Below are 72,089 nucleotides of genomic sequence, written 5' to 3'. Positions count from 1 at the left end.
CAAAGGCAGCCTGGTCTATAGAGGGAGTTCCAGGCCAGGCAGGTCAACACAGAGAAACTTTGCCATCATAAAAATCTGTTGATGGTATCATGCCTTACTTTAAGTTTTCTAAATATTAAGGAAAAAAATCAAAGATTGTATGGCAAAAAATGAATTACATATCCAAAGCCAATGTTCCATCTTTCTTTTTTTTTTGCCTTATCTCTTTCTTCTTCCTTCTTTCTTTTCTAACAAAGATTTCAACATAATAAGGATCACAGAGCCAAAGCTAGAAAAAAATTATGAAAACGGCAATTTCATCTTTGCTCAGGAACAAAAGTCCTGAAAGCCACAAACTTTTTTATGAGGAGAGAGGGAGAGACGTTTGTCTGCTTTGTATTCCTGTCCTCCACAGGCACTCCCGTCACAAGGACACAGCCAGGTTCTGATCGTAGGAAAGCAATCGGTCCATTCCCTTTAGCTAAAACAAAATAGGAAATGTGTCAACTAAATGGGCCATGCTGATCTAGGTTCAATTTCTCTTTATGTCAACCTTTGATAGACTGCTTGTTCTAGCCCCAATGCGTGAGGGCTGAGCACTCCTTGGTGGATGAAAAATGCCACAGAGAACATCACACACCTACCCCCAGCCAATGTTCCCTCCATCCTACCATCTCAAGAGGCTGCATTATGTCCTTCTTTCTGATAATGGGGTTGCCCTTCTGCCTGGCTTCCTGGAAGTTTAGAACAAAATGTTATGCTAATGACATTAGCCAGGCTATTCCCAGGAATTAATGATGCTCTTTTTCCTTTATTTTTTTCTATTTTAACTTCATTACCTAAAGGGATGTATTTTAATACGGGCTTTAAAACCCTTTAAAATCATGGCTGGAATACAAATACCATCTTTTGATGCCCATGTAATTTGCGTAAGGTCACAGAACAGGCTCTGTCGACAGCAGTCTCTTTGAAGGACCAATTTGCAGTCATAGAAATGAGGATGTTCAGCTTCTCTCCCACGCCATCTGCTCGCTCGTGTTTATAATTCGGAAGACAGCATCGTAAACTTCTCCAGAAACAATGGAAGCACGATGGCTGGATGACTCCCCATAGAGCTGAGCACCAAGGCTTTGCGATTTTTCTAGAAAACTAATGTATACAACATCAGAAGAAAAAAATGGCATTATTTTCTCAAATCAGGAACGAATCCATTGACTTGCTGTTTTTGTTGAGTAAGCTGTCAAATATTGTTTCAAATGTCCCTTGATCCCCTTCTATATCTTTTTGTGTTCTTATTGTTCACTTTTTCATTCTTTGGAAATAAGACAATAACGTTCAGCTTTGGAACAAGTGACGTGACTCCACGGGTGTGTGTGCATGCTTCCTGAGGGCCTGAGTTCAATTCCCCGTGACTCCACGGGTGTGTGTGCATGCTGCCTGAGGGCCTGAGTTCAATTCCCCATGACTCCACGGGTGTGTGTGCATGGTGCCTGATGGCCTGAGCTCAATTCCCAAGACCCGTATGTCTGAAAGGAGAAACCTGTTGTCTGACCTCGGTATACACACACACAAACAAATAAATGTAATTTTTTAAAGAACTAAACTTTAAAGATAGCTAAAAGCCTTGACAACATCAACTGACAGAAAAGGTTTCTTTTTTTTTTTTTAAAAAAAGGTTTTTAAGATCAAAGGGCTTTAAAATTAAAGTTGAGATTTTTAAAGACTTCAGTGTTTATAACATAGGAGAGTAGCAATAATAATACTGCAGGTAGATCACATTTATCTCAAGTGAGGCCTGTCTTGATGAATTAAAAATCCATCTATTTAATTCTCCAAAGGACCATATAAGCAAGTGCTGACAGGACCCCATTACACAGATGGAGAGACTGAGATACATACTAAGATTGCATGTTGTCTTTGCTTGCTATTGCTATGCTCAGTCTCATCTTATAATTTACAGTCAGCCCATTGTGAAGGGAAGTCAAGGAGGCCTCAAAATAGGCACCTAGGGGCAGGAAATGAAGCAGAAGCTGCAGAGGAACATAGCTTACTGACTTACTCTCTCTGCTCACTCAGTCTTCTTTCTTACACACCACAGGACCACCTGCCCAAGGATGGCATCACCTTCAGTGGGCAGAGACCTACAGAGTGGGATGGCAGGATACAGGGGATATATAGGGAAAATGGGAAAAACAGGCATGGGGCTTTAATTAAGTCAGCCATTCTCAACTTGAGGGTCTCGACCCTTTCGGGGATTGCAAATCAAATATCCTGCCCATCAGATATTTACATTATAATTCATGACAGTAGTACATTACAGTTATGAAGTAGTAAAGAAATAATTTTATGGTTGGGGATCAGCACAACTTGAGGAACTGGACTAAAGGGTCGCAGCATTAAGAAGGTTGAGAACCACTGAATTAGGCAGAGGGGAGAGTTCCGTACAAAGTGAAAGGCCGGGAGACAGGACAGACAACACTACAGATGTTTGGAAAGCCTTAAGAACTCATGTTAATCCGTCTACCTTTACTTGTAAGTGTTCATTGCGAAGAGGCATTGGTTTGGTTTGAGGTCTCGGTTTCTGCTAGACTATTGATTCCTGGTCTTCTCTGGAGCTCCTCTTTGTTATCCTGATGTTGCCCTGCAGCTTTGGGTCTGCACAAACGGGACACTTCATGTGCTCCAGCAGAACACAGACAGGGTGGAGGTTGGGGTGCGCCAACACATAGCCCTGGTTCTGGGCCTGGGTAGTTGCAGGGTGGATAAAAGGGCTCACTGCATGGCTCGCTGTGCCACCCAACAGCTTCCATGACAACATTGATGTTTTTCCTTCTCTCTTTTTTTCTTTTAAATTTTATTTTATTTTAACCAAGGGGCTGCAAGGGCAGAGGGTGGTATGGTAAAATGAATGGGATGGATATGCTTATAAGAAAGACACAAAGAATGAATAAAAAAGAACTCATTTTATACTTAATTACATATGTGTATGTATATATATGGCTGACAATGCTCCCCACAAGAGTCATAGACTAGCAAAACCCCCATTAGCAGGTATGAGGAACCACCATTCAAATTGTTGGTCAGGATAGCCCAAGAAACTCTCAAAACAACATGAGCTGTTGCTGCTGCCCTTGGTTGCTCCTGAGCCTGAAGGTAAATCCCTATTGCTGAAGACACCATACATTTGGACATAAGGTTTAGAAGATTAGCTGGACTTGACCTGAAACCCTCCTTCGTAAGTTCTAGCTTCCAGAGTGTCAGAAGGTGCCATGCAACTGCCACAGGAGGGAAGCAGTCAGTGGTCCTACCCATCCGTGTCATCTATGAACGACGGTGATCAGCATGGCAAGATATCAGTAAGTGAGGTAGTGGCACTCATATCTTGGTGCTGACCAACAGCTAGCTGTCTAATTGGTTTAAGGCCCATTCTTCAGAAAGGAAATCATGGTTGGTACTAGAAACCTAGAAGACAACCTGGAGCTAGTGAGACCACGGGACTTATAGAAGAACATACTGCTACTGCATTGGACCAGCACAATTCTGAAATCTCTAAACCCACAGGTAAGTGTAGCTCTCACTCTCCTTGCAAAAGACAGCCTCTGAAAATCAGAAATTTCTAAATGCAGAGATCAACTGGTCATGGGCTGACCAGCCCCAGTGAATAGACCTACAGCACAATCCTGCCCTAAAGCTTAGGGAGCATTATAGGAAAGGTCGTGGGAAGACTGTTAGAGTCAGAGCACCGGGAGTCTGATGTGAGATTCTAGAAATGGTAGGGAAGCTACATCCAGAAGACTTCAACAATATGACTTCCTACACATGACCAAACAATGATAACACCAGACTTGCTAACATGGAAGAGGAAACCTCACAAGTGGTCCAGCTCCTAGGCAAGGAACCACAGGTGATTAATGACTGCTTTGGGGGAGAATCAGTCTTTCCCAGGCATGAGCCCCTTACTTCCTTATGTAAGTGAACAACCTTGATGCCATGTACACACTTATCAGGCCCTCCCAGGAAGGCCTGGACACAGCAAGGCTCTTTATTAGCTATCATTACATTTTTACAATCAGACTCACCACCTATCCATGGGCAGTATGACCTTGGACAGTGTGTTTTTCTCTCAGCCTTAATTTCTTTATCCACAGAACTAAGTTGATAGTGTCAGTGTCTTTAGAAGAGGGTGACTTATGAACAAGACCAGGCCTTGAAGAAGCCTTTCTGCGTAGGAGATACTCCACTGATGATGCCTTCCTGAGGACGACTAACTCGGTCTTACTTCTCTTTGACTCTGCTCTCCTACTAGTCTCCAGACTTGATATCAAGCAATGCCGTGGAACAATGGTCTGTACCTTGTCAGTTATATTTTAAATAAACACTGATTGGCCAGTAGCCAGACCGGAAGTATAGGTGGGGTGATCAGGCAGGAAGTAGAGGTTGGGCAAGGAGACCAGGAGAATCCTGGGAGGAAGAAAGATTCAGTCTGCAGTTGTCATCTAGACACAGAGGAAGCAAGACATGACTGCCTCACCGAAAAAGGTACCAAGCCATGTGGCTAACACAGACAAAAATTATGGGCTAATATAAGTTATAAGAGTTAATAAGAAGCCCGAGCTAATTGGCCAATCAGTTTATATTTAATGTAGGACTCTGTGTGTTTATTTGGAACTAAATGGATGTGGGACCTGGTGGGACAGAAAACCTCTGTCAACAAAGCAAGAAGAATATTCCGCTCATGTGTTTCACAGGGTGTCATCTGAAATGAAGTTGTCTACAGACTGGAAAATCTGTTCCTTTTTCCCCTCTTCTTCCAACAACTCTGAATACTTCTTCACTATGGATGGCATGGAACCTTGATAAGTGAGATTAGAGCCTTTTGTGGAATATTATTTTAAGATGTGTTACATTTGTTTATGTTGTAGGACATTTGTTTTAATGATGCAAAGATGTATTGCATTCTTTTATGTTGCATTTGTTTAACTCTGTGAAGCTGTGATTCTTTGTCTATCTAAAATACCTGATTGCCTAACAAAAAGCTGAGCAGCCAATAGTGAGGCAGGAAAAAGGATAGGCGGGGCTCATAGGGAAAATAAATAGAAGGAGAAATCTGGGTGAAGGAACAGAAGGAGCAAGGTAGTAAAAGGAGGAGAGGAGGACATCAGGGGCCAGCCAGCCATCTACACAGCAAGCTATAGAGAGGTAAAGAAAGGTACACAAAAGTAGAAAAAGATAAAAGCCCAGAGACAAAAGATAGATGGGATAATTTAAGATAAGAAAAGCTGGCTAGAAATAAGCCAAGCTAAGGCTGAGCATTCATAAGCAATAATAAGTGTGTGTGTGTGTGTGTGTGTGTGTGTGTGTGTGTGTGTGTACACGCTTACTTAGGAGCTGGGTAATGGGCCCCCAAAAGACCAAAGAATAAAAAAACAAAAGCATCCATCCCTGTCCTTCTACCCATTTCTCCTCCTCCCCTTCTCTCTGCCATGCAGGAAGATAGACAAGAAAATAGTACAAACCACAAGGACTCTCGGCTCCCAGACCAAGTCTAGAGTAATTACTAAGTGACCAAACAAATGGACTTTGGAATCCTGCTGCGGAAAACTCTCCCCAGCAGCCATGGCATTCCACTGTCATTTAAGATTGACAGTCCCCAAACACACGCTGTTGAGATTAGTCACTGTCTAAGCATCCATTTATGTTCCAAAGCATTTATTTTTGCCTCCTCCCATTTTTCTTCCTCCTACAGCTGGTTACTCTTCATTTCTATTACATTTGAACGCCCCCCACCTGCAGGATAGATGAGCTACTTAAGGCCCTGAAGCAACTGGTCCAAGCTCATCCTCTGAAGTTAGTGAGATTGTTGGCTTCATCTTAGAAAATGTAGGCTTTAACAGTTCGCGTAGCCTCATTTAATTAAGAAAGAAAGTGATGTAAAATGGCTTCTGGTTCACTGACCATGCCTTAAGAGAATCTACTTGGTCTTCTGATGTATGTTTTCATCTTGAAGTACATGTCTTTTTAATGAAGTCTAGCCTCATAAGGTATTTGCCAAATTACTTTATTTCCAGTATATACACTAATGAAATAGCTATTCCAAGGTGAACCCTTCTTTGGGTAAAATCTTATCCTCTTCTCTATCTTACCTAATTACGGAATGTGGGTATGTTCTCTACTTTGAAAATGACTAAAACAATGACTTCTTGAATTTTGCATGCAAATGGACAGAAATAGAAAACACTATCCTGAGTGAGGTAAGTCAGACCCAAAAAGAGGAACATGGGATGTACTCACTCATATTTGGCTTCTAGCCATAAATAAAGGACATTGAGCCTATAATTCGTGATCCTAGGGAAGCTAAATAAGAAGGTGAACCCAAAGAAAAACATATAGGCATCCTCCTGAATATTAAACTTCATCAGACGATGAAAGGAGACAGAGACCCACATTGGAGCACCGGACTGAAATCTCAAGGTCCAAATCAGGAGCAGAAGGAGAGAGAGCACGAGCAAGGAACTCATGACCGCGAGGGGTGCACCCACACACTGAGACAATGGGGATGTTCTATCGGGAACTCACCAAGGCCAGCTGGCCTGGGTCTGAAAAAGCATGGGATAAAACCGGACTCGCTGAACATAATAGACAATGAGGACTACTGAGAACTCAAGAACAATGGCAATGGGTTTTTGATCCTACTGCGTGTACTGGCTTTGTGGGAGCCTAGGCAGTTTGGATGCTCACCTTACTAGACCGGGATGGAGGTGGGTGGTCCTTGGACTTCCCACAGGGCAGGGAACCCTGATTGCTCTTAGGGCTGATGAGGGAGGGGGACTTGATTGGGAGAGTGGGAGGGAAATGGGAGGTGATGGTGGGGAGGAGGCAGAAATCTTTAATAAATAAATAAATAAATTTTTAAAAATTTAATAAATAAATAAATTTTAAAAAAAAAGAAAATGACTAAGGTCTAAGGGCCAGCAATGCTCAGTGAGCCCGTGTGTGACATGATAAAATGTGTAACTGAATTTGGTCTCATGTTTATGTTTGAATCCTAGCATCAACATGTATTAGTGTGATCTTGGGAAGCTCACTTAGAGTCTGAGTCATATCTGTTAAGGTAATAGAATAAAATCCATCTTACATAGTTCTTGCAAATACGGAGTTATAGATAAAAACAAACTGAAAATGGATCATAAATACAACAGCTAAAACAAGAATACTCGAAACCCTATCAAAATGTAAAGGTCTTATATTGCAATTGGTGGTATCAAGGAAGCGAAAAGAGGATGGGAAGTAGCTTGCTTGTTATGCAAGCATGAAGACCAGAGTTCAGATTCCCAGACTCCAAGTAAAAGCTAGGTGGGTGTGGCAACCCACCTGAAATCCCAGGGCTTGGAAGCCAGACAGAGAATCCCTGGAGCAGGCTGGCTAGCCAGATTAGCCATAATGGCAAGCTCCAAGTTCAGTAAGCAACCCTGACTCAGTATATAAAGAGGAAAACAATGGAGAGAGGCACCTGGCAGCATCTGGGGTCTCCACACACACGCATACAAAAGCGCACTTGTGCACATACCTGTGCAGCCATGTGTACAAACTCACACAAATACATATATACATCATACACAGAGATACACAAAAAGGAAAGAAAATGAAGAGATCCATAAGATAATAAAAACTTCTGCAAGCCATAAATCTAACAAGAGACCCATTCGAATGAAGATAGCCATCCATGAAACTTTACACGAGAGTGTTCAGAACCAGTCAGAACAGTGGCTCATACTTCTGGTCCTAGAATCTTGGAAGCTGAAGCAGGAAGAGTATGAAGTTGAGGCCAGTCTGGGCAGCACGCCTAGAGTTTTTCTCAAAAGGGGGAAACTGGGGCTGGACAAATGGCTCGGTTGTATTGTTAACAGCATGTGCTGCTGTTGTATCAGGGTTTCTAGAACCCACATCCGACCCACGTTAGGCAGCTCACAACCATCTTTAACTCAAGTTTCAAGGGATCTTATAGCACTCCTTTGGTCTCCTCAACTACCTGCATAAAGTGGTACATATAAGCAAGCAGGTACGCACACATATGCATATAAAAATAAAATGAAAACAAACCAAAATGATTACTGTAAAATTATTTACATAGCTAAAACCATAAACAAGGAAATTCCAGTCAATTAGTTAGTGGACAGGTGACATCCAGTATGTCTATATAATGGGAGAGCGTTCAGTCACAAAAGGGTCTGAAATACTGGCATGAGCTGACATGTCTGGGTACTGAGCAAAAGCCCTCAAAAGAAAACGCTGGATCAGCCAAGGGTGAGGTCGTCTGTTATATAACAGTGGGGCAAAGCAGGAAGCATGAGAGCCCCAAGGATGCTGTCAGTCACTGCTGCCCAAGGACTCTTCCTTCCCTTGATAGGATCTTCAGTGTGGCCCAGGAGACCCAAGTCTGTGGCAGGCTCAGATTAGCAGAATTTCGACTCCATTTCATATTTTATGTTGAAGCAAAGTAGAATACAATTAATTATCTTATGTAATTCTTTCTATTTAATAAGATAGTTATTTCCTTTTAGCAACGAGTACTCAGAAAACTGTGCACTCCACAACAAAACTGTTCCTTGAGCCCTTAGCCGAAAGGCAAAAAGAAAGGCTCCATTTCAGACCTGTTGTGTCCTCGGCCCTGGAGCAGGCTCCTCGGAGTGACCTTACAGACCACAGCCAGACCTCTCAAAAGGTCAACAGCCATGCTGAATTTCTCACACACAGGACACTAGCTTCTGACAGGCTGGCGAGGGACTTGCCTTACAAACACAAAGACCTTACTTCCATCCCTGGAACCCACTTGAAAAAGGAAGAAAAAACCAGGCAAGCCACACAGGCTGTAGTCCCCACACCGGGGAGGCAGATACTGGCGGATTCCTGGGTTTGCTAGCCATCTGGTCTAGCCTGCTGGTCATAGACCCTATCTCAAGAAAAAAATAGCAAAAAGGAAGATATGCCCAAAGGATGGAACCCAAGATTGTCCTCTGCCCCATATGTCCATGCAAACATGTGTACACCTGCACATAGATAAACACACACACACACACACAAGACTAGCTTTAGGGTTAAGAATGCCCCAAATATTACATGCCACCTTGCTATATGACCCCTAAGTCCCCTGCTAAAAGGATGAGATAAGCAACCATGTTCTTAGTGTCCCTCCCCTCATCTGCTGAAGACACAGATAGGCAGCATTTGTGACGGTCTTGAGCATTGGAGCTATAAAGGCGTACCAAGCCCATCCACGTTGGGTTTATGGGACAGTTAATACGTTTGCAGACAGGAGATGGGGGCCAGAAGTAAAGAGAGAAACCACGAAGAGTAAAGCTTGCTAGGCACCTCAACTGGTGAGCTCTGGGTTAAGCAAGAGACTAGATCTCGAACGATAAGCAATTGATGACAACACTCCCTGTTGACCTACAACCTACACACACAAAACCTAAACCCAGCAGATGGAAGTAGCGATGAGGATGATGCCGCAACGCAGATGTGGTCAGATGTTTCTCTGCCTTCTTGGAAAGGCAGTTCCACTCTGAGTGTCTAAGGGCACACTGACTTCTCCTGGCCCTGTTCATAATGACTGGAACACTAAGAGCCACACGTAGGCCAGAGAAGTCTCAGCCAAGTCCCTAGCTCACCCTCAAAACAGTTCGCTGGGGTAGAGAGGGTTTAAGGGGAGGTAGTCATGGAGATCCAGGCTGGGGATTTATTCAGCCAGCAAGGTTTAAGATGCTGCTTTGGGCATTATTCGTAATAGCCAGAACCTGGAAATAACCTAGATATCCCTCAATTGAAGAATGGAGAGAAAAAGTGGTACATTTACAAAATGGATTTTACTCAGCTGTAAAAACCAATGACATCTTGAAATTTGTAGGAAAATGGATGGAACTAGAAAAAAATAATTCTGAGTGAGTGGTCCATCTTTACACATAAGAAGACATGTTTGCTGTGTATTTTGTGTTTACTCAATGGTATTACTCAATTTCTGCTTAGATAACCATAACAATTTCACATTTATAGTGCTCTTACCCTGATGATGAGAATTTATGTTTCCCTCATCTGCTTACATGGTTTCTAGAAGTAAGCAAAAAAAAAAAAAAATGTGATCTCTGTCTGTTCATTTCAATGAGTATGTCTGTTGTTCTACCTTCTATAACTGTCTTAAGGAAAATTTTTATAGCTTTTATCATTATAAAAAAGATGACTTTGGAATGAACAAGAAAGATCACTGCATAACCTTTCAGTGAAAGGCAAAAGGCTCCAGGAGTTACGTAACTTTACTATGCTATGCAATTCCAAAGGTGTGTGCTAGCCTCGAATAAACTGACAGGAGTACAAAATGGTTGTCATAAAAATTTAAATTAGATGGGACCAGCTGGAATAAAACTATTGCCTTATAGGTAGACTAGTGTGGCAGTTTCATTTAAACATTTCTTTACTGTATTACAATGCATATACTCATTCAATAAAACCTTTAACATATGGATTTATATCTAGAAGTAATAGATCCTCTCGATTTTTGAAAATTAGCCCCTGTGGTCACAAATTTCAGTAAATTAGTATTGATTTATTTATTAGTAACATCAGGATGTGGCATATATTTTGGTCAGCTACTCAATAAAACAGACACAAACTTCTTAGGACTTGGCAACATCAGGATTTCTTTGTTGGTAGAACCCAGTGCCTTTTACCCAGATTTCTAACTGGCTTGACAGGGACTCACACATTGGCTGGTCAATCCATTGCCAGTGTCACAACGGTGATGGAGACAGCCACATGGGGTGCTAGAAGGGTTTCCTTGTTTAAAATGTACATGGGGATGATGCCGGGACCTGGGGGAATGCTTGGATGAATCTGACACTTTATAATAACTATTTCTTAAAGTATCACAGGTCAACTTAGCTTTGGACTTTTCTATGGTTTTACAGCAAGGAATCACAGCCAACAGCACTCTCTGCAGCAGTCTTTGACAGACACCACTTGTCTGCATGTGGGCCGGTGAAAGCAAATAGCAATATTGTTGGAGAAATGGGCAAATGCATAAAACCGTGGGCATTCGTTGACCTCAGACAGCGTGTTCTGGATCCATCAGCTGCACAGAACAGTGAAGCTATTTGGAAGCCCGAGGTTGCAGGTGTCTGTCTACCAAGTTCCAAGGAAACTATGCAATGCAAGAAACAGTAAACGAATTGTGGGTGGGTTTTTTTTAAATATTTTTCCTGTGGAAACAAATAAAATATATGGGAAAAGCAATAAAAAATATGGTAACTGTGGTGGGGAGATCTTGCCCAAAAGTTTAAACTATTTTCCTCTTCTCTTTCTGATTGTCTTGTCATACACAAAGAGCAAGTCTGTTGACACAAATCTATCCAGATCTCTGAGGACCTTCCAAATTGTCAGCTCTCCTGTGCTGTCTTAAAGTTCACTTATTCTATCCGGGTTGCATTCATTCTTTTATTGAGTCATTTGGTGAGGGAGCTTGCTTTGTTTTGTTTCCAAAGAGGTTTTGCTACATAACACAGGCTGATCTAGGTTAATGTGTTTAATCCCAACAAGTGCTTTCTCTCTGTTGAGCTAATTGTGGCTTGGGGGCTATATCCCACTGATTCAGTGCATTGCACTAATTGACATGTAAAGCACAAAGATGTTGGGAAACTCTGCCCAGCCCTGACCCTCCCATTCTAAACCCCACCCCTGAGAAAACCCACCATGGGCAGCTCCTCCCTGGAACTGCTCAAGACAGCCTACAGGTCTTGATCTGGCGTAGATCTGCCACGTGTGCTCTTTTGTTCACTTTTCCTGCCTTGCTGGGAGTCACCCGGGGGTGCTCTGCTATGCATTGCCCTGCTTATTGAATCTGGACTTATCAATTTGGTTTGGTTTGGCTTATTGCATTGGCGGCAGAGGAACCCAATAACCAGGGATCTAATACCTAACAAAAGGATCTTGCAATCCTGGGATCCACATCCTCACCCTACACTCCCACCCCAACACAGGCATGAAGGCAGTTTGAGTGAGAATAGTAAAATGGCCCCCTAGGTTCATATATATAAATGCCTGGGGAGTGGCACTATTTGAAAAGATTAGGCGGTGTGACCTTGTTGCAGGAAGAGAGAGAGCCACTGCAGATAGAACTCTCAGCTCCTTCTCCAGCACAAATGTCTGCCTGCTTGCCACGACACTTCCTGCCCGGTTGGTAATGGGCTACCTCTGAAACTATAAGCAAGCTCCAATTAGATGTTTTCCTTTATAAGAGCTGGTGTGGACATGGTATCTCTTCACAGAGGTAGAGCTCAGACTAAGACAGTTATGTTGTGTTTTCCTCTGATATGCTCTGAGGCCCCTCTTTCAGGTATTTCGTGTCTTAAAGAGAATAGTGGTTTATAATCTTCTCTCTTCATTGATGTGGGTGACCTTCTGTGTATGTGTTTCTTTATTGGTTGATGAATAAAGTTGTTTTGACCAATGGCTTAGCAGAATGAAGCCAAGCCAGAAATCTGAACAGAGATAAAGAGAGACTGGGAGGCGTCGGAGAGATGCCATGTAGCTGCCAAAGGAGAAGGACGCGCTGGAACCTTAGGGACCTTACTAGTAAGCCACAGCCTCGTAACAATACACAGATTGATAGAAATGGGTTAATTTAAGATATAAGAGCTAGCTAGGAATATACTAGAATCCTTGGCCGAACAGTGTTGTAATTAATATAGTTTCTATGTGATTATTCAGGTAGGGCAGCTGGAAAAGCAAGTGTAGTCTCTGCCTACAAATGGCACACCAACAGGCAACCACATCCACATAATACCTGAGAGAGCTTGGGGAGGAATCCTAGACACAAGAGAACAGTTAAGCACAGCTTCTTGGTAGCTGCATTTTTTTAGAGGCTCTGTTTGCTGGCAGCAAGCAGAGGCACAGATCCTCTAAGAAAAGGCTTCTTGACTCAACACTAGCAGCAAAACTGCACAGCTTTTTAAAAAAACATAGACCTGGCATGTCCCTGGAGCTGGGGTAATGAGCATTGCTGGCAGAGACGGTGAATGTACCTCTGCCCTATTGAAAGGCCAAGAGAGGCAGAGCCAGCATCCAGGGCTGCCGCAACCATACTGCTTACCATTTTAAAATGGTCCTTGTGAGAAAAGGAATTCAGATACACAATAGGACAGATTCAAGCATAAAAGACTTCTACACGAGACAAAGTAAAAAAATGTACATAAGCTTGGAAGAGAGAGAAAAAAGGAGTAGAGATAGTTCAAAAAAGACAGTCATAGATTAAAGAAATAAGATAATAAAATAAAAATTTAAAAAGTAATAGAAAAAAGCCCCAGAAAGATGGAATATACACACAGAGTCTAGATTATGCATATTATTGTGTTTTCTTTGAATTTTGACTTCAGAGAGATATTTGATTCTGGGGGCTGCTAAGCTAAACCAACATAAAGGTATCTTGACTTTAAAATTTGGGTTTAAGGATATATTATTTTGGAAAAGAGGTTTGGCTTTTATTTCCACAGAGGATTGAAACCGGCAAATTCCTTCCAGGATAATGTGGTTTGATGAAACAAGTCCCCAAAAGGTCTCTATGAACCCTAAAAATACTTCACCCAAGAAAAAAACAGAAAGCAGTTTTGAGAAAACTATGTCCAAATTTCCAAAATGATTGTTTATAATTTTTTTTCATTTAAAGGGGGTTGATTATAAGTGATTAGTGGTCACAGTCAATTTCTTAAAAAAAATAAGGGAGATATGGTATAGAGATTAATATTTTGCATTGGTATGGATCTTGGTCTATTGATACAAATTTAAGATTGATTTTGTTATATGTATTTCTGTTCTTGTTTAAAGTGTTGTGTTAGTGCAGTCCATTTAAAATGTAATATATAATTAAAAATTACAGATTAATAGATGGCCATTTATAATGGCCAAACTTGTAGCCTTGTTAGTTAGGTTTGCTAGATATACAGAGATGTATTTCAAATGTATGGTTACTCTTCAAATTTTTCAAAGACCTAAAGAACACGGCATTTAAAACTTTTAGACTTTTCTCAACAGTTAGACATGTCTGCTTCTGGCAGCACCAATTACTTCAGAGAGGTTGATGGGCATTGAAGAAACTCGTTATGGAATTTGCCTTCAATGTGACAAGGCTAGCCATTTGGGCAAGAAACTACTCTTGCATGGTCTGCTTGATGGTATGCTGTATGAACTGGACATTCAGAACCCACAGAAAAGTGACTTCTGAACTTTCTAAAAGACAGATTGGTCCTTCAGGGTTCCTGCTTCACAGAAGAAACTGCCAGATATTCTGCAGGACTCAGAAGAAAGTGACTGGCAAAAATAACAATATAGGAGAAACAATCTTTTAAATTTCCTTCTTCATGGAAAAATTTGCCAGATGCTAGGGGCCTGTAGGCTGAAGATGGATGCATCAACATTACAGAAGAACTTTGGGTGACTGTTCAGGCAGCAAGATGTCTCTGTCAATTCTAGACTTTGGAAGATGCTTACAATGCACTTCCTGTTAACTTAGGTAATATTATATCCTTCTGGGGTTTCTGGTGGAGTTGAAGACATAATTATAGTTTTCCTTAGTTATGATAAAAGATAAATTAGATATAAAACTTTAGACTTACAAAGATAGGATAGATGATAGAGTATTTTCCTTAATTTACCAAATATAAATGAACTAAATATTGTAACTATAATTCTTGCTTGATAATTGTTTTGTATATGTAATTTCATTATGTTAAAGTTAAAACCTTTCTTTTTAGCTAAATAGGAAAGGGGGGATGATGTGGTATGTCCTTCTGTATATATGTTGCTTTGCTGTTTTGTTCAATGGCTTAGCACAGAAAAACCAGGCAGGAAGTTCAAAGAGAGAGAGAGAGAGAGAGAGAGAGAGAGAGAGAGAGAGCAGAGTCAGAGAGATGCCATGTAGCTGCCAAAGGAGAAGGACATGATGGAACCTTAGGAACTTTACTGGTAGGCCACAGCATTGGAGTGATACACAGATTGATAGAAATGGGTTAATTCAAAATGTAAGAGCTAGCTAGGAATATGCTAGAGTCATTGGCCAAACAGCATTATAATTAATATAGTTTCTGTGTGATTATTTGGGTAGGGTGGCTGGAAAAGCAAGCACAGTCTTCACCTACACTTTGTATTATCTTTATCTGGGTTTTGGATCAGAAATTTAGTGTGTCTAGAGCACAGAATGAATTATGTTCTGATTTGTGGAAGTGTTTGCTGAGCGTCCACATCTCTAAACTAGGGCAGCTTTCAGAAGTGGTGGTTGAGGTGAACTGCACAGACCTTCTGAAGACAGGCTTGTAACTAATTTCCCTGGCTCACTAGAAATGTCCACACCCATCGGCAGGGAGGTCTACGCTACCCAGGTTCTGAGAAGCCCCATATCTGCTTCTGCAGCCTCCTTAGGATCACCTCCTGCACTGGACATCCCTGCTGTTGGGTTTCCTGTATTTACACACTTTCAACGACATCATATTTCAGGAGTCCTTTAGTTGCTGATAACTCTCCTGTAATGCTCCTTGCTTTAAAGCATTTACTTCCTTTGATGTCTCTACTGATCTTTCTTTTTTTTTTTTTTTTTTCCGAGACAGGGTTTCTCTGTAGCTTTGGTGCCTGTCCTGGAACTAGCTCTTGTAGACCAGGCTGGCCTCGAACTCCCAGAGATCCGCCTGCCTCTGCCTCCCGAGTGCTGGGATTAAAGGCGTGTGCCACCACCGCCTGGCTCTACTGATCTTTCAAAGGGGTCTCACAAAGGAGGTGAGCTCAGTGTGGGCCCAACCTTCCATCAGGAGATGGAAGCCCACTGCTTCTCCTTGATTAACCCATGCCAGACCCAACCTCAGTGTGTATGTAAAGCAGAATCACATTTACTACCATATAGTAGTGCTTTGGAAACTAGATTATGTCGCCTAACTATTACCCGAAGATTTTCATATTTACAGAATATCATTGGATTTGCCTTATAGCCCCAAACATGCAAGACAAAAACCACTGAACTCAGTTTTATAAGTTTTCATTCTAATCATATAAACATACTATTGAAGAATTTAATATATTATATATTATTCTAATTTGCTATCTACTTCTGTGATAAAGATTATGGCCAAAAGCAACTTGAAGAAGAAATATTTATTTGGCCTTCAGGTTCCAACACTGAGGGACCAAGGCAGGAACCAAAGTAGAGACCATGGATGGAGTCTGTTATTGGGTTGCTCCCCCTGGCTTGCTCAGTTTGCTTTCTTATATATCCCAGACCACCTGTTCAGATATGATGCCACTTGCAGTGAGCTGGGCCCTTTTCTATCAATCACCAACCCAGAAAATGTTCCACAAACAGGCACACAGGCCAATCTGATGAGGGCAAGTTTTCAAGTGAGGCTCTCTCCTATAACAGGTGATTGCAGTTTGTGTCAAGATGGCAAAGAAAGAAAGTACAAACACACACATGTATGTACATATGCACATGATAATATTGATATTTATGCATATGATATATATGTGTGTATGCCCATACATGTATACATATCTGAAATTGTAGCTATAAATTGATATTGAAATATCACATATATTGGCCCTCTTTATTGTCTTTGAATTCTTAAATAGCAGCAAAATATTACCAAAACCTAAGTTTTTAAAATAATTCTTACATTCAGAGAGAATGGGTACTATTTGATACTTCCTAATTATAAAGATATTAGACAAATGTTATTAAGGAGTTAAATTTGAGTTTGGGATTTCCTTAGTAATGAAAATTCTTCATTTTCCAAATTAAAGTCAACCAGTTTCTCCTGCAGTGGGCTGAGTACTTTAAGCCTTCTGAGGATACTCTAACATATTTCTTCACCATAAATTTCCATAGTTATTACACTCATAAGAATTTCTTCTGGCTCCAGTTTGAACTCGTCTCCCTCCCTCTTTTGTCTCCTAACATTTTGAAGGAGACCAGGACATACTGAAGGCATCACATAATCTCCTCCAAGAAGTCACACCTACCACGTCGTGTGACTTTTGAAAAATGCCAAGGGCTATTATCGTTAAAGTTGAACACTGCCATAGACTGATCATTAATTTGATCTTTAATGGTTCAGTGTCACCCCCTGCACAGAGAAGCAATGGATGGGGTAAGGAAGGCACTGGCTAAGGGCACAGGTTTCTAGTGGGTCAGGCAGAGGGTTCCCTTCTATCCCCGTGGGCATGCTGAAGAGCCTTACTGACTCCCATTTTCCTTTCTGGAAAACGGTTCTAATAATAGTGCCACCTTCACATGACTGTAAGGTTTAAGCAGGTGTGGCACTAGGCAGAAAGAGCCTTGCACTGACATGATTTGTTCCTTCCCTTGACTTGCTCTATCGGAGCATCCCATGTCCTAGACTGGGTCTGTAAAGACAACCTAAAGACCCTTTCCATTCTCATCACTCCATGTGATCAAAGTTGAAAGCAATGATGGAAGTTTATTTGCTTCAAAATTATTCTAGGTTTGAGTATGGGGGGGTAAATGTTTTTCAAACTTTAAATAATTTTTAATGAAAATAAATATTTTCACACAGATGATTCTGAGCATGGTTTCCCTCCCCCAACTCTCCCCAGATCCTCTCCACATATTCTTCTCCCCCCTCCCCACCACTTTCACAGCAGTGTCCTCAAACCTGGCTGGCCAGGCAACAGTGGTACTCATGAGGTGACTCTGTTGGTCAAGAGTTTGTCAGAATTAAATGTGATAATTCTTAGATTGCTTCATTCAGTTCACTACACAACTATTAATTAGTATCACAGAAAGGAGAGGTAGCAGGATAAATAACATAAAGCTATATATAACACACACACAGGGGTTAGACAGCACTATTTCAGGGCAGTCAGAGACGGCATGATCAGGGGACGAACACAGGGATGCATCAGTACTAGGACCTCAACCTCTCTACTGCTCCATCTGCCCTGTTCTGACATAGAGGGCCCGTTACTCTGGCATGCTCAGCTTGGAAACCACACATGGAACCTGGAACCCTCCAGAAACAAGGCAGTATTATCTATGCAAACTAAACTGATCATAAAATGGCCTATTGGGTTTGTTCCCTTTGTAAGCCAAAAGCAGATAGTTCAGCTGAAGTGGTAGTCACAGGTGAGAACCAAGCACGAAAGAACAAGTCACAGGCCTTGTCTGACTTGGATGGGGTCTCAGCCCTGTTGTGAAGGATGTCTGATTGCTGTTTATTACCTATTATTTAGGTGAGGCAAAATTCCAAGAACGAACTACTTACCAAGAAAAAGAGGGGTTCCGTTCATTGATTTTGAAAGTCTGGTGAGTAGAAAGAGGAAGCCAGAAAGAGGCTGACTTCCACATTGTCTTCTGAGGACCTGCTTCCTGTGATACCCATGTCACTCTCCAGTCCACCTCTTTAAGGGTCCACAACGCCTCCACACCTCAAACCTAGGAGCAGCCCCCAACACATGAACATTTCAGGAGAACAGATTTAAACCATACTCAAACCACACCAGGGACTTTTCACATTACCCATTTCCTCCAAAGGCATTCTCTTCAGTATTGATCAAACCATGCTTTCTACTAAAAAATACAGTACTTATAGCAAGTGCCCACATCCATCCATGCCATGATTGCACATGCTACTAAGAAAGTCTCTAGAAATAATGTGAAGACTCCAAACAGCAGGTTTAATTACTGATTTTATCTTTTAATTTAAAACTGGTGGTGCTTCGGGTCCTGCAGTGTTGAGTCTCTGCATCTGTTCTTCATCCATCAAACGTTTATTGGCACCTTCTGATACCTGGAAGGGAAATCTAAATTCGTAACGGCAGCTGCACTCCTGAAATGGTGCTGGCATAACTCTGAGAATTGGGGGCTGGAAAGGAAAAGGCAGATGCAAATTTCAGAATCAAAATACCATGGAATATATTCCATATTCTCTGTAGTCAAGGTTTCTTTGTTGATTTTGAATTCTAAAACCTGAATATAAGAAAGGGAATGATCTGGGGAGAGAAAGAACATGGAGACAGAAAAGTGGGGCATAAGGAAAGGATATTGTAAGAGATGCATAAAAAGTGCCAACGGGAGCCCGTTGCTTGTATGGCAACCTATACTGGTCAGTTTTTATTATCAATTAAAACACAGAGTCACCTGGGGAGGGAAAACCCCAAATGAAGAGTGGCTTGGTCAGACTGGCCTGTAGCCATGTCTGAAACGAATTCTCTTGATTGATGATTGATGTGGGAGGGCCCAGCCAACTATGAGAACTAGACAGATGGGACATAGGTGGCATGCTTTATTTATTTAAACAAATGATATACCACTATATTTCCTCTTTTGTCTAAAATAAAACAGGCTATAACTAATATAAAAACTATATACAATAAATACAATAACTATATGCAATATATACAGGCAATGAGTATATCAACAATGTCTAGTTCATTTGTATTTGACAAATTCAGAAAAATACTCCATTATCTATCTTGATGAGTCCAAAAGGTTGTACCTAATTCACTTTTTTTAAATTTATTTATTTATTTATTAAAGATTTCTGCCTCCTCCCCGTCACCGCCTCCCATTTCCCTCCCCCTCCCCCAATCAAGTCCCCCTCCCTCGTCAGACCTAAGAGCAATCAGGGTTCCCTGCCCTGTGGGAAGCCCAAGAACCACCCACCTCCATCCAGGTCTATTAAGGTGAGCATCCAAACTGCCTAGGCTCCCACAAAGCCAGTACGTGCAGTAGGATCAAAAACCCATTGCCATTGTTCTTGACTTCTCAGTAGTCCTCATTGTCCGCTATGTTCAGCGAGTCCGGTTTTATCCCATGCTTTTTCAGACCCAGGCCAGCTGGCCTTGGTGAGTTCCTGATAGAACATCCCCATTGTCTCAGGGTGTGGGTGCACCCCTCGCGGTCCTGAGTTTCTTGCTCGTGCTCTCTCTCCTTCTGCTCCTGATTTGGACCTTGAGATTTCTGTCCAGTGTTCCAGTATGGGTCTCTGTCTCTGTCTCCTTTCATCGCCTGATGAAGGTTAATATTCAGGAGGATGCCTATATGTTTTTCTTTGGGTTTACCTTCTTATTTAGCTTCTCTAGGATCATGAATTATAGGTTCAATGTCCTTTATTTATGGCTAGAAACCAAATATGAGTGAGTACATCCCATGTTCCTCTTTTTGGGTCTGGCTTATCTCACTCAGGATAGTGTTTTCTATTTCCATCCATTTGCATGCAAAATTCAAAAGACACTTAAGGTCATGCTCAACTTCCTTAGTGATCAGGGAAATGCAAATCAAGACAACTTTAAGATGCCATCTTACACCTGTCAGAATGACTAAAATAAAAAACACTAATGAGAGGCAGGCCCGGGCGGCGGAGGCACCAGCACGCAGGCAAGTCCGGGCGGCAGAGGCACCGGCGTGCAGGCAGGCCCGGGTGGCGGAGGCACCGACAGTCAGGCCCGGCAGGCAGGCCTAGGCAGCGGAAGCACCGGCGCACAGACAGTTCCGGGTGGCGGAGGCACCGGCAGGCAGGCCTAGGCGGCGGAAGCACCGGCGCGCAGGCAGGCCCAGGTGGCGGAGGCACCGGCAGTCAGGCCCGGCAGGCAGGCCTAGGCGGCGGAAGCACCAGCGCGCAGGCAGGCCCGGGTGGTGGAGGCACCGGCGGGCAGGCCTAGGCGGCGGAAGCACCGGCGCACAGACAGTTCCGGCCGGCGGAGGCACCGGCAGGCAGGCCTAGGCGGCGGAAGCACCGGCGCGCAGGCAGGCCCGGGCGGCGGAGGCACCAGCACGCAGGCAAGTCCGGGCGGCAGAGGCACCGGCGTGCAGGCAGGCCCGGGTGGCGGAGGCACCGACAGTCAGGCCCGGCAGGCAGGCCTAGGCAGCGGAAGCACCGGCGCACAGACAGTTCCGGGTGGCGGAGGCACCGGCAGGCAGGCCTAGGCGGCGGAAGCACCGGCGCGCAGGCAGGCCCAGGTGGCGGAGGCACCGGCAGTCAGGCCCGGCAGGCAGGCCTAGGCGGCGGAAGCACCGGCGCGCAGGCAGGCCCGGGTGGTGGAGGCACCGGCGGGCAGGCCTAGGCGGCGGAAGCACCGGCGCACAGACAGTTCCGGCCGGCGGAGGCACCGGCAGGCAGGCCTAGGCGGCGGAAGCAACGGCGCGCAGGCAGGCCCGGGCAGCGGAGGCACCAGCACGCAGGCAAGTCCTGGCAGCAGAGGCACCGGCGTGCAGGCAGGCCCGGGTGGCGGAGGCACCGGCAGTCAGGCCCGGCAGGCAGGCCTAGGCAGCGGAAGCACCGGCGCACAGACAGGCCCGGGCGGCGGAGGCACCAGCACGCAGGCAAGTCCGGGCGGCAGAGGCACCGGCGTGCAGGCAGGCCCGGGTGGCGGAGGCACCGACAGTCAGGCCCGGCAGGCAGGCCTAGGCGGCGGAAGCACCGGCGCGCAGGCAGGCGCAGGTGGCGGAGGCACCGGCAGGCAGGCCTAGGCGGCGGAAGCACCCGCGCACAGACAGTTCCGGGCGGCGGAGGCACCGGCAGGCAGGCCCGGGCGGTGGAGGCACTGGCTACAGGATAGTGCGGGCAAGAAACAGTGAAGCCTGCACTGAGAACAGATTGCCCCGCTACAATTAAATCAAACCCAATAGATAGCATCGGTAAGAGGAGATGGGCAGACGCCAAGGCAAGAATTCACCCAACAATCTGAAAAACAACATGAAAACACCAGAACCCAATGACCTTACAACACAAGGACTTGAACACCCTATCACAGGAGAAGAGGAAAAAACTGACTTTTTGAAAGCAATAGAGTCCCTTAAACAACATGTAAAAAACGCCCTCATAGAAATGGATGAGAAGTATAACAAAAAGTTTGAAGAAATGAGTAAATATGTAAATGATACCCTGGGAAGCCAAGAAAAAACGATCAAACAGGTAATGGAAACAGTCCAAGAATTGAAAACTGAAATGGAAGCAAGGAAGAAAACACAAACTGAGGACCAGCTGGATATGGCAAATATAGGTCAACGAGCAGAGACTACAGAAACAAGCATAATCAACAGAATACAAGAGATAGAAGAAAGAATCTCAGACTCTGAAGACAACATAGAGAAAATAAACGGACTGATCAAAGAAAACACCAAAACCAACAAATTCTCATCACAAAACATTCAGGAAATATGGGACACAATAAAAAGACCAAACCTAAGAATAATAGGGATAGAAGAAGGAGAAGAGGCACAGCTCAAAGGTCCAGAAAACATTTTTAACAAAATTATGGAAGAAAACTTCCCCAACATAAAGAAAGATATTCCTTTGAATATTCAAGAAGCATACAGAACACCAAACAGACTGGATCAAAAAAAAACGTCCCCTCGCCATATAATAATCAAAACACAAAATATACAGATTAAAGAAAGAATATTAAGAGCTGCAAAGGAAAAAGGCCAAGTAACTTATAAAGGTAAACCGATCAGACTTACACCTGACTTCTCTATGGAAACCATGAAAGCCAGAAGGTCCTGGATAGAGGTACTACAGAAACTAAGAGACCATGGATGCAAACCCAAACTACTATACCCAGCCAAGCTATCGTTCACTATCAATGGAGAAAACAAGACATTCCAGGATAAGAACAAATTTAAACAATATGTAGCCACAAATCCAGCCCTACAGAAAGTAATAGAAGGAAAATCACAACCCAAGGAATCCAACATTGCCAACACTGCCTACAATAACCCAGGCATCTAGCGACCCTTCACCAGCACAACTCCAAGAAGGGAGACACACAAACTCTACTACCAAAAACAATAAGAATAACCGGAGTAAACAACCACTGATCATTAATATCACTTAATATTGATGGTCTCAATTTACCTATAAAAAGGCACAGGCTAAGAGATTGGATATGAAAACAGGATCCAACATTCTGCTGTTTACAAGAAACACATCTCAACCACAAAGACAGGCATCTACTCAGAGTAAAGGGTTGGGAAAAGGTTTTTCAAGCAAATGGTCCTAAGAAAAAAGCAGGTGTGGCCATACTAATTTCTAACAAAACTGACTTCAAACTAAAATCAATCAGAAGAGATCGACAGGGACACTTTATACTCATAACAGGAACGATTCAGCAGGATGAAGTCTCAATCCTGAATATCTATGCCCCTAATATAAAAGCACCCACTTATGTAAAAGAAATATTGCTAAAACTCAAGGCAGACATCAAATCACACACACTAGTAGTAGGAGACTTCAACACACCTCTCTCACCAATGGACAGGTCAATCAGACAGAAAACTAATAGAGAATTAAGAGAATTGTTGGAGGTAATGAATCAAATGGACTTAACAGACATCTATAGAACACTCCACCCAAATAGGAAAGAATACACCTTCTTCTCTGCAGCTCATGGAACCTTCTCGAAAATTGACCACATACTTGGAAACAAAGGAAACCTCCACAGATACAAAAAAATATCAGTGTCCACCTGTGTCTTATCAGATCACCACGGATTAAAGTTAGAAGCCACCAACAAAGCTACCCCCAGAAAGCTGACAAACTCATGGAAACTGAACAGTCAACTACTGAACCACACCTGGGTCAAGGAAGAAATTAAGAAAGAAATTAAAGTCTTCCTTGAATTTAATGAAAACAAAGAGACAACATACTCAAACCTATGGGACACGATGAAAGCAGTGCTAAGAGGAAAGTTCATAGCACTAAGTGCCCACTTAAAGAAAACGGAGAAAGCATACATTGGGGACTTAACAGCACACCTGAAAGCTCTAGAAAAAAAAGAAGCAGACGCGCCCAGGAGGAGTAGAAGACTGGAAATAATCAAACTGAGGGCAGAAATCAACAAAATAGAAACACAGAAAACAGTCCAAAGAATCAATGAAACAAAAAGTTGGTTCTTGGAGAAAATCAACAAGATTGACAAACCCCTATCCAAACTAATTAAACGACAGAAAGAGAACACGCAAATAAATAAGATCAGAAATGAAAAGGGGGACATAACCACAGACACAGAGGAAATTCAGAGAATCATTAGATCTTACTACAAAAGCCTGTATGCCACAAAACTGGAAAATGCAAAAGAAATGGACACTTTTTTAGATAAGTACCATATACCAAACCTAAACCAAGACCAGGTGAACGATCTAAATAGACCTGTTAGTCGTGAAGAATTAGAAACAGTTATCAAAAATCTCCCTTCCAAAAAAAGCCCAGGGCCAGGTGGTTTCAATGCAGAATTCTACCAGACCTTCCAAGAAGAGCTAATACCTATACTTCTTAATGTATTTCACAATATAGAAACAGAAGAGTCATTGCCAAATTCCTTTTATGAAGCTACAGTTACCCTGATACCAAAACCACACAAAGACCCAACCAAGAAAGAGAATTACAGGCCTATCTCACTCATGAACATCGACGCAAAAATTCTCAATAAAATACTGGCAAACCGAATCCAAGAACACATTAGAAAAGTTATCCATTATGATCAAGTAGGCTTCATTCCAGAGATGCAGGGCTGGTTCAACATACGCAAATCTATCAATGTAATCAACCATATAAATAAACTGAAAGAAAAAAACCATATGATCATTTCATTAGATGCTGAAAAAGCATTTGACAAAATTCAACACTCCTTTATGATAAAGGTCTTGGAGAGAATAGGGATACAAGGGGCATACCTAAATATAATAAAAGCTATTTACAGCAAGCCGACAGCTAACATTAAATTAAACGGAGAAAAGCTCAAAGCCATCCCACTAAAATCAGGAACACGACAAGGATGTCCACTCTCTCCATACCTCTTCAATATAATGCTTGAAGTTCTAGCAATAGCAATAAGACAACATAAGGGGATCAAGGGGATCCGTATTGGAAAGGAAGAAGTTAAGCTTTCATTATTTGCAGATGATATGATAGTATACATAACCGACCCCAAAAACTCTACCAAAGAACTCCTACAGCTGATAAACACCTTTGGTAATGTGGCAGGATACAAAATCAACTCCAAAAAATCAGTTGCCTTCCTATACACTAAGGATAAGGAAGCAGAGAGGGAAATCAGAGAAGCATCACCTTTCACGATAGCCACAAATAGCATAAAATACCTTGGGGTAACTCTGACCAAGGAAGTGAAAGATCTATTTGGCAAGAACTTTAAGTCTTTGAAGAAAGAAATTGAAGAGGACACCAGAAAATGGAAGGACCTCCCTTGCTCTTGGATTGGGAGGATCAACATAGTAAAAATGGCAATTCTACCAAAAGCAATCTATAGATTCAACGCAATCCCCATCAAAATCCCATCAAAATTCTTCACAGATCTGGAGAAGACAATAATCAACTTTATATGGAAAAACAAAAAACCCAGGATAGCCAAAACAATCTTATACAATAAAGGATTGTCTGGAGGCATTACCATCCCTGACTTCAAACTCTATTACAGAGCTACAGTACTGAAAACGGCTTGGTACTGGCATAAAAACAGAGAAGTCGACCAATGGAATAGAATAGAAGACCCTTACTTTAGCCCACAAACCTATGAACACCTGATTTTCGATAAAGGAGCTAAAAGTATACAATGGAAAAAAGAGAGCATCTTCAACAAATTGTGCTGGCAAAACTGGAAGTCAATCTGTAGAAGAATGAAAATAGATCCATATATATCACCATGCACAAAACTCAAGTCCAAATGGATTAAAGACCTCAATATCAGTCCAAACACACTGAATCTGATAGAAGAGAAAGTGGGAAGTACTCTACAACACATGGGCACAGGAGAACACTTCCTACGTACAACCCCAGCAGCACAAACACTAAGGACATCATTGAATAAATGGGACCTCCTGAGACTGAGAAGCTTCTGTAAAGCAAAGGACACTGTCACTAAGACAGAAAGGCAACCCACTGACTGGGAGAAGATCTTCACCAACCCCGCAACTGACAAAGGTCTGATATCCAAAATATACAAAGAACTCAAGAAATTAGACCGTAAAAGGTTAATCAATCCAATTATAAAATGGGGCACTGAGCTGAACAGAGACTTTTCAACAGAAGAAGTTCAAATGTCCAAAAGTCACTTAAGATCATGCTCAACTTCCTTAGCAATCAGGGAAATGCAAATCAAGACAACATTAAGATACCATCTTACACCGGTCAGAATGGCTAAAATCAAAAACACCAATGATAGCCTCTGCTGGAGAGGTTGTGGAGAAAGGGGCACTCTCATCCATTGCTGGTGGGAATGCAAACTTGTGCAACCACTTTGGAAAGCAGTGTGGCGGTTTCTCAGGAAAGTCGGGTTCAACCTACCTCTTGACCCAGCAATACCACTATTGGAAATATACCCAAGAGATGCCCAAACATACAACAAAAGTATATGCTCAACTATGTTCATAGCAGCATTGTTTGTAATTGCCAGAACCTGGAAACAACCTAGATGTCCTTCAATGGAAGAATGGATGAAGAAAGTATGGAATATATACATATTAGAGTACTACTCAGCAGTAAAAAACAATGACTTCTTGAATTTTGCATACAAATGGACGGAAATTGAAAACACTATCCTGAGTGAGGTAAGCCAGACCCAAAAAGAGGAACATGGGATGTACTCACTCATATTTGGTTTCTAGCCATAAATAAAGGACATTGAGACTATAATTCGTGACTCTAGAGAAGCTAAATAAGAAGGTGAACCCAAAGAAAAACATATAAGCATCCCCCTGAATATTAACCTTCATCAGGCGATGAAAGAAGACAGAGACAGAGACCAACATTGGAGCACTGGACTGAAGTCTCACGATCCAAAGGAGGAGCAGAAGGAGAGTGAGCACGAGCAAGGAACTCAGGACTGCGAGGGGTGCACCCACACACTGAGGCAATGGGGATGATCTATCGGGAACTCACCAAGGCCAGCTGGCCGGGGACTGAAAAAGCATGGGACAAAACCGGTCTCGCTGAACATAATGGACAATGAGGACTACTGAGAACTGAAGAACAATGGCAATGGGTTCTTGATCCTATTGCATGTAATGGCTTTGTGGGAGCCCAGGTAGTTTGGATGCTCACCTTAATAGACCTGGATGGAGGTGGGTGGTCCTTGGACCTCCCACAGGGCAGAGAAACCTGCTTGCTCTTTGGGCTGAGGAGGAAGGAAGACTTGATTGGGGGAGGGGGAGGGAACGGGAGGTGGTGGCGGGGAAGAGGCAGAAATCTTTAATAATTAAATTAATTAATTAATAAAAAAAAAAAAAACACTAATGATAGCTGTCGCAGTCCCCCTCGGCCAGCAAGAAGGACGTGCAACACTGGAGCTCTTCTTGCTAAGCAGTTTATTCAGGACCTTGTTAACAATTGTAAAATCTCTCTCTCTCTCTCCCTCTCTCTCCCACTCTCTCACTCTCTCACTCACTCACTCACTCACTCACTCTCCCTCTCTCCCTCTCTCCTCGGGCAAAACTCTCCCAACCCTTAAGTAGGCATGGGCAACCAACCCCGGATTGCCAGGTGGGCACTGCCCATAGGTCCACGCATATGCAAGCAGCTGACAATCATTGCGTGATAATAGCATAAGTCAGGCCTAGTTGATATTAGGAGTTGATTATCACAGAGAGCACTTGCGGAGGGCGGGAGCCAGCACCATCAGGTGCAACTCCACGCAGCTCTCTACACATAGCCATCAGGTGTGACTCCACGCAGCTCGCTACAGATAGCCTTTGCTGGAGAGGTTGTGGAGAAAGGGGTACACTCATCCATTGCTGGTGGGAATGCAAACTTGTGCAAACACTTTGGAAAGCAGTGTGGCGGTTTCTCAGTAAATTCGGGATCAACCTACTCCTGGACCCAGCAATACCACTCTTGGGAATATACCCAAGAAATACCCTATCATACAACAAAAGTATATGCTCAACTATGTTCAAAGCAGCATTGTTTGTAATAGCCAGAACCTGGAAACAACCTAGATGCCCTTCAATGGAAGAATGGATGAAGAAAGTATGGAATATATACATATCAGAGTACTACTCAGCAGTAAAAAAAAACAATGACTTCCTAATTCACTTTCTATTTTAATTTGCGTTATCAGATTCTCTTTTAATGTCACTTCTTTAGTGAGTTCCTTTTCTGAGTCTGGTAAAAAAGGAAAACTATAACTATCTAGTCTTCCTATGGTCATGGTGTCTCTTCACAGCAACAGAAGTTATTAGAACAGCAGCTCTCATCCATGGGTTCTGCTGCTGCTCCTGCTGGAGTTCTTGCCCTGGCTCCCCTCAGTGGGGGACTGTGACATGGCATAAGCCAAACAAAGCCCTTCCTCTCCAAGCTGCTTTTGATCGGGTGTTTACCACAGCAACAGAAAACGCTGAAGAGCCCCATTCCTCCCCACCTTATTGTAACAAACAATCCCTCCACCAGTACGCCCTCGGAGTCCCATGTCGATGCCCAGCTGGCAGTGCTAATAAAATCAGCACTCCTCGGGTTCTAGTCCAGCCCAAGTCTCCACACCTCAGGAAAAGGGTGTGTGGGCAGGGATGCTCTTAATGTGGCTGTGATCGCATGGCTGCTCTGGCACTCCAGTGCTCATGATTGAGACAAAAATAAACCATGTGGACGGCCGTGAGTTTTCTCGGAGGTCCACAGCATATCTCAAATAGGAATCCTTAAATTCAAATTTTCTTAACTGTACTATGCATTAGTTTTAAATTTCATATTTCAAAATTATACTCAATTGTTTTTTTAAACATAAAATATTCTTATTAGAGTCTCATATGAAACTCAATATATGTTCTCAATCCTACTTCCTCTTCCTACTGGCTCTTTCCCAGCTCCTCTTTTGACTAGTAGCTAAAGACCACATGATTAGTTCCAGGCAGTAACATGAAGGTTGTTGTAGAATTTTACTTTAAGGTGTGTTACTTTTTGTTTATGCTCTGGAACATTTGTTTAATGATGCAAAAAAAAATGTGTTTGATTAAATAAAATTCACCTGCAGTCAGGAGGCTGCGCCCCAACTAACTGACCGGAAGTTGTAGGGAGGAGCCAGATGGAGAAGGGCTTATAAGGAGGGATGAGGAGAAGCACTAAAACATTTGGGGGGGACGGTTAGTGGGGACTTTTATGTCAAGCATAGAAGCCACACTGACATCCCAAATGAAAACCACTCCATTGAATTCTTAATTTAAAAAAATATATATTTTTAAAAAATTGAAAACACCCTAATACTCCTGCTTCAGGAAACTTCTGACATACTAATAGTATTGTCTTAGCCGCAGCAGAGAAAAATCCATGAACCCAGACTCGTAGAAGGTGACTCAAGAGTTCATCTAAAACGGATGCCCCTGGGCACTAGAACTTCTCAAGAGACTGGAGGAGGTAAGCTAGGAGAGCTGCTTGATATTCAGCCTAGCTGGGGAGCAGGATTTGACCTCAACCTTTGAACTCTGAGTTCTTTGGAGGGACAAAGGTTTAGATAAATTCCCTCAGTAACTGAGAGCAGAGCCTGAGGGAGCAGAATTTCCCCAGGCTGTGGCTCCGGCAGCCTAACCTGCTGGTGGGGGTGGAGCTGCAATTACTGACTAGGACAGCTCCAGCTTAAAAGGCAGCAACAATTAACAAAGGAACAGAAGGTAGAAATGTCCTGTCTCTCTTCCTGTCCCTGCTTATTCTTTCCCTCCAATGGTGACTGCAGAAGCCATGCTCTGAGTGTGGTGCTGGCACTGGTGAGGAAAAAATAAAGAAATAAACAGAAATGGATGCGTGCTGCTTCCCACATGGAGAAGGGACCAGGATTTCAGGACCTTCCTTGTAACACAAACTAGGAATAGACTTTTATTAGGTTTAGTCACAGATGGTGGATGATTGGACATGGCTTCTCATTATGGAAACATCCCCTACATATTATGATGAGGAGATGGAGGGCTGTTTTCCTGTTTCGTATCTTGTGGGTCAAACGTATGTTCTACTTACAAGGGACTTTTGCTTCTTGGCTTTGTTTTTGAGAGAGGGTCTTCTTCTGTAGTCCACACTGACCTGGAATTTTATTATGCAATGCCTGCCCAGGGTGCTTTACTCTTCCTTTGGGGTACAAGATGAGGTTTTAATACATGTATAAAATGCGTACTATTCAAGTCAGGGAGCTGACATGCTCATCATCTCAACCGTTCAGTCCTTAGTGGTGGCAGCATTTAACGCCCAAGAGTTTTTGAAATTAAAAAAAAAAAAATGGTAAATTGAGTCATGCCACCCTGGGTACATAGGTCTAAGGGTCCTCTCATTTATAATCTACTTGTAGACCTTTGAGGCATTTAATAGCCATAAAGACTGCTTACACCATTTGTCATATCATGAAAATATTCAGGCATCTCTCTCTCACACACAGTAGTAACAATGAAATGAAATTTAAGCAATTAAAAAATAGGTGGGGACAGCAAAATGGCTACGTGATTAAAGACGCTTGCCACGCAAGCCTGAGGACCCAAGTTTGATCCCACCCGTGTAAGAGGAGAGGCAACTCCACAAGTAGTCCTCTGAGCTCCACATGGAGCGCGTGCAACCACACAGCCAGGCGTACACATACAATAATAATAAATACATTTGAAAACTTTAAAAAAACAAAACACTTTACTTGTGCGCTTTTAGCTAGGATATTTTCCATTTTATTTAACCTTATAAATGAAAAACTTAAAAGGCATTTAATAGCAAGCAAAATAATTATACTTTATTGACAATTCAGAAGTCACAGTACTTTCACTTTCCAAATTCTTTTACAAAGAATAATAAATTATAAGACACAAGTCCAATGACACTTGACTTTCAATAAAGCTAACAATGAAAAACAAAGATCTACAGCCTGACTTTTTCATGTCACAAACACGTTTTCCCGTGTGATCATCATTCTGGTCCAATCTGTGGCAGAACAGCCGAAATGGAGTCAGCTGTGAGTCCCTCTGGGGTGACATGCATGGATACACCTAGAGAGTAGTCAGTTCTAACAGGAAATCTGAGCAGTTGGGTGATTTGTCATTCCGCCTGCTAGGAAATCAATTCTAGACCTAGACATATTTCTTTTAAATGCTGGGTCTAAACCAAGCCGATCCAGGAAGTAAGTCATGTGAGGTCAAGTACATACAGTCATTTAATGAGAGGAAGCAGTCTGCTACCTCCTAGACAAATTTCTCACATCTTCTTAATTAAGGGAAGAGAGCTGAGCCGAGCTGATCAAAATAAACCCATTTCCAATATTTTATAATTCTACACTATTGATGCATTATAAAACCAATGGTTTTACTGCTCTACAGTTAACATCTGTTGATATAAACAAGTGTACTTATTATCTCCATGGGCTTGTTCTGTATCTTTTCCATCTTGGAAGGAAAGGGAGCTGTGTACAATATCTAATGTATGTTGCCAGCAATCACCGCACTGGCATCTGTGGGGACTGAAGTGGAACAGGGAGCTGTTAAGATGTCGTGAGACATGGCACCCATACGCACTTAAGCTGACATGTTCTAGGACTAGGAACATAGCAAAGCTCAAACCCTGTCGGGTAACTCACAAGTGCACCGCCATAAATGGATTACAAACAGTCTAAGGAGGCCATCTCACAAGACTCACCGGCTTTGGTGACAAATCAGAGAGAACAGAACGGGAAGTAGTGGGGCACAGCAAATGCCAGTTTGCTTTCTATAAGTGACTATCTAAGCTGAAACTCTCTCGGCTCCCGCTTCTTAACCATGAAGAAGCTGGGTAGCGTGTTAAAAGCTGTGTGGGACCAGTGTTCTGACGAGTGCCCTCAGATGCCAGGGAACACTCTCTGGAGCTCAGGGAACAGAAGCAGGTGGCAGATAACTGAGGTTAGCCCATGGCTTTCCTCTCACCGCCCCACAGTGGAAATGGCACCCACACAATTGACTAGCTTTCTGGGAAAGTTCCCAGTGTGATGGGAAGTAGCAAACATGAGTTCAACGTGGGTGGCCGCCTCCCCTTCTAGTAGGCCCCCAAACAAAAGAAACAGCTGCTAGAATCAAAATATCTTCTCCAAAAATCTTTAGAAAATTATGTACAACTAAATATTATAGAAAAGTGATGAAATGATAAATATATCTTTGGGCACCCTTAAAGAACAAGAGTGTATGCCTTTTACAGTTTGTATCTAAACAGTGTTTCACAATAAAACTGAAAACTTTCTCCTTCTGTCAGCCTACGCTCCTTTCTGTCGAGGACTTCTCTTGAGTTGATAACCTGGGGACTTCCGCATGGGTGCTGGTGCAGCAGCCCACTGTGCGGGAAATCCTGACTGAGGAGATGTCACACTGTGAGTCCTGCAGTGACCCACTGTGTAAAAACCCATCGCACCTGGTGAATTCCACAAGTAACAGGTGGAGATGCAAAACTAAAACTGAGCGTGGAGTACGGCACGAAGGCAGCTGACAAGAGCTCACGCTGCCCCGAGCCGTGACCTTTTAACCCCTGTACGCCATTGCACATTTTTAAATATCTACTACAGTGCTCACAGTCGAATTCCTATGAAACTACTGTCCTCACAGCCTCACCCACAGGCTCGACAAGACTAGAGACGTGGAGTAACGATTTAACATAAAATACCATAAACAACTATTAGAAATATCTAACATAAATGTTTTTAAAGTTTTGGTTCTTATGAATTCATACCAAAATAAAGCTTCTGATACATTTATAGGCTCACAGTTGAAGACAAAGTAATAATGTAAGCAAAGCTGAACCTGAATACGTTAACGTATACATAGAAAAATAGAAATTCCACAGAGAGCTTGATGACATCTTACAGACTAACGCACAGGAGAACCAAGGGCTGAGAAGTCCAGAAGACCCAGCACTCATTCCTTTAAATGCTAGAATTCCATCTTCATCATCAAATGAGCTTGTTTGCCTTGGCTAGTGTGTTTGGAGATGGAAGGAAGGAGACATTTTCTATGACAATGCCTGAAGCGTCTCGGTATTTTCTAGACAGTTCCTAATTGTTTCAAGTCTCCTAAGTATCCATTTTAAGTCCCTCTGCCCATTCAGGTCACGGGGAGATTACAGTAAGGAGTTGCTACAGGGCTAGGACGATCCAAAATCCTGTACTCTGTCACATACCTATGATTCCTGAAAACCCAAAGGGGCAAGGGGACATGCGACTAGAATACTGCACAGCTAGCCAGCTGACCCGGCTGTTCAAGGAGGCCCCACCTCCTGTGGCCAGCATACTCCACAGCTAGCCAGCCTCCCTGTTTAAGGAAATGTTAGCTTCTCTTTCTGTATGAGGTCTGTAAAGTCACAGGCAGGATTCTTGGATTTTCTGTCACATATATTCAAATATATCAGGCACACACTCTCAAAGATGAAAATATAACTGAATAAAATCTACACTAAATTAAGCTGTAATTTTTCATCTTTCTTGACTGTGACATGAAAAATAATTTTCAAAAAATCTCTGTATGGAACAAATTTCAGGTTCTCTTGACTAGGATAAGTGCTCTTGACGAAGTCACCTGACATTCTGAGGTTCCATTTCCTACAATGGTAACTGCCCTGTCTTGAAACATCTAGAGTCAATTTGGAAGAGAGACTCAGCTGAGAAAATGTCTCTGTAAGACTAACCTGTGGGTAAGTCTGTGGGATAGTTTGGAAGGGCCCAGTCCATGGTGGGTGGTGCCACCTCCGGGCTGGTGGTGCCCCCTCTGGGCTGGTGGTCCCGGAAGCTATAGAACGCAGGCTGACAAAGCCATGAGCAGTATCGTCCCATAACTTCTGCATCAGCGCCTGCCTCCAGGTTCCTGCCCTGAGTTCTTGTCTTCCTCTGATGATGGCTGTGATGTGAAACTATAAACTGAAATCAACTCTTTGTTCCCTAGGTTGCTTTTGGTCATGATGCTGTGTCATAGCAAGAGAAACCCCAACTAAGACAGTAACTAAGGGAGGGGAATTCCAGAAACCTCAGCGGCCTTTTTGCCCACAACCCAAACAGATCAGAACCTTGCTCAGTACTTCCCAGTGACTATGGAGCCCTACTGTCTGTAGAGCCTAACAGTGAGGTGATTCTGGCTCTGCGAGCTTTCTAATGTCTACATGACGGTCAGTGGGAATCATCTGTCCTTCCAGGGGCTGTCAGAAGCATTACCCATGCAATAAAAATGCAATTGATGCATTTTCATACACATACACAGGAGGCTTACTTCGCTATTATGGGAATCTCCAGAAAGATCCTATTAACTATGTCCCTATTTAATTTCCACAATGTTAAATGCCTTTATCTTCTCAATAGTGGCAAGAAAATTAATTCTTATTCAAAGTGTTTCTTACAGAAACAAATAATAGGGTATGCTTATTGTTTTAAGTTTTGGATTTTAATTTTTTTCAGTTTTTCAAAGCTAATTTTAAATTTTTCATTGTCATTAGATAAAAGCAAGAACCTGCCATGGTTTACCGTAGCTGCAAAAGATGGCCAGGTCCCAGTCCAATTGCAATACTCTGCCAACCAAAACAAGAGTTTGGCACTGTGCTTAAATGTATGGTGACTGTACTGGTTCTTAATTTGCTGTTAGAATGGGACAACAACCGAGGACTCACAGCCCAGATGCTGCGCATGTGGAGTTCACATTCAGAGAGAGACTCTGGGAGGTGCCTGCTACAGCTACTGTAGTTGGATAAATAATCTCTTCAACAGTGACATACGTGCCCAACAAGAAGCCGACGACTCCAGTGAATGCTATGGAGATGTTTTTCAGGATCATCCATATGTTGTAATGCTCCTTAGAAAACGTAAGGATTTCCACGAGCGGCGGCAGGATCAGGGCCAGCGTGCTGCTGCTTACAGCCCCAACGAAGGAGATCACGATGTCGAGGCGAGGAATGAGAACCGCCCCGGCACCTATTGAAAAATGGCTTCTGTTGACATGGTTGCTATTTAAGGGACTAACTGTGGACAATCATTTTTGACAATGAAAGTGGTTAGCGGAAGTTACTGCTTATGGGGAAACTGACATAACTTATTCTCAGCTAACGAGGGACAAACCAGAGAAACACTTTCTGGACTCATCCTTATCAATAACATTTCTCATGTAAACAACTATGAAGTTTTTGCTATGAGATTGGAGCATCTAATTCAGAGCACTGAGTTCCTCTGCCCGCCACACAGCAGAGTCTATATCATACAAAACAGTGTGGTGCGCCATGAATAACCGGGAACAGAGAGAGCATCAGCTCTTACAGCAGAGCTCTAACCAGCCTCTCTAGGACAGCACACCAGAGGGTGATAACCACGAGCACGAGCCCATGCTGCTGAGCAAGAGGAGGCAGTGCAGGAGACGAAATGAGTGGGCAAAGCAGGGTGAGCTCTGTGGCAGTGAAAACCTGAATCCCAGAAACTGGGTTTCCGAGACAGAAGATCATGAAATCCAGGCCAGCGTGGGCTACATACATAGCAAGGCCCTCAAAAACAACAAGATCTGGGGATTAACTTGGGGGTACAGTGCATGCCTGGCATGTGTAAGGTCCTTTGTTCTAGTACCAAAAAGCAAAAAACTGGATGAAATCTGGATGCACATATAGTTGCAAATCATCTCCTTAAGACATTGTTTCTGAAGTAGAGAAATAAAGGTCACATCACCCTCGTGAGCAAAGCTGGCGTTCTGAGGTGGTACACTGAGCAGTACCCAGGGTGCCCCACTCTGCCCACCTCACTCCTGTGGAACTCCTGCTAAGGCTTAAAGGCTAAGCCAGGAGTGGTGGTGCAAACCTGCCATCTTGGAATTTGGGAAGCTGAGGCAGGAGGACTGAGTTCAAAGCTGCCCTGATCTACACAAATGCAAACATAGCCCTGTGTCTTTAAAAAAAATTGCAAACTATATAATTTAAGCAGTTCTCATTTTACACATGCAACTCAACTATTATGACAGTATGCATGGATACTTACAGGTGATACTAACCAAGAAGGACCGTATCCCAAATTCACAGATTCGCCTCCATTTGGCATGAAGTCTGGCAGTGACTCCAGGGATAATGATCTCTGCTGGAACATAGAACTGAATTGAATAGGTCACGAAAATGCCAAAGGAATACAGAATTTTCACAGACTGATACAACCTGTTGGAAAAAAAGAAATTCAACATTTAGTTTTTCTTAATGTGACTGACTTTCCTCTTTTTTAATTTTTAGGAGCAAACAAAAAATAAACATCACAAGCCAGTTTAGAGACCTCCTAAGCAAAGGTGAAAATCCAACAAGGTAGATGTGGTGGGGTACAACGATAGTGTCAGCAGCCAGGAAGCCAGTGCAGGACTGCTCTGAGTTCCACATCAGTCTGGGCTACATACATAGTAATTTCTAGACCAGACCTATGGCTACAGACTGAGAACTCTATCTCAAGGAAGAAGAAAACACAAAGCCAAACAAAAACTAACCCCCACTAACTCCATTTCTAGTCATCATACAGACAACTCCTTCTGACCAGCCTGGTGAGGCTGAGCATGGACGTGGGGACACGGTGCTTAGAAGATTGTGTTTAGGACCAAGCCAGTACTCCAGCTTGCACTCAGTCCCATGAAGATACTTTCAAAGTTTTCAAAGCAATAATTTTTTTCAACGTTCTTTCAAAAACTTGAATATCCGTATATTTCTTTGAAATACTGACTCACAGCCCCAGTGATATACATGTAGAAGAAAATGTCAGATTAGGCTCTCAATCTGAGCTCTCTTTGCCTGACATTTCTGTGGGCAGAGGACACAGGAAGGCACACCTGGATCATCTCAACCAGCTGAGTTCTCTAAGCTGCACCGCTGCCTGTTAGAATTCTCAGGGACAAGAGAACAGACTGGTTGCAGCTTGCTTGTGATGTAAACCTATCCCTTTGAGGTCAGGACTTCAAAAGTGCACATCAGTGTTCAGCTTTAGATGTGTCTTTAGAATTCTCTAATTACTCATTTTATATGATTCACAGAGAGCTGCACAGACTAACAGGATCCAGGGTAGTCTGACAGGGCAAGACAGTACAGAGGCCATTTCAGGCTCAACTAGAAGTTGATTGCCTTGATGGAGAAAGCCGTGGAAATTCACCCAACTCAATTCTAGGAAGCAAGGTCAGGATGCTCCAGCTAACTCACCTCTAGCTTCTGTTAAATGACCAGCTTGCGCCAACCTCCTCTCCAGCTAACTGCTTATCTTAGCTTCTGTTGAACTGCTTGCTTACATAAAATCTCCCTCCTGCAGCTGCCAGGAGGTGCTTTTTGCCTTTAAAAGCCCCTTGCTCTAAATATTCAGGGCTACAGTTGGGTCCCAAATATTTGAGTGTAGTCCCAGCCAGCTACAATAAAGACCTTAAATTGGCTGCAAACTGTGTCTAAGTGGTCATCTCTGGAGGACTCCATGTAAAGACTAGTGTGTCAAGGCGTGTATAAACTGTGTGATAGTCTTTAGACTGAGCCTGCCCCTCACTGCTTTCTCTTTCATAATTCATTGATTTAGTATTTTATGTGTTTCACCTACATGTGTGTCTATGTACCGTGTGAGTGTCTGCTGCCTTTGGAGGCCAGAAGGGGGCATCAGATCCCCTGGAACTGGAATTACAAATGGCTGTGAGCCATCACCTGGATACTGGGAATAGAACCAGGTCCTCTGGATGAGCAACAAGTTTTCTGAAAGGCTGAGCCAATTCTCCAGCCCTCCTCAGGAAAAGCTTAGCAAATTCCTTTGTCTAGAGAAAGCGACATTTTCAGTGAGGTGTGGGGAATGTGTGGGCTCATAAGAATCAGAGCAACAATAAACCAACGCCTCTGAGCTATCAATGATAATCACTGTATTTCAGTACTTTAACATGTTGACTTTTTAAAATATTTTTTTATATTTAAAATAATCTAAAGAAATACCCACTTGCATGTTTTAAGAACAAACTAGAACGGAGGCTGTGGCTGGGGTGTGCCTGACTCTGGGGCTGAGCTAAGAGGCTGGGCCGCAGCTGGGGCAGTGAGCGCCTCCTGGGTTCTCTCTCTGTGGAAACGCCCGGGTCCACAGCCTCTCCGAGAGAGTGAAGCACAGGGGAAAGTGTTTCTCCCTGGAACAAATCCCATTATCCTAAAAGGATATACAGGACTCACTTTCGTCAGTCATTAATTAGGGCTTAAGCTTATTTCTGACATCTTAAGACCTCAGCCTTAAGAAGTGTAAACAGCTCTCTAGTCTGTGACCGAATGAGAATTCAACAAGCTTTGCCACAGTGTGTTCATCTTAGGACTAGAAGTAGGACTGAGTAAAAGTAAACTTGAAAATACGGCAAATAACATAATTAGGAAAAGAAAAGTCCTCGGGGCTGGAAATAATAAATCTTAATTTAAAAATTACCCAAGGACATATTTAGCTAGGGCCTTAAAATGTAACTATAAATGGTTGTGGCTGAAAATAGGTAAAATTACCAAATGATTATTTTTCTCACGTTCTGATAAGCAGCTGTAGAGAACTAAACAAACCTTCTTATTAGTTCATTATTCACTTAAAAGAGGAACACTGCTTTTTCCTAATTACTGTTATGTTTTCAAAGTATGGCTGATAGTATAGATTAAAATGAAAACACTATTTTTGCATATAAATATAGTTGCATTCCACGGACAGAAAGTTGGAGTTGACAGGCTAACCCTGGTTAGTGTCAGCACCGGTCCACGTGCGGCACTATCATCTGGTGTGCTGGGGAGCACTGCTCCAATGTCTTCTTCACACACTGCACAGGCTGTTTCCAACCCCAGAAGGGTAATATGGCAATGACCGTGTTCAAACACACTGTGTGAAAGCACCCATTTATTTCACTTTTACCTATTCTGTTTCTAAAGCCCAGTTGTTTTTTACCATTGGCATCTGTGCTTTCAATAACACTTAACAGTTTCTCTCAACTTTTCAACCTCTGTTCACACTTGGGTTTTAAGTATCCACAGAGCTGTGCATTCTGAGTTGTGCACGGGAGACATGAAGAAACACCTCATTCCAGGGCCATTCTGCATGCTCACTTTCTGGAACACTCTAACCTTTGAAGGAACAGCGCCACCCTGTATCTCTCGGCCAGGGGACTATTAGCTCCTATTACCTTCCCAGGTCCACAAACCAGAGGACAGGCTGCACCCAGCCGCTCTGTAAAGAGGTTCCAACAGACTCTTTCTAAAGGAAATCTCTCTCTACCCTGACTTGCTCTCCTACTTTTCAAGATGGAAAATTTCTCAGGGTGATTTTTGGAGGCCTTTGTCCAGCTGAAAATCAGATAACTTGCTAGCTAAACTGAATGGTCTCTGAGTCACCAAGTCCCAACTTGCTCTGTTCTGACTTGAGAACCACCGCAAGTAGGCATCAGGGAAGAGCTGTGCTGTAGGGAAGGGAAGGACAAGTCACACACCCAAGCTTGAACTGGCAATACGTACAAGCATCCCTTCATGTACTCCTGCCCCAGTCCTTCCCCGTGTCTCAGCTGTGATCAGGGGCATCTTTCTGTCTGCATGCTTTCTCTTCAGTCCCTTCTCCAGTAAGATTTTCCTTAAATACTTCCGTGAATAAAGATTGTTACTGTTTCTACCCATGTCTCCTACTTGAGATTTTAAAAGCTTGTCAAATGCATTTTTAGTTCCACAAATAATGAGATCATGAAAAAGTTTAAATGCTCAAATCATAAATCAGAAAATGTATCTTCCCCATCAAATCTTGGTGAACACAGAACACATTAACTATGAGCGCTGAGTCACCTCTACCTACCACATGTCCTGGGGCAGATTCAGTGTAATGCTGCCCTTGATTCCATCACGGAAACACATGTAGCCTAAAGTGGCCAAGCTGATGTACAGCACTGTGACGATCGCCATGCCGATGTTCAGGGCCTGAGGGAAGCGTTTGGACTCCTTCATTTGGTTTTCCAGGGGAAGCACCTAAATGGAGAATACAGAACACAGCTATTTTTGAAGGAACAGGATACAGAAACTTCAGAATAGTGAGGGTAACTAAAAAAGCTGATCTTTTGTTGTCTTGTGTAAAATCTTTTCTTCATTCCACATATATGTGCTATTTTCCTTTGTGATGTGTAGACTATGTATGTATGCTTGTGTGGTGTGTGTGTGTGTGTGTGTGTGTGTGTGTGTGTGTGTGTGTGGCTGATGTCAGTTCTTCCTCTATCGTTTTCCACCTTAGTTTTCCCCCTCTCAGGTCTGTTTAGAGAATGTCTCACTATGTAGCCTTGGCTAGTCTGTAGACCACTGTGTATACCTGGCCAGCCTACAGACCACTATGTATACTTGGCTAGTCTGTACACCACTATGTATACTTGGCTAGTCTGTACACCACTATGTATACTTGGCTAGCCTGTAGATCACTACGTAGCCTTGGCTAGCCTGTAGACCACGGTGTAGCCTTGGCTAGCCTGTAGACCACTATGTGTACTTGGCTAGCCTGTAGACCAGCCTGGCCTCAAGCTCACAGACATCCACCTGCCTCTGCCTCCCACATTCCGGGACTAAAGGCATGTGCCCCCACACCAAGCTTCCATCTTGCTTTTTGAGACAGATCTCACTGAACCTGGAGCTTCCTGGTTGAACTACACTGTCCAGCTGTGAGCAATAGGAATCCCCAGTCCCCATGTCCCAGCACCAGCATCACACCTGTACCCAGCTTTTTACGTGGGGGATGGGCTCATCCTTATGCAGCAAGCACTTACCAACACACCTCCTCCTCAGTCCCTGCGCTCAGATTTTTATATTACATTATTTTTTGATTCCTAAAAAGATTTGAAGATCATCTCTCAGCAGGCAACCTGCAGATTCTTTTTATACACCTTTTCTGGTCAGATTAATTTTAGACTTGTTTTTTGAATGCCAAGGGAAACATAGATGGCTCCCACATGTCCCCGGAGCAGCTCTCCCATGATTAACACTTTATATGCCAGTTTCACACTGAGCCAACACTGGCCAACCAGAGTGACCGAACTCCGAATTCTGTTTCAATTTCTCTAGCTGCTCCATGGATGACTTTTCTCTGCAGCAGGAGCCCATCCAGGATACCGCACTGACCGCACTGAGTCTGTCAGTTGCTCCCTTGGTCTCCTGTGGTCTGGCTGGCTTCTCAATCTCTCTGCTCGCTATCTTGACTTGCGGAACTGCTTTGTACAACATCCCTCTAACTAGGTTTGTTCCAGTGCCTTCCTTGTTTCCAGACAGGGCCATGGTTTTAGAGAAGGACATCACACCCTGGTGTGCTTCAGTCGTCAATACTGGAAAGCCACCTCCCCACTCCCTCATCATACTCTGGGTCTCCCAATTCCCTGAGAACTAAGTGAGAATGACCTATGCCTCCTGGAGGGAGGCGGTTCTGCTAGGGAGTCTGCGTCGTAGTCATTAGCTCAACCCTTTACATTACCGTGGGCTTCTAGAGAAGCCATGCACACTGCATTACAACCCAGCATTCTGTCATGGACTCTGCCACTTAACCTAACAGCCTGGGTTGCTGTGTACTAGCAGGCGTGTGACTAGCAGGCGTGTGACTAGCAGGCGTGTGACTAGCAGGCGTGTATGCAGCCCCGGTACCCACTCCTCACTCTTGCTGTGAGCACCCCTTCCTCTCTGGCCTGGACAGAGCCCCACATTCATGCTGAATTCCATGGTTCAGTCTTCATCAGACATTCTTCTCCACAGAACATGGTTCTTTCCTCGGAGCATGGCATTTAGAATCAAGGTCTCCGAGTTGAGTGTGCTGAGTGAGGAGTGTTGCTTCTGAGCCCTCAGGAGACAGAGCAGTTATAGCTCGTCCACAGATACAGATGAATACACACATGCGCACTGATAACTGCTCTGCGTGTGTGTGCAGTGGGGGGAGCAGGAGACAGAGCAGTTATAGCTCGTCCACAGATACAGATGAATACATATGCACATTGATAACCGCTCTGCGGCGTGTTTAGGGGGAGCAGGAAGGGAACCACAGAAAAGGACAGAGAGGTCTTGGGAAGGGATGGGAACAGGAGTGGAATGTACGGCAGAAGAAGGGACTGTGTGGTCAAGGAAGGGGCTAGCCAGACGAAGGGAGGACTGTGAGAGACGTTTAAGAACAAGGTAGATGGTATATGTGTACAGAAATGTCGTAGGAAACTCTGACTTGTGTCCTAACTCAGCAAACTTTAAAGACCACAATACAGAGAAGAGAAAGTGGGAGAGTGCGGCTGGTCTTATAGGAGAGACCGTATGCTGGACTCTGTCAGCTGGTCTTATAGGAGAGACCGTATGCTGGACTCTGTCAGAGAACCAACCCTTAATTAAATATCCAATGATTAAGATCCTAACTCCTGACAGACAGACATTTAAATACACATCTACAGCTGCAACGCAGTGCGAGGAGCTGTGAGAATTTCTAAGACTTTGTTAGAACCCAGACAGCAGTCGGCCTTAGGAAAGGGGTGGGGCGAGACATCCATCTGCTTCACAGGAGAAACAATACAAGTGCTTTTGTTCTGACAGCAAACCATCAGACCCTGAAGACAGGAGACATTAATATTCTAATTTCCCTAAACCTACTAATTCTAGGCCATAAATACTGAAAGTATTTTTAGTAAAAATATGTAACATGTTGGAGGCCTCAGGAGGTATCTCTTGGCACTGGCACCTCAATAATGTTGTACCTCAAAACAACTATGGGAGAGTTATCTTTGACTTTCACATGACAATAACTTTGTAATTATTTCCACAACCTTCAAATATTCTAGTCCATAGCATGTGATGTTGGGGCTGGCTGGCCGACATGCAAACCTGACGGGCTGAGTTTGGTCACCAGAACCCACACTCCCACCATTCCTGTGTGAGGTAGCGGGTAGAAACAGAGAATTACCTAGATGCTCTCCGACCTAGGGCCCTTAGAACCTCACAACAGCAGATACAAGAGGGTCCTTACCCCATAACGTAAGAGGTGAGAACCATCTCCTGGGAGTTGTGCTCTGAACTCCCCTGACCCACACCAATACACGCGCCTTCTCAAAAAGTGTGTTATTTGGGGGATTGCTCACTGGTTAAGAGCACTGGTTGCTCTTCCAGAGGATCAGTTTTGAATCCCAGAGCCCATGTGCTGGCTCACAAACAGCTGTAACTCCAATTGCAAGGCTCAACAGCCTCTTCTGGCCTCCACGGAAACCAGGCATGCACTTGCTGCACAGACATGCTTGCAGGCAAAACAACCCCAACACACGATAGAAAAAAGAGTTTTATTTGGGCATGCTAGAATATGTGGGACACAAACAAGTCAAATTTGTCTGTGAGTTCCACTTTCTGAAATTATATTTAGAAAAGTTTTCAGCATAACACTTTAAGGCTTTTACAGGCTTGAAATTTCCCCCAAAAAAAAAATTCCTTAAAAAAATCTAGCTTAATATTATCACTTAAACTTGTTAGAATTCAGGCACTATGCTAGCCTGTCACCTGATAGGACACCCTCAGGCAGTACCCAGGCCAGACCAGGGTCCTTTGGCTGCTGTGTCACTATGTAGTATGCAGGGACGCAATAAAGGTCCCTTTATTTTAAGAGACAAGTTCTGCCCATTCAGGCTCTCTCTTTCCTTCTTCTGAAAAAGCAAGCAGCTCTCTCTCTCTCGCGCTCTCTCTCTCTCTCTCTCTCTCTCTCTCTCTCTCTCTCTCTCGTGTGTGTGTGTGTGTGTGTGTGTGTGTGTCTGACTCTCGGTCTCCTTCCCTTCCCCCACTCCCTCTTTCTCAATATACCTCCCATGGAAGCTCTGCGTGGCGGGGTCTGTCTCCCCTTGGCCAGCCAAAATCCCTTTTCCACACAATCATATCAAATCTATCAAGGAAAAAACTTAGAGAACCTAAGAAACATGTCTAAGAATAAGTTTCTGGTCAGTAGAAAAAACAAACTACCTGACTGCTAGGTCTCAGACCTAGAACAGGTCTCATTCAGTTCCTGGGGCTCCTCTCAGCGCCCCTCACCTCACCCTACCTGAAACCTCCTTGGCCTAGGCCTGGGGCTCCTCCCTTGCTCCCGCCACACCCTCCTCTCCACTCAGGGTCTGGTTTAGCTGGCCGGTTACGTTCAGCCTGGACTCCTCCCTCTGCTGTCCTCACCCTGTATCTACAGCTGACATCTCCACACCTTAGGGGCAGTCCTGACCTCCTCCTTTTCTCTCATTTTTTTTCACTCACCCACCAAACTGGGAATCATGTTCTACGAATACAAGAAACTAAGCCCCACCCCACCCTGCCCCCAAAAATCATGTATTTTTATACAGTTTGACTATAAAAATTCTTGTGTTAAGAGTTTAAAGACAAGTAATGGCTAATCCTCACCACTCCTATGCCTTCAAAAGCAAACACGGCAGTACCAAAAAACAGTGGGTATTTCTTCCATCCAGCCACAACTGGAAGATTGTGGGGATCTGGCATGTTCTGCAGAAAAGAGAAAGAAAGAAAAAACCTAGTTACAGCTTTATCAAATGCAAATTATTTAAAATTAAAGAGCAAAATCGCGTTCTCTCAGGCTTCACAGAGCAGCAGGGCTTATGAAATTCAGTGAACATTTTACGTCCTCCATTAAGGGTTCCGCTATTAGGATACAGCCAATGAAACAATGGTTGCCCTTGTGTCCACACATGTCCACTGGCCAGTCCCAGGCAGCCCCTGGGCTACGTCTCCTCCACACCAGAACTACGCAGGCGTACTCAGAAGCCAGAGCCCACAGTCACCAGGCACTGCTGTGGTCTCCATGCACCCCCACTTCTTCAGTTCCGTAGGACACCTGGCTCCTGACTACTGCCTTAGCTGCCCCTGTGCAGATCTCCTGGTGTCAGTGTGTGCTCTGATATGACACACACAGCCTACTCCTCATGCGGATGACCCCACCGCCATTCACTACCCATGGTAATGCTTCCACTCTGAAATCTAGGTAATACTGCAGCACACGTGCTCCAAACCACTGACCACAATGACCTCCTTCCAGACTCCCCAGTCTGCCCCCCACTACCACAATCTTCTCTGAAGTAGAACTTAAGGCCAAGGAAAGAGACTGTGCAAACCAGAGTGTGAAAGCATGGGGTAATGTGGGCAACGTGGAGGCTGGTGATGGCCGAGGCGCATGTAGAATTCCATGCTATGAAGAGATGTGTGACAGGGAAGCCAGCGTAGGGTAAGCAGGATGCTATGTCAGCCACTTCCCTGCGCCCTTCCCTCCACTGAGAGATCCGCCTTCTCTGCCCCACCAAGTCTAACACGTCCAGCTAAGCGATTGTGAATGTCAGAGAGGCTCAGGCAACCTCCTTCCCAACCAACCCTGTCTGAGAATCCAGAGGGAGGAAAAGTGAAACGGACCAGGTATATGAGTTTCTGTGAACTGTTCGGAAATCTTTTGATTATCTTGGAATAATATCTTTGATAGATTAGATCATGAGGAAATAACACAGGATCCTCGACTATCTTGGGGTCCCTGCTCTGCCTGACATAACTGAGTTAAGAGTCTGGAGACTTCAAACAGTGACCTCAGTTCTGACTGCTGCATGATCTTCAAACAAAGAGTCAGAGACGTGCGCCATGGCAGTCGACTGCACATAAAAGCAAGCAAAAAAGCTTACAGAATTACATTCATAGCCATCATAACGACTCAAAGGCATAAACACACACAGTAACTCAATGTGCTGTCACAGGAGGCTCTATACAGGAGCACAATGCTCAGTCTCACAAGAGCGCTAACAGGGAAGGTGGGGTGTTTGAGAACACTGATGCGAACCCACAAGCATCCTCATGAACATTCAGGCCAGATGTGGCCTCTCAGCGTCTACATTAACATTATCCCCTGCAGGGAAATCAACAATGGCTGCCTGTCTGTGTGCCATGTGTGGGCAGGTTTCTCCATGTCACCTCCAAACAAACCTTCATGTACATGGGAACAAGATGGTTACTCAGAGCACACTTACCCTGACAACATACTGGTAAATTATCACAAGACTGGCGGCCATGGAAATGTTGGCAAGGAAGGAAAGTATGAAGAGATTCTTCAGCTCACGAATGAAGACCAAGAGAATTATAAACGGGAGGAAGCAGAGCATATAGACCCTGAGGTCCACACTTCTTCTCTCACAGGCAAGAGATGGGTCTGTGCTATTGGTAACCAGCACTGTGCTCCCCAGAAGGCCTTCGTGAACCTGCAACAGTCACCGGGGAGGAAGAGGAAGGAGATTACAGTCATGAGAGACAGCTAAAATATAACTCACACCCTCTATGATCAAGCCCCATGACAGCAGTGACCAGTGAGGTCATCCCGCAGCGTAGACAGCAGTGACCAGTGAGGTCATCCCTCAGTGTCTAACTGTGATGGTGGTGACCAGTGAGGTCATCCGCCATGCGTAACAACAACTGGTGACCAGTTGACCAGTAAGGTTCACCAGTGTGTGAACACTGTGAACACTGCACACTGCCAAGAGCAAGAGTTTCCAATCTTACACTTCTGTGACCACTGCCTGCCCTGCCCACGTGGGTGTTCCTTGCTGCCTCGGGCTGATAGCTGAAATCTGACTTCATGTTTTTCTCTGTGTTTCGCTGTACGCTTCTAAAAGCCTTTTATCATTCCAGCTAGAAAAGACAAGTTCTCCTCCCAAGCAGCCAGGGAGCCACTTCTTCTACCTCATCTCCCCATGTCTTAAAATCTCCATTAAACTCTAGAACAGACAATGTTTCATAAGAGAAAGGCATTAAAAGCCCTTAGATGTTTCTTCCCTCTCCCACTCCCCAACACACACACACACACACACACACAAATCCTACCCAGTGATAAAAATCACTGCCCAAGGTGGCTAACCAGGTGTGGCAGAACATAACTGGAAACCCAAGCTTAGGAAAGAGACACCAAGATCCTGAGTTCAAGGCCATGCACAGCTAACAAACAACATACTAGGGTAGGAACTATGACCAGGGGCTCTATTTCAGGAAAATGGCCAGGAAGCTCAGGGGATGTCAATCATGTGCACAAGACTTCCCAGTCATTACTCCAGGGAAACTGTGACAGTTAATGCCGCGTTACAGTTCATAAACATAAACCCCATGGCACTGTTCCTAGAGTCATACAGGGCTTGTTGGCTACTCTCTTGGGAGAACGAGAAGAACCCAGCAATGCCCAGTCATGGTGGGACACATCTGTGGTCCCAGCACTTGGAAAGTAAATGCAAGAAAATCAAAAGGTTCAAGGCCAGGCTGAGCTACACAGAAAGTTCAACATAAGCCTGAATTAGGTGAAACCGTCTCAAAAGCAAGTAAAAATGGTGGGGATGGGATAACAGCTCCATCCCAGCCATCTTGCCTGATTCCAGACAGATTTGCTATCACGTTCCATGTGAATGACGGCAGGATGGCATGTGTCTTCAGATCCTTTGTCAACAACAGCAACTTCTGGACCTTAGGGACAAACACTCATCTCTCTGCTCCATGTTTTCAGCTGCTGCCTACTGTCCTGTATCTCCTACACAGAATATCAACATGAAGAATGTGACCCCAAGTATCCATGTGCGTACTTCTGAGATCTGAATTTGAAATAATCAAGAAATAGTAAGCCACACCACATTCTGGTTGGAAAAAAAAAAAGAGCATGGTTGATATCCTGTCAGGCGTAACAATACCAGTGACAATAACATCAGAAATCCAACTTGTGGAAGAGACACCAAAGAAGAATCTACAAAAATGACAGCGAGTGAAACACGCTGTTATCTTCAACCATGAGAAGACAAGCTGTGCTACAACGAGGAGCAAAGCAAGCATTCTCACTGACTGCAATAACAAAGCAGCAAAGCAAGCATCTCCCCGACTGCAACAAACAAGGCACGGAAGCAAGCATCTCCCCGACTGCAGAAACCTACTTACTTGTTTCACATTCTCAGCTAAGAAGACGATATAGACGCTGCAGAATCCCAGCTGCGTTATCACCAGAAAAAAGTCGACCACGCTCCTGAAAAGTCCCAGAAAGAGTGTCACTGGGGGTTCTAGCCAGGCAGCAGGCCTCATTTCCCATTTAGCTATTCTAAAACATTTTATAATAGCATCTCTTCTTTTTCTTCCTAAGATCATGACCACTAGATATTTGTCTCCTGTGAAGACCATGCTGGTCAGTAAGGCGCTAGACATGACAGTGAACGTACACTTCACTCGGTTCAAAGGCAAAGATTTTTACATCACTTCCTACTTCCGCGATTCTGCTGTATAAGAACAGCTGCTTGTAAAATGATTCCACAGAACTATGTTCAGGCTTACGGTGTGACTCACAATGGAGCCTTTAGCCTAGTGTATCTAAGGACGTCCATTTGAGCATCAGCACTGGAGAAGAATGCATGTTTGGACTACACCATCCCCTCTACTTCTCAAGACTGCCCTCACGCCAGCTCAGTGTATTTCCACCCTGCCAGATTCCCGGCATTTGCACAAAAGGGAAGCACATTTGCTACTTCCTAAACTAATAAGAATACAGAATGCAAGAGGATTGGAAGCATCTTTGGTAAATTTTCTCTGTTCTTATTTTATATTGAGATGCTCTAGAAAGTTCCAAACACAAAACAGCTATATAGAAAGAGGGAGCAACTATTGCCAGACATCATTTGGACATGGAAGGCCCCAGGTACAACATCTTGCACGCTGGTCTTGGGGCAAGAAGAGAGTACAGTGTCAGACTGACTGATTGGTGACTTTTAACTCCTGTCAGCGGCCATCACCATCATAAAACAGCCAACAGGCAGAGACTAGAACCAGAGTCTGTCCAACTGTAAGGACCACTTACTGCCTTCCCACAACTCTGTCATACTTTGAGTCATGTCTTATTCAATGAAAACAGTTAAAATTAGCATGATTTCAGCACAGAGACATTAGAAACAAAGCCAGTGCTCACCGCCCCCACGCCGCCTGCCGCTGAAGACAACTCCATGGGCTGGCCTCCATGGCATAACTCACAGTGTCACTGTACCCCAGTGTTGACTTCTTAAACCTGCAATTTAATGGCACACAACAGAGGGAAGCATTAAATTGGTCTATAAGGTCATCCTATGAAAACAGCATCACATACAGATGTGTGAGCTCGGGATATACATTAGCAGATCCGTTTGCAAAGAGCAAATAAATATCCGTGTGCCCACGAACATGGGTGAAGCAATTTCAAAATATCATCTGCCCTGTTGCAGGTATATGAAGTTTTATCTGCTGCTGTAGTTTTCCTATCTGCAGAATTCAGACAGCTCTGTATTGGTGTTTCATTTAAATACTTCAAGCACCTAAAAACACCAGGTCTACAGTTCATCTGTAGATGAACATCCCATGACAGCAGTATGTAACAGTTCCATAGAAACGGGCTCATGCAATCTTCAGAACATCTCCATGAAGCCAGTATGACTTCTCCGTTCTCTACTGCACTGTCTTCTTTAGAGTATGCATCATTATCTAAACAACATACATGATACAAACAGTTTCGAGAACATTTAATTAAAATGCTGGGGCCAGACCACTGGTTTGCTATAACATGAAGCATTTTTAAAGGCCGATTTATTGTCCAGTAGAACATTTCATGATACAGAACTAAAAGGGAATATTTTATTTTTCTAAGCTCTGCCCCAAACTGAATCACCAATAAACTGAAGACCCGGAGGCGTCATGGCCAGTACACAGCTGCTTGGCTTCCTCTTCCACTAAATACGAGAACCAGCCATATCCCGTCCCGTGTCCGTGTCCTCCCCCCTCTCCTCCCCCCCCGTAGAGCACCTTTTGAATGTCTATAGTCAAGATGACTCAGCAGCTAAAGGACTTGTCACAAAAGCCCCCAACAGCCCAGGTTCAAGCCTGGAAGCCCCGACAAGTGGAAGAAAGTACTGACTGCACAGAGTCCTCTCACTCTCCCATGTTCACTGTGTCACACAAGTCCTGCATATATACATCATATACACACAGACAATATTCAACACGAGGGAAGAAAGTACAGTCATCCCTTCTTACCCACAAGTTCCTATGTGTGGGTTAACTAACTGTATACGGAAAATTCATGAAAAATCATGTGTGTGATGTTTGCAGACACAACTTTATTCTTCTTGTCGTTATTTGGTGAGCACTTCAGAGTAATAATGCGCATAGCATTTACACTGTATTAAAAGTGATTACAGCATCTGAAGGTTGTACATCATCTTCTGTGAGGGACTTGAGCACTTGCAGGTTTCCATGGGGATCCTGGAACCAGTTCTCTAAGAACACTAAGAAATGACTATGGACAGATGCTGACCACATTAACTCCAGAAAATGCTAACCTGTGCCATGGTCATCCACATTAACTCCAGATAATACTAGCCTGTGCCATGGTCATCCACATTAACTCCAGAAAATGCTAGCCTGTGACATGGTCATCCACATTAACTACAGATAATGCTAGCCTGTGCCATGGTCATCCACATTAACTCCAGAAAATGCTAGCCTGTGACATGGTCATCCACATTAACTCCAGATAATGCTAGCCTGTGCCATGGTCACCCACATTAACTCCAGAAAATGCTAGCCTGTGACATGGTCATTATTAGCTGTGTCAGGCAGCAGAAGAAAACAAACAACCTCCAGATGCAAAGCACAATAGGTACACGAGACAATGACTCTCTAAGCAAACAGAAGCTTTACAATGAATCAAATCAACTTAATGAGTCCACATTTACCTCTGACATAGAAAGTGACTGCAACGTACCAATATGTGCATACAGTGGACGGAAATAATTCCTATAAACACAAGGCTGATTGGTCCAAGCTGTGGAGAAGAAAACATGGAAGGTTGAAATATTCATTTTTAAAAAGTGAGTGAGCTTTTAAGCAGTGAGTCAATGGCCAATTCATTTACAATGAGAAAACTGTTAAATCCATTGATTAAATTGCCATAGGCATGAGGAAAATTAGTAATTTTAACACAGAAGATCATTTCAGGTAATATTTTAGAAAATAATGCTATCTTGCAGACTTGGTGACTAAAGCCTGTGTCAGGGACAGCACTTAGGAGATAACTGTTTCAAACAGTTCATGAAAAGTTTCAAGTGTGTACTCTCCAGACTCAAAGGGATGCCTGGATCAAGGTGGGTAGCAGATTCAAGGGATGCCTCTATCAGGGTTGGCAGCAGACTCAATGAGATGCCTGGATCAGGATGGATAGAAGACTCAAAGGGATGCCTGGATCAGGGTGGGTAGCACACTCAAAGGTGTTGTAATACGAGCGGCGGGGCTGTGTCCCCGGCACCCTGCCGCCTGCATGGCTAGCTTATGCCCAGAAATAATTACATGGAAACTGTATTTTTTTAAACACTGCCTGGCCCATTAGTTTTAGCCTCTTATTGGCTAGCTTTTACATATTGATCTAACCCTTTTTTAATATTTTGTGAAGCACCACGAGCTGGCTTACCAGGAAAGATCTTAACCTGTGTCTGTGTCAGGTGGGAGAATCATGGCGACTGTCTGACTCGGCTTCTTTCTCCCAGCATTTTGTTCTGTTTACTCCGCCTACCTAATTTTCTGTCCTATCAGGCCAAGCAGTTTTCTTTATTAGTTAACCAATGAAAGCAACAGATAAGATATGAGACCCATCTCCATCACAAAGGGATGCCTGGACCATGGTGGGTAGCAGACTCAAAGGGATGCCTGGATCAGGTTAGATAGCAGAACCAGGCAAAACTTATCTGAACAATCAAAAATCCAGTTACTTTACACACAGGACTATTAAACCCAGAAAAAATGGGATAGCTACAACCTCTATGGAAGCCAATACATTTAAAAAGTTACGTCTAATTTACTTCATCCTGCCTCAACATGGTTCTTAAATGCCGCAATTATACTGCCTCTAGCACTGTTTTGATATCTGTGTTTAAAAGACATCGTTACTTATTTCAACTATTTTTCTTAGATATGAATACTGCATGCACACTTATTCTGACTCTAAAAGACTAATGAAGTTACACCATAAATATAATCCATTCCCTTAATATATTAGCTGTTGTGGGCACACTGCGTAAGCCACTGACAGTATGCCAAAAATGAGACACAGCCATCTTCAGAAATCAAGACCTGGGTTAGGTTTGAGAGTCTGTTGTTGCTAAATGTTAAAAATAAGCAACCATATAGAGATAAAAACAGTAATTCCCACTCTGGTTTAAGTACCATGATTACAGTTCACATAATTATACCAGAACAACAGTCAACGGCCACCTACATGCCACCTGGCCAGGTTACACTGGATGAGGTGAGAATCATCCTTACAGACAACTAACTGTCTCCGGCGTGGAGAACACAGACAGCCTTACCACGATGCCAGCATTCTTTATGGCCAAGGGGAGCCCTAAAAGGCCAGTTCCAATGTTCCCCTTAAGAAGATGCATCAGCGTCTGCATGAATCTGGAAGGAGAAAGCGGTAAGATTTAAGCGTTTGACCTAGGGACCTCAGCAACAAACAAAACAATGGTTTCCATCCCATCAGCAGGCATGAGGACACCCTAGGGTTGAGTCCCATCTTTACTCAATAAAAGCCAAGTACAGAGAATTACTGTGGAAATTAAACGAAATGTTTAGTCAGTGTTGGGCATGTAGAACAGTAATTTAAATTTAAATCTGGTTTTCTTATAATCTGCTTTGCTGCTCTGGTGTGGAGAACCCTGAGGATCTGGCTGGTAAAACAGGACTTACTGGCACTGATAACTATGGTTCTAAACATCTGATCTATGATTGTCACCCTAAAATGAGTTATAAAAAATTATTTATACAAGTTTTAACACTATACTCAGGTAAAGTAATTTCTATTATCATGAGCTCCCTCAGGACTTGACTAGAGGAGGTCTTCTTGACCAAGAAGAAACAAACTGAAATTAAGAGAAGCAAAAACTTCAAAATCCTGGTAGAAAAATAACTGGCGAGAGTTACTCAGTACTTTAGTTCATACAGGATGAAATTTCAGGTGAGTGTGTTTAACCACTAAGTTACTACTAAAGCATAGATTCGGTGATGACAAGACACCAACAATTATAACCCACTCTACCAGCAGCCTATCTCCTCATTCTGCATGAACCCCACCCTCCGAGAAGCCATTCTCCTAACACTTAACCCTTCTGTCTCCTCACTGGCATGGTTCTTTGAGGGACACAGGATTCGATATCTCTCACCGCCGGAGAAATCCCCACGCTGCTCAGTATCCTGATCTCCATCTCTCATACACTACAAACATCTAGGAATCTGACTCCTCATCTTCTGAATCATCTCTGTCATCTGTAGCATCCTGACAAACACGCAGAGCTGTGGGAGACTAAGAAATGCACACGGTGTCAGCAGAGCAGAGGGCCCACTACACTTACGAAATCCCATGCTGCCCGTCAAGCTGGTAGTGCTTCTGAACTGGCAGGATCATCTGTTCCTGCTCCTCGTCCGACGTCCCATCGAAATTCTGCTCGTTTATTAAGGGCCTCATCACGTCCATATCTAAAGAACAGAAACAGTCCTGTAGCACTGCTTGAAAATCTGAGGTAAGGCTACAACTCGTGAATTTTGACATATCAGCAAGTATCAGGCTAGAGACATGAAATGGCTCACTGGATAAAACAACGGACCCACAAGTTTAAGGACCTGAGTTCTGATCCCTGGCAGCTGCTTGTAACATTTGCACTAGGGAGGCATAAAGACAACAGGCTGAGTGGCTAACCAGACTAGCAAGATACCATAAACACTGAATTTAGTGAAAGATCTTTTCTCTATAAATAAAGTGGAAAACAATCTAGGAAGACACTCAAGGTCAATTTCAGGCCTACACACACACACACAACACACATGTGTACACACACACACATGCACACCTACACATGCAAGCATTCCTACACTCTGCACTGCCATCATGTGTGCACACATACACGGGCACACCTACATATGTAAGCATTCCTACACTCTGCACTGTTCACATGCACACACACACACATGTGCACAGATACACATGCAAACATTCCTACACTGTGCACTGCACACGTACACATACACAGTGCATGTGTAGCTACACACATGCAAGTATGAATACACTCTGCACACACACATGCATGTGCACACCCACACATGCGAACATGCCTACATTCTGCCATGAGCGCGTGTGCGTGCGCACACACAGACATACACAGACTATGAAATGTCATCTGTATTCATTGCAACTGAGTATCTTAGTTCATGTTAGCCCTGAGACCTGATATTGTCACGAAGAAAGATATCAGACTTACTTTCTGGATGTTTTATTGGATTACATACAGTGTAGAAGAAAAAACTTAAGTAATACAGAGAGTTCTTGTTTTATACACATGAGTTTTACAGAACAGGAAATGTGAAGAAATCATGAAATATATTTTCCAGTGTTCTCATCTCAACAACGTTTTTGTGTGACTATTCCTCACTGCCCTCTTACTGCAATAGAAACCATTCAATCTGAGTTAAGACTGAAATACAAAGCCAAGCATGATAGTGCACACCTTTAATCCCAGAGCTCAGGAGGCAGAGACAGACAGGTCTCTGTGACTTCGAAGCCAGCCTGGTCTACAAAGTGAGTTCCCAGACAGTCAAGACTGTTACACTGAGAAACCCTGTCTTGAAAAATCAAAACAAACAAACAAAACAGACTGAAGTTCAGAGATTTTAAAGGCAAACACTTTGATCTACCACTCACAGTGAGCTGACACACCAGGGGATGGAATACCTATAGATAGAAATGATCAACCTCACTCTTCAAACTTCTCATTTTACAGTAATTTCAGGTTTAAATCTGCAGCAACAGGAAACATACTAACTTTCGCCATTTGCTGCAACTGCTTTTTCCCTCTCAAATGAAGACACGGTTTCATCAGTTACTGCAGCACTGACACACGTCACGTGATGCCGGTTCACTCTGTCTTGAAATTCCACACTCGAGTGCTCTCTTCCCCAGCTGCCCATCAACTCCCTGAGCTGCTTCAGGACAGGTCAAGGGCTCAGCCACAGACTCCATTGTCCTGGACTCTTCTGCTGGTCACCTCTGTCATTGTATCTTTGGGGATGTTTGTAGTTCTCCTTAACTTTTTACTGTCTAGACTGTTTGAAGATGTTTAAGACATGTGTACATGTGCATCTGTGTGGGGGTCTGTGAGAGACTGAGTGCAGCGCCTGCAGAGGACAGCAGGAGGCCTCAGATACCTGGGAACTACAGGTGTTGCTAGCTACCGGTGTGGGTACCAGAACCTAAACGCAGGTACTCTGCAAGAAAGAGCAGTATGCATTACCAGCTGAGCATCTTTCCAGCCTGCCTTGACAGTTTTGAATGTTATACAGTTTCTACCTATGCATGCTATCGATCAAATGTGAACTATCCACTGGCTCTGCTCCCCTAGGCACGGCTGCTTAGGGAGACTGGACCTTCAGAGGTGGAGCCTGACTCACAGTGAGTATCTAGACAGGGCGGGCTCTGAGGTTCACAGATCAGCCTGCTTTCTGCCATCTCTACCTCCTGATCCACTGAAAAGCGAGCAAGCACCTCATGCATGCTCCCACCAGGTTAGGGCCACCTAAAACCACCACGCACCATCTGCCACCATGTTTTCCCTGCCATGAGGGACTGTAGCCCCTTCTGTTGCCATCTCGTGTTCTGTTTCCGAATGTGTTATTTTCTGTAATGTTCTTCCCATCAGGTCTCCATCTGTACCTTAGATTTAGATCTATGTTGTCTGGCACTTCCTCAATCACCCAGAAGCTTATGCCAACTAGAGTGTCTCAGAAAGGTCTCGGAGAGCTTGCTAACAAACTGGCATGCTCCACCGCAAAGTTTCTGGCTCAGGTCCTTGGCTGGAGCTGAGAGTCAGGCCTTGAGACCCTGATGTAGAGGAACTTGCTCACTCTCAGAACACAGTCCTAGCAGGTTCTTCAGAAAGAACTCACCTCTATGCTATTCTCTAGGGATTCAACCTTCATTCAAACTTAGCATACAAGGTCCAAGTTTATTATATTTCCATACATGTTTGTTTTTGTCCATCTTCCCCCTTACTTCCCCTGCTTTCCTCCCCCTTACTCCCCTTCCCAGGAGCCTCTTCTGTTTCCAGGCCACGCTCCTTCATCCCTCCCACAACTCTTCCTTAAGACCTCATTTTCCCCTCTCACCGTGCCCTTCCTAGTTTCTAGTCTTCCGGGACTCTACACAGGACTAGCATAGCCAAGCCATGGAGTGGCTCTATTTTTGTCTTTTGTTTTATTTTGCTTTGGGTTTGGGGTGTTTTTTTTGTTTTGTTTTGTTTTTTAGGAAAATCTGGTATTTCCACAACAGCTGTGCCAGCTCACATCTCCACCAACGGGAAGCACTCTTTCCCACATCCTCACCAGCACTTGCTGGCTTCTGCTTCTCTGCATTTGGTTAATGTGTCCCACAGTCCAGCTATCTAAAGGGCTAGGTGTAAAATCCTCAGCTCGAACTTGCCTTGCCTCTCTATAGCTTTTCCTGAGTGTTCCAATACCAGCCTTATCTTCTTGGTCACTCAGTGATTTGTCCTTTGTCCTGGAGGGCCTAATGACCTATTGTATCCTTTTTCTCTTTAACTCCTTATTGCTTCTCTGTGGATTTCACACAAACACCCCAACTCATCTCCCTGTCCCTTTGTATCCACCCTCTGCTCTTGCAACCTCCCCCACAAAAAAAGGAAAAAAAAAACTAAAAAAAAATAAGAATTAAAAAGAAATCTCATCATGGAAGCTGGAGCCCTGCCATTAGCCACACAGTGTACCCTCAGTCTATACATCTTTACTTGTAAGTCTTCACTGCAGTGAGTCACTGATCTGGCTCCTGCTACCTTGGTGTTGGCTCACTCACACCTCCACCACTGGGACCAGCTCTCCTGTGCTGCTCAGGTGAGGTGCAGGGCCTGCTCTCCTGGGTTCTACAGCCTAGGTAAGGGGCAGGACCAGCTCTCCCACTCTCATGTGCCTGAGGCCAGTTCTCCTGACTGCTGCAGGTGGTGAGGGGCAAGGGGGTAGGACATCTTTCTCTCGCCCATGCCACCACACTCGGCAGATGAGGGACAGAGCCAGATCTCCAGCTCTCACGCCCTCGGAGCCAGTTCACCCACACCCTTGCCAACAGGGTCAGTGCTACTGTGCTGCCCAGGCAAGGTGCAGGGCCCACTCTCCTGATACTGCAGGTGGCAAGGGGCAAGCAGGGAGAAGGTATCTCTCCCTTACCCACACCAGCACACAGCATATGAGGGATGAGTCCAGCTCTCCTGCTCTCACACCCTCAGGGCTGGCTCACCAGCTCCCCTGCCTCCAGGGCCAGCCCCACTGTGCTGCCAAGGTGAGATACCACCCTATGAGGGGCAGAGGCAGATAAGCAGTTCTCCCTGGTGCTGCCTCCAATGAGGAGTGGGACCAACCCTGTGCAGTCCTTGGATAACGTGGTCCCAAGCAGCAGACCAGGGACATCCACGTGGCCTTTGGTGGTAACATGGGCCATGGACATCATCACAGACCCGGACCTGACCTTCAGTGGCAGCAAGGAAGCTTTGTGGGATGCTCACATCAGGCTGTCCCTCTCCACCCTCGAGTCTCTGGACCCCTCTCTTCATGGTGCTCAAGCTGTTCCTCTGCTCTTTCTCTCCCATCTCTCCACCCCACACCCGCACATCGTGGTAGCTCATGCTGCAAGCAGGATCTCCAGGTGTCTTCTTCCTGCCCACTCTACGTGGTGGTGGATAGGGGTTCTTAGTGTCTTCAAGCATTTGTCCAACCCAAAGCTTCCAAAGGAAATAGATCTGGCCAAAATTGGGCAGTACAGTAAAACTAATTCAACACAGAGTCGTGCAGTCTCATGAACTGCCACCACAGCCAACTAGAGGGATCACCAGAGAGGCCAACGATGAGAAGTAAACACAGCAGGCCATGCCCAGTTGTGGGTCTCTGTTGATGGAACAGCGGGCTGCATTCCTGCCATCCCAGCTCCCGGCTGCCTGGCTAGCTTATGCCCCAAAATAATTACACGGAAACTGTATTCTTTTAAACACTGCTTGGCCCATTAGTTCCAGCCTCTTACTGGCTAACTCTCACATCTTGATTAACCCATTTCTATTAATCTGTGTAGCACCAGATTACCAGAAAGATTCTAACCTGCGTCCATCTTGGAGAGGAGAGCTATGGCGTGTGTCTGACTCGGCTTCTTTCTCCCAGCATTCTGTTCTGTCTACTCCGTCTACCTAATTTTCTGTCCTATCAGAGCCAAGGCAGTTTATTAACCAAAGAAAGTAACACGTAGACCCTCCTCTATCGGGTCTCCATTCTGCAGGCACTGCTCCTCTATCTGGCTAGGATGCATTAGTATTAGGGGCAGCCCCTGCTTCCACTGTTAGGAGTCCCACAAGTAGAAGAAGCTACACAACTGACACTGTCATATGTGTGTGTGCCGTATGTATGTATGTATGTATGTATGTATGTATGTATGTATGTATGTAGAGGTTCTAGGTCGGTCACATGTAAGCTATCTGATTGTTGGTTCAGACTCTGTGAGTTCCTATGAGCCAGTTTAGTTGTTTCTGGGGGTTTTCATACCCAAAGATGCTCAATCATACCATAAGACACTTGCTCAACTATATTCACAGCATTTTTATTCATAATAGCCAGAACCTGGAAAACCTATATGCACCTCAACCAAAAACAGTGGATAAGGAAAATGTAGTATGTTTACACAATGGAGTATTATTCAGCTGTTAAAAATAGACATCATGAAATCTGCAGGCAAATGTAAGGAACTGGGGTAAAAAACCATCCTTAGTGAGGTAACCCAGATCCAGGAAGACAAACGTGGTATGTGCTCTCTCATAGGTGGATATTGGCTGTAAGTAAAGGATACCCAGGCCATAATTCATAGACCCAGAGAGACCAAGTATAAGGAGGGCTCAAGGGGGGACACATGGATCTCCCTGGGAAGGGGAAATATAAAAGATCTCCTGGGTGGGCCTGGGCAGATAGAGATGAGAACCTGAGGGATCAAGTTAGGGGGTCAGAGCAGGGGAGAGACTCAAAGAGGGAGCTGCAAAGGGGGACATTTGGGGGTCAGGAAGAACCTCCCAGCTAAGACTCTTAGCAAAAGTGGATACTTAGCATGAACTGGCCCTCTCCTGTGCTCAGACTGGTGACTATCCCGATTGTCATCAGAGAGCCTTCATCCTTTAACTGATAAAAAACAGATGTCGAAAACTACAGCTAAACATTAGCCTGAGCTCAGGGAATCCTCCTGAAGAAAGGGAGGGAGGATTGTACAAGCCAGACAGGTGAGAGCATCACGGGAGCTGTTTCCTATGACCTCAGTCACGGTGCCTGACAGGAGCAAGCAGTACCCTCTTGCCCTTCGCAATGGTGCTCTCTAGGTCCCTTCTCACCTGGCCAGAGGAGAGGAGCAGGAGAGATCGAGGCCCTGGCTGAGGCTACAGCTGCTGCAGCTGAGAGTCATGAGAAGCACGATGCTCGGGCTATAGCCGAGAGTCTGGAGAAGCACGATGCTCGGGCTATAGCCGAGAGTCTGGAGAAGCACGATGCTCGGGCTATAGCCGAGAGTCTGGAGAAGCACGATGCTCGGGCTATAGCCGAGAGTCTGGAGAAGCACGATGCTCGGGCTATAGCCGAGAGTCTGGAGAAGCACCATGCTCAGGCTGCACTAGCTGCCAGTGTCATCTTGAGTCTCCCCTACCTGTATCCTTAAGGCCCAAAAACTTTACTATGGGCATCTGGATCTGGTCATCCTGAGTTCATCTGTCTGGAACTAAATGTGCTTTCTTGACACACTGATTCTGGTTTTCTCTTGGATTTCTAAAAATGTGTCTTGAACTATATTTCTAAATGCTTGCAGGTTCAAATGCTCGCTCTTCTCTGGGATTCCAACTGTAGGTATGCCTGTCTTTCACCTCAATGCCTTTCTCTCTGATCCTTTCGATCTCTCTCTTTTCATTGCTTTGGCAAGGACACATCACTCTTGTGTTTCACAACACTCTCCCTTGGCAACGTGTAATCTCTCATCTACACTGCATTTCACGATCTTAAGTACCTCATATACAAGAATCCCAAAGCAGGTGTCTGGCTTAGGGCCTGGGTGAGGCTGAGCAGGGAGCACAATGTCTTCTGGCTGCATTAGCTCTGCAATTAGGTTCCCAGTGATCTCTTCCTCTCTCTCTCCCTTCACCGGAGGGTGTGGGGAGCCTCTCCTCTCCTTTTCTAGCTCTTCTCTGTGAGCAATCTTTGCCAAGGCTTCCCCTCTGTTCTACTAATAATAAAATTAATTTTCTGGCCTCAGGTCCTGAACTGCTAAGTTGAAGAGCAGAAGTCTCTGTTCAGACCCTTAGCACTTTAAGACGTTCACATTGAAGGAGATTTCCAGTGCTTCTTCCTAGACGTCTACTCCCACCCCTACATACCCTGATACGGTGTACCCCTGTCCACTCTCCACGGTGTGCCCCTGTCCATTCTTCATGCTGTCCCCCCATACACTCCACGCTGTCCCCCATACACTCCATGCTGTCTCCCCGTCCACTCCACGCTGTCCCCCCCGTACACTCCACGCTGTCCCCCCCCGTACACTCCACGCTGTCCCCCGTACACTCCACGCTGTCCCCCCCGTACACTCCACGCTGTCCCCCATACACTCCACGCTGTCCCCCGTACACTCCACGCTGTCCCCCCCCGTACACTCCACGCTGTCCCCCGTACACTCCACGCTGTCCCCCGTACACTCCACGCTGTCCCCCGTACACTCCACGCTGTCCCCCGTACACTCCACGCTGTCTCCCTGTACACTCCACGCTGTCCCCCCCGTACACTTCATGCTGTCTCCCAATACACTCCATGCTGTCTCCCCGTCCACTCCACGCTGTCCCCCCCGTACACTCCACGCTGTCCCCCCATACACTCCACGCTGTCCCCCCATACACTCCACGCTGTCCCCATGTCTACACCACACTGTCCTCCTGTCCACTCCATGCTGTGCCCCTATCTACTCCATGCCCTGTCCATTCTCCATCAACAACAACTTGATAATAACAGTGTTTCTTTCTCTGCTTGTCAATGTCTTTCTGCTGGTAGTATCCTTGGGTTTCCTGGTTTCTTTCTCTGCTTGTCAATGTCTTCCTGCTGGTAGTACCCTTGGGTTTCCTGGTTTCTTTCTCTGCTTCTCAGTGTCTTCCTATTGGTAGTATCCTTGGGTTTCCTGGTTTCTTTCTCTGCTTGTCAATGTCTTCCTGCTGGTAGTACCCTTGGGTTTCCTGGTTTCTTTCTCTGCTTGTCAATGTCTTCCTGCTGGTAGTACCCTTGGGTTTCCTGGTTTCTTTCTCTGCTTCTCAGTGTCTTCCTGCTGGTAGTACCCTTGGGTTTCCTGGTTTCTTTCTCTGCTTGTCAATGTCTTCCTGCTGGTAGTACCCTTGGGTTTCCTGGTTTCTTTCTCTGCTTGTCAATGTCTTCCTGCTGGTAGTACCCTTGGGTTTCCTGGTTTCTTTCTCTGCTTCTCAGTGTCTTCCTGCTGGTAGTACCCTTGGGTTTCCTGGTTTCTTTCTCTGCTTGTCAATGTCTTCCTGCTGGTAGTACCCTTGGGTTTCCTGGTTTCTTTCTCTGCTTGTCAATGTCTTCCTGCTGGTAGTACCCTTGGGTTTCCTGGTTTCTTTCTCTGCTTCTCAGTGTCTTCCTGCTGGTAGTACCCTTGGGTTTCCTGGTTTCTTTCTCTGCTTCTCAGTGTCTTCCTGCTGGTAGTACCCTTGGGTTTCCTGGTTTCTTTCTCTGCTTGTCAGTGTCTTCCTGCTGGTAGTACCCTTGGGTTTCCTGGTTTCTTTCTCTACTTGTCAGTGTCTTCCTGCTGGTAGTACCCTTGGGTTTCCTGGTTTCTTTCTCTGCTTCTCAGTGTCTTCCTGCTGGTAGTACCCTTGGGTTTCCTGGTTTCTTTCTCTGCTTCTCAGTGTCTTCCTGCTGGTAGTACCCTTGGGTTTCCTGGTTTCTTTCTCTGCTTCTCAGTGTCTTCCTGCTGGTAGGACCCTTCGGTTTCCTTGCACTGTTCCATGAATCATTTACTTTTGTTCCGTAACTGTTTTCACAGGCTCGGGACTGATGTGCTCATACATTAGCTAAGGCAGCCCAGTCTAGCGCCACCTGGAATATGGCCTATGGATCTGTAATGATTTGGCAAGGCTCTACAATACGGGGAGATACTTGTAAGTCTATGCTTACATCATTCCTCTTGATGATACAACTAAAAGAGAGAGGCTAAAACCATCTCAGCTGTGGAAAGCTCCAAATTCCTGCCGTCCATGTATTCATGAGGATTTTATAATTTCGTCCTTGGGTGGTTCCTCTGACTCTATCATCCTCGGTGTATTCTCTGTGGGTTACACCTTGTGGGGCTGCCTTGTTTCTTAGCCTCTAGTATCAAATTTACAGGCTGGACTTAAACACAGTGAAATCTCGCAAGGGGGTAGTTAATTGTTCCCCCATGGAGGGTCTACTGCGATGCCATCTCATATTACCCCAGAAACACATGAGGATTAGTTGTATGTATCCTTTCTTAGAGCAGCTCCTGCTTCCTCTTCTATTCTGCTCCATGCAAAGCAATGTCACTGCTTCTCTATAAAATCAGTACTGCAGCTTTGTGAGGGTCACCATAACAAAACGGACAACAGAAATCCACTATCCCAAAGGTCAAGAAGTCTGGAGCCTGAAACAAGAGTGTCGGGGAACTGGAGAAGTGAATTCCTCTGTCCCATCTTATATGTGGTTGTTTTCACGTCCATGCAACACTCTCCCATAACTAAGCCTGTGTCTAAGTCCCCCTCTGAAAGGACATCAGTCACACTGCCCTCTGCAGCAGGTCCTATCTCGAGTAAGATCACCTCCTGAGGTACTGAACCAGCATATGACTTCCGGGGAAGCTAGTGAACACTGTCAGTCATCCTGATTATTTTCATCAGCTTTGGTTTTATGCCTCAGTGCACCCCGCTGCCCTGTAGGCTCTTGACTTTATCGCTTTGATTAGCTCGGCTTGTCCAAACTACCAGTTACGCCCACTTTCTCATTTCTTTCTGCCCTGGGCTGTGGCTGCAGTGAGTTCACTGTGTTCTCCATAAAGATAGCGATCACTTCCAACATTTCATAAACCTTAACCATCTATTATTGGGAGCCGGCTGCCGGAGAGATCACAGTGGCCATGAAAGTCAAGGAAAAGGTAAGTTCTCTCACGACTTTAAAAATGTATCAACTCTAAATGAGAAGTCTGTTTGTATTGTATGTATGGGGAATTTATTTTCAGATAAAACCTGGGACTCTAACCTACAAGTATAGAATGACAGTAAATAGCAGTTTTGTAATTTATGGTTGACTTTCATGTCAGCACCACAATGTTCACTGGACTCACACAGGTCAGCTGTGCTCAGTCCCTCCGAACTTGTAAGGTTGTTTAGCAACTGACTTAAGTTTGTTATTTCACCCCAAGTTCCACTTTTCCCTGGTTCTAAAGTCATTCTCCATGTTATAACAGTCCTGGAAACATTAGCCATGTCTTACTGTGAAAAAAAAAATGCTATATTTCTTTGCTTTCAATCCATTTTCTTATACCTCATATTTGAACATCTTAATAAAAGTCAATTATTCCAGGACACTCCTCTAACCTCACAGTGAGATTTAAGGGAATTGACTTGTAAATGTTGAGATTGACAGAAAGGCACTTAACAAGTTAGGCTCTCAGAAGTCTCCATTTATGTACTGCTTTGACTCTGCCACTGCGGCCGAGCTCAGCGGCATGCTGCACTGTCCCCACATCCTGCCTCCGCGCCTAGAAGATGCCTAAGAGCAGCCGGAAAGGTCTGTGACTTCCCGTGTTCCAGACTTCGTTACTGGAGAAGCACTGCATACTAAGAAATATTTATCTCCTTTAACTAAACTAAGAATAGGTGAGGGGTCAAGTTCCAGAAATGAGTATATTAGCCAAGAGGTCACAGAGTAACTCGAATCTCAAGAATTCAAAGATACTCAGATGCTAACACAAGGAAAGCTACAGCTAAGAAGCTCAAACTTAAAATACTCATTAATGTCCCACTCCAACCAGAACCTCTAAGGGCAGATCTGCACCAACAAACTCAGAAACCCCACCAATTACGACGAGAAACTATTTCCTTCTGAATCTGAGGATACAGTATGTCAACATAACAACCATGTCTTGAGTTTGACCCCCTAGAAGATGCAGTGGTGTTTTCTTACGTGTGGTCTCCAGCACTAACAGTGGCTTTGGTCAGCAGACCACACAGCACATGCTAGGCCTGAACCTCTGCCTGCTGGTGAGAACATGCAACAGTCTATTGTGTTTAATCTCAGGAATTCAACATACTGCCACGTGACCAGATAATCAACAGAAAAAGTAGGGTGTTTTACATCCTGTTTTCTATACTAAGTACCTGAAATCCAGGGTGTGTTTACTAGGACACACACACCGCAAATACTCAGAGACCAAGCTTGCGTAGTCAGTGCTGGGTTGTTATAAGCAGAGGGATGAAGTCAGCTGCATGACATCTTACCCAGAGGCCTCTGGGCCTGTTATATCATACACATAATGAAAGTCACAATGCCTACCTCTCGGAGGAATAGACAAGGAGGTGACACAGCAGACAGGAAGTATTGAGCCAACTACATAGCCATGAGCCACCCATGAACGGCAGTTCCACCCCTCGCTAACAATGCTACAAGCAAATTACACTTCCTCAGATCTTAAAGTACTAATCTCTGACATCAAGTTAGAACTTAATAAAAATAATTGATAATGAGCATTTTGGAGCAATAAGGTGTCCAATAAGACTGAGTTTGCAAAGATGGTAAGTTATACCAACTAAAGGGAAACAGAAATAGAGACTAGAGTAAAAATCAACCCTGAGGAGAGTCAGAGAGACAGCTCCGTAGGCTCAGTAGGAACCTACACAGGACAAGGAGAAAACTGACTCCCACAATTATACCCTGGCCTGCACATGCATGCACACACATATACACGTATGCACACACACATATACACACACAAGGAATTACTGCATTAATCTTGTAATAATAATCATAGTGATGACGATACCTAAGACGCAACATGGTAAAAGATACAGCAGAGTTGAGAACTGTGATGATATCTTGTTTGTACAAATAAAGCTTGCCTGAAGATCAAGGGCGGAGTTAGCCACTATCTAACCATAGAGGTCTGGAGGTCCGTACAAACAGACAGGAAGTGACTCTGCTGGGCAGAGAGAGGAAATGATAAGGCGGGAGGAGACAGAGACTCTGTCTCTTTTCATCTGGGAAGTTGAGGTGGCTGTGGTTTTGCTCCTTCGTCTCTCTGATCTTCAGGCAAGTTTTATTCGTACAAACAAGATATCACCACAAAGAACACATGAAATAACGTCTGAGTACTCTACATTAAGTAATTAAAAATCACATGAGCCCATGTTGTTTATACATGGTCTGTTATTTGCTGGTGTTTTGATGTAAGTTTTGATCAAGCAGTAAATCAGATAGTTCTGATAAAAAGCTATGGTAAAATTAATAATGCCTTATAAAATACTAGTAAGCAGTAGATTTCAAACTATTGGGGCATGATTATTTCTATTCACAAGTGTATAACTTATATATGAATAAGACATGCTCATTTGAGTCAGTGTTATTCACCTTGGACATACTATGCACCATATGGACACACCAATGAAATTTGGACGAGGCAGAACACAAATGATCTCTTATGTCACGCCGATTCTTGTTTCAGCCTCAACTGCCTACCCTGTAGCTAAAGACTGACAAACTTAGCAATATGTCTTAAAGTCTCACAGTGCTCATTACTGGCAAGCAACTGATAAAGGCATTTGCCAAAACACAAATCTTTGAAATTTGCTAAGTAAATTTCAGTAAGCGGCTTGTACTACTCACTTGTGCACACCCTGACTGCACTGTGGTGTGGTCTCTACTCACTAGGAAGCACCCTGACTTCACTGTGGTGTGAGGTCCCAGACACACAGGGGCTGTCAGAGCTCACCATGAATCAGGAGAGGGACTGCACACTCACACCACACTGCAATGATTAGAAAGCGAAGTGAAAATGAAGAGAAGAACATACACCAAAGTGGAAATAAGCTAATGAGGGTGCAGACGGACCACAGAACCATCTGTATCCTTTTCTTTCTATGAAAGCATTGAAAACATGATGTTAAATGGCTCTCATTGTTCTAGTGAAGAAACCACTTATAAGTGGACAATGAGAGCAGGATGAAGTACACATGGTTTCTTTATGTCGTCACCCAAACCTACACCACCATCTTCATCATGAATAAGAAGACTTTGCTCCTGTGGTTGAGAGAGTAGTATGTAAGGACAGTTTGGAAATCCCCAATGGCTTGTGACATAAAGTCCAGCCTTGGAGAAAGACACCGAATCCTCTCCAGCCACGCTCTCCACAGATGTCACATTGCATAACACGCGGCCACTGTGGAAAATCGGAACACATGTAACAGTGTAACGGCACTTCCTAAAACTCATCTGGCCATCCCGACACTACCTCAGCAATAATTCAGAGCATCTGTGTATCCATTCTCTCTTTCCCCTCCTCCCTTGCCTCCTCTGCCCTGCCCTGCCCACAGCTTAGGTGCTACCTACATGCTGACAGCTTCCAAGCCTTCCCCCAGACCTCAGCTTCCAGGAACTCTCCACATGAAGAAGCTCTCAGCCAACTCCTCACCTCCTCTCCAAACCTATGTGACTCCACCCACCAAACAAGTCACCTCTTACAGAGGATCATTTCTACTAGTGGGACCAGCTACTGTTTCCATTAAAAAAAAAAAAAAAAAACCAAGGCTGGGCAGTGGTGGTGCACACCTTTAATCCCAGCATTCGGGAGGCAGAGGCAGGCAGATATTTTTGAGTTCAAGGCCAGCTTGGTCTACAGAGCGAGTTCCAGGAAAGGCTCCAAAGCTACACTGAGAAACCGGTCTTGAAAAACCAAAAAGAAAAGACAAAGAGAGAGAGAAGAGTGGGAGGGAGGGAGGGAGGGAGGGAGGGAGGGAGGGAGGGAGGGAGGGAGGGAGGGAGGGAGGGAGGGAGGGAGGGGAAAGGTCTAAGCTTCTATCAGGATGCCTCCAGTCTGTGCCCCATCCCACCCCACAGACACTGTCTCGGGCTGCCTGAGGATCCTCCTAAGATGGCCCGTGGCCTCCCTTCAAGTGAGCAATCCTAATGAAAGAGCAAAAAGGAAGGCACGGAGCTTCTTACAGTCTAACTAAAGAGGTAAACCATCACATCGGCCAAAGTCCAGCACATACATACTCAAGGGAGAGGAAACCAAGCCCCCCTTCTTTTAAAGAGGGAAACGTAAGGTCTGGACACATCATTAACCTGCTGTAAGTCCTCAATCCAAGGCACCTGCACTCTTCAGATGCAGGTCCCTGGAGCCAGCCTGACCACCTCTGCCCAGTCTCTTGAGAAAGCAAGCTGGTCTGCATCCTAACATGCATAGTCCAATCACCACTGTCTCCATTGCTTCCTTCGTGGGAGTCTGAAGAGCATGCTGGTCTTTGTCTCAAACCTGTGGAACGCCCTCCAGCTGCTGCTTGTGCCCTTTAGTCCGCTCTTCACATGGAAACCACCAGAAGCAGGCTTTATTTTGTACAGTATTGTCTTTAAAAACAAGGTCTCACGTAGACTGGGCTGGCTTCAGACTTGCTACATAGCTGAGGATGACCCTGAACTTCTAACCCTCCATCTAGCTCCTGAGAGCTGTACCGCTATGCCCAGTTGATGCCGTGCTGGGGATCACACCCAGAACGTAGGGCACACTAGCTACATTCCCACAGCCCTCTAGCTACATTCCCACAGCCCTCCCCCATTACCCTTTTAAATCCTAGCTCATGCAAGGCCCACCCTTTAACCCCGGCACTTGAACTCAGGAGGCAGAGGCAGGCAAAAATAGATCTCTCAGTTCCGAGACAGTCGGGGATACACAGGAAGACCCTGTCTCAAAAATATACAAGTAACTCGACCTAAGTCAGTCACGTTATGGTAAATACTCAGCTAGCCCACTCTCCCCTCAAATTCCCTCAACTGCTCCTCTTCCACAGTGCCCCTCCCCGGCTACGCTGCATAATTCCCTGATCGGTATCTCCACTGCTCACTGTCTGCATCTGCTTACTAAACCCCACAGCCATGGCAGGCATCCTGATGGGTTCGGGTAGGGGTCTTTTGTCATGATGTTTCCTGTGCCCTGAGCTACACAGTGAGACCTCACCTCAAAAATTCACAAGGAGAAGGGCTGGGGAGGATGAAACAAACGTATTTTTCCAGTTAACAGTCATGATACACGGTGAACGCTCTTCTGTGTCATTTAACAGCTAGGCAGTAGATGACTGCATGGCTAAACCGTATCTTAACCCACGGCCTTTCACTGGACACTCGGACAGTAACTACCTTGACCTATTAGAGATGCTGCAACTAATATCCTCTGGCAGACATGTGTGTGTGTGACATGTGACTGTGAGAGCACATGCACCAGAGCACACGTGTGCTTTGCATGCATCCGTGCACATGTACGTGTGTGTGCGCACAAGCGTGTATGCGTGTGTGTGTATGCACTTCCGTGCGTGTGTACATGCACGTTAGTTAGAGGACGACTCTGAGGAGCCCATTCTCACTCCCACCTTGCTTGAGGTAGGAACTCTGGTTTCTGCTGCTGTGCTAGGCACTATGCAGCTGCCACTAGAGCGTACGAGTAATTCTCCTGCCTCTGTCTCTCATCTCAGGGTCCAGGGATAACAGACGGCCATGCTCCATTTCTGTACATGGGTTCTGGGGGGGTCCAAATTCAGGCATCAAGCTTGCATGGGAAGTGCTCTTCCTCACTGACCCATCTTCTCAGCCTGATGTGAAATATTAGCACAGATTTACTTCCTTGAGAGCTAGCCTAGACGTAGAACTGCTGAGTGAAAAGATATACTTTTCTGGGGTGAAGAGGGGAGTCGGGATCTCCCCCTGTGGACCACACTGGCCTGGAATTCACTGCGGAGCACAGGTTAGCAGTCCTCAGCCCAGGAGCGCTGGGATTGCATTACCATGCCAGCTATCTAGGTTTCAGTGATAATGTGCTATCCTGCTCCTGCCAATCTCCTCACACCTCGCTGACATGAGTTATGGATGAACTGGAAAGTCATATGAACTTGGGTTTGCAGTTACATGGTCCTACCTTTAATGAGCTTAAGCGCAATACAAAAGGACTTGCATGGCTGAACTCCCAGGGAAGATCACGTGGACACTGGGAGCAAGAATACAGCACCCTGCTTGAGGCTCTCAATGAAAGTTACTTTCCACTTAAAGTTTCTATCTTTATTGTAACTTTAAAGAAAACAACTAGGAAGTGCTGGCACGTTATTACAGGAATGCCAGCCTATAAATTGAAGTACGTTTTCATTTAACCTCTTTCCTTGCGGTTAACATCCTGCATGGAATTAGAAATATCCCTAAACGCAGTGTGCAGCTGGGAAGACATTATTTTATCCTAATCCTGGTTTCTGTTTTTCTTTCTGACAACAGCAAACAGAAACAAACCTTCCAAAACCATGGAAACAGAACACGGAAAGGTCACCAGCCAGGTGCTGCGTCTTGTGCCCCCTGGCACCAACGTCCCCGTTGGAACAGTTGGGAAACAAAGAGTTAAACGAGGCTTCCCCTGGAGACACCCGGAGGTGAGATACCGGCTTAAAAAGAAAACAATGGCAACTTCCTTACAACATCCTGGAAAAAACCAGTGACAGCGGCTCCCGCCTTCCCTTGACGTGGACAAACAGGGCGACTCCCCCGCGCGGGCGCACAGTGCTACCACCACAGGCCGGTGCACAGACAGACTGACACACACAGGAGACTTGGAGACACAGCAGCAGGCAGACGCCAACACACACGAAGCAACGCGCCCTGCAAGGCCGGGCCAGGCCTAGGGACCACTGTGAGGTGCTGGCCCTGGAGGAGCTCACCCGGGCCCGACTCCCCTACCAGCCTTTGCCTGGGGTCTCTGCAAACTACGCCACCCGGTCACCCCATCACCCGGCGCCCAGTGCGCACAGGGACGCCCCCGCCAGACGCGCGAGCCACCGGGAGCCTGGACGCCGCCGCTAACGCAGAGATCCGCACCCTGGACTGCGAACGCGAGGGACACCCACGCCCTGGGTCCGGGCCGGGTCCCGCAAACACCCACCGAGCTCCTCGCATCCCGCCGCCTCCGCCGGCGCCGGCGCTTCCATCCCTCGGGGGTCTCCAGATCGCCGCCGCCCGCTCGGCCGCCCGCACTGCCGAGCATGCGCAGAGCCGCCCCGAGGGGCGGGGCCCAGGCCAGCCTCGACCGTAGCCCACGAGGGACTGCGCCTCGCGAGGTGTCAGGCGCGGTTCCGAGAGGTCAGGGACCTAGTCTCTCAACCCCGGGGCTTCGCGTGCCGAAAAACAGGGCCTTGGAGCGACCGCGCAGAAAGCAGGCAGCCTGCAACTCCGACGGCCGACATAGTCTCTGGCCCTGGCACCTCTCCCTCTCACTGTCTCTCTCTCTGTCTCTCTCTGTCTGTCTGTCTCTCTCTCTCTCTCGCTCGCTCGCTCGCTCTCTCTTTTTTTTAACAGCCTTGGCTGTCCCAGAATTAGCTCTTGCAGACCAGGCTGGCATCGAACTAACAGAGATCCACCTGCCTCTGCTTCCTGAGTGCTGGGATTAAAGGCGTGTGCCATCACCTCCTGGCTTCGGCACTGGCATCTTAAAGCTGATGCCAGGCTTAAGGCTAAACGGGAGGTGGCCCGCACTGTCAAACACTACATACATTGCTGTCTGGGTTTCTGGGCACCAGATACACTGCGCGATGCAGTCTGTTACCGTACACTGCGCTCACTGTCCACGCAGAGGGAAGTCACTTCACCACGACAGGAAGCCAATGAAGGCAGGGGAGGAACCGCCACTTCACAAGGACTCTCACGTGCAACGCTGGCCTCGGGTGGACGCCAATAAATATATGATGAATCCACAGAAAAAGCGTACTTCTGATTAGAAGGAAAAGTGTTTAATTTTGAGATTGAAGATTGTATGGTGAGAAAAAGAGGCAGTCAGGTTCTGTGCGTTCAAGGCCAGCCTTGGCTACAGAGAGAGTTCCAAGACACCCAAGGATACATACACAGACCCTGTCTTACATAAAATTAAAAATTTAAAAACTACCATGGTCACGCATGCCTGTAATATCTGATGGAGTTTAAGGTTATGGAGTTTGAGACCAGCCTGAGCTGCATGAGATTCTCTCTCTCAGAAAAGAAAAAAAAAAGAAATTAAGAAAACTAGTAAGTTAGAAATTACCTTTTTTCACATCACAGTTATTTAATGTCATGACATCATATAAAACTTTTTGTTTCTTTTCTGTGTTTTTGGGTAAGTTCTGGAGAGCAGTAGGGATGTTCCTGTGGAAATAGGGCAGTCTGCGTTCAGGCCACTAACAAAATCACAGTGTGTTAGATTCTCAGACTTCCCAGATTAAGAAAGAAGCAGTTCCTCTCAGAACCTCATCTTTCCTCCTCTTCAGAATCTCAAGGTTTGCACCAGGTAACTGGGCACAGTAAAACCTTTGCTCAAACCCAGTTTTCCCCGGAAAATATACACATCACAGGGAAAGCCCCGTTCCTCACAAATAGCACAAAAATCACAGAGATGCTGAGCTACTGGGAGTCAGGTCCCTAAGGATGGCTGGGTCCCTGGGCTGAAGGGCCACAGAGATCTGTACCAGAAGTGCTGCCTGGGTTTATCACTGTTAAAAGCAGCAAAAGTCATTGCCTCTTAATGACGGGGCACAGGAGAGTCTAGCTTGACTGTCCTGCCAGGCCTGATTGAGATGGCTTCCAGACAGGGTTTCTCTACTGTGGTGTGGGAATAAACCAAGTGGTAAGGACATCTCTGCTTAAAAGTACATTTCCTTCCATCACTCCTGCACCGGTCCTATGAGGTGAGGCAGCAGTCCCTATCTACATCCTGGGACTGGCAGAATGCCTGCAGATGTG

General features: G+C 44.8%; 1 protein-coding gene across 3 annotated transcripts; it reads right to left on the bottom strand.

The window, feature by feature from the left end:
* Positions 1-30,663: 30,663 nt before the first annotated feature.
* Positions 30,664-70,375, bottom strand: Slc36a4 (solute carrier family 36 member 4). 3 transcript variants are annotated; one of them, XM_057767606.1, is made up of 11 exons: positions 70,264-70,375; positions 53,357-53,480; positions 52,316-52,406; positions 50,690-50,778; positions 48,895-48,990; positions 47,880-47,964; positions 45,944-46,171; positions 44,325-44,423; positions 39,754-39,923; positions 35,944-36,113; positions 30,664-34,899 (listed from the first exon to the last, which is right to left on the bottom strand). In XM_057767606.1, exons 1-11 carry the CDS (start codon positions 70,307-70,309, stop codon positions 34,595-34,597), a joined length of 1,503 nt encoding a protein of 500 aa, XP_057623589.1. In that variant the 5' UTR covers positions 70,310-70,375; the 3' UTR covers positions 30,664-34,594. The 3 variants fall into 3 exon arrangements, with proteins under 3 accessions (XP_057623589.1, XP_057623591.1, XP_057623590.1); XM_057767607.1 differs by having other exon boundaries at positions 34,734-34,899; positions 35,957-36,113; XM_057767608.1 differs by lacking the exons at positions 53,357-53,480; positions 70,264-70,375 and having other exon boundaries at positions 50,719-50,778; positions 52,316-52,392.
* Positions 70,376-72,089: the final 1,714 nt, after the last annotated feature.

Source organism: Chionomys nivalis, chromosome 4 (genome assembly GCF_950005125.1).
Source record: "Chionomys nivalis chromosome 4, mChiNiv1.1, whole genome shotgun sequence".
NCBI lineage: Eukaryota > Metazoa > Chordata > Mammalia > Rodentia > Cricetidae > Chionomys > Chionomys nivalis.
This window is presented reverse-complemented; position numbering and strand designations above follow the sequence as displayed.

Excerpts from the sequence above, each read along its gene's own strand:
- Slc36a4 (XM_057767606.1), bottom strand. The coding sequence starts at position 70,309 with ATGGAAGCGCCGGCGCCGGCGGAGGCGGCGGGATGCGAGGAGCTCG. Across the intron at positions 53,481-70,263 it reads GGCGGGATGCGAGGAGCTCG|ATATGGACGTGATGAGGCCC; the intron begins GTGGGTGTTTGC and ends TCTGTTCTTTAG. Across the intron at positions 39,924-44,324 it reads CTTTTGAAGGCATAGGAGTG|GTGCTTCCCCTGGAAAACCA; the intron begins GTGAGGATTAGC and ends TTCTCCATTTAG.